The sequence below is a fragment of the Sylvia atricapilla genome, chromosome Z, assembly GCF_009819655.1.
Source record: "Sylvia atricapilla isolate bSylAtr1 chromosome Z, bSylAtr1.pri, whole genome shotgun sequence".
In the NCBI taxonomy this organism is placed as follows: Eukaryota; Metazoa; Chordata; class Aves; order Passeriformes; family Sylviidae; genus Sylvia; species Sylvia atricapilla.
In genome coordinates this window covers 8,183,907-8,249,045 of record NC_089174.1, presented here as the reverse complement: position 1 = coordinate 8,249,045, position 65,139 = coordinate 8,183,907, and the positions used below count along the sequence as shown (strand labels likewise).

Sequence of the window (65,139 nt, the reverse complement as noted above, 5' to 3'; positions counted from 1 at the left end):
TCCGCCGGCGAGGTGTTTGGTGGTAACGTGTCACCCCATCTCACGGTTCCCGAGGTGTGACCCCGGGGCGGAGGGGTTCCTGCCCCTGTCCCGGCCGCTCGGGCCGCCGTGTGTTCTGCCCCGCGGGTCCCGGAGCAGGTGGGGCTCAGCTCGATGCCGCCCACCGCTGGCAGTGCCCCGCTGGAAGGGTCGGCGAGTGTCAGGACCCACGCCGAATCATTATTATTATTATTATTATTATTATTATTATTATTATTATGTTATGTTATGTTATTCCAGGCGGGACCGTCTGCCCATACAGCAGCATGGCTCAAACGGGACACACTGTCCTTGTAAATACTTCTGTGCTGTTACCTTTGTTCTTTATTCCTCTTACTTACTTAATGTGCTTTCATTCAATTAGACTGTTAGTGGACTTCAGGTCGTATTGTGCATTATCCATTATATCATCTTGCCTTGTTTGTTTTTTTTTTTTCCCCCCCGACTTCCCCTATAATGCTAACACATCCATGTGTAATCACCGCCCAGTATCATCCCAAAAGTCAAGATCTGTAATGCAGCAAAATGTTTTTGTTGCAAGTCAGGCGGATAATTAAGGTTTATATTCAGCCACCCAGTAGAGGATTGCAAAATCTTTTACCTGTTAACAAGCTTTACCCCTCGGTGAAATAAACACACATCTGTGCTGAAATAACCACAGCAACCACGAGCGTTTCACAACAACGTAATGAAACAATCCAGAACAGGAAGGAACATATTTAAAATCATGGAAGACATTACATAAATTATAAAAAGTATATTTTCCAACTTAGGCAAGGTGTGTGTATTAGCACTCACCTTTTTCTGAAGATCTAATGGTTCATTAAGAAGTTCATTTTTACAGCCACAAATTACATAATATTGCTGAATTATTGTATAGAGAAATTATAATTTTGCCAGAATTTCTGATAATATATGCCGTAAAAACTTGCAAAGTATTTTGTTTCTTGATGAATGTAAATCAGTTCAGATTTTAACGCGATTAAAAATAAACTGGAATTCTTGTTTTTAAAAAAGATTTTTAGAGTTCAGCCCTTCAGGATATGTTGAGAAAATTATTATGATTTTACTGAGTATTAATCCAATGGAGGATGTTTCTCATTTTGGAAACCTGTCTCAGAAGAAGCAGCAGACATAAATATGCTTCAGAGATACTCAAATTAATATCAAACAGAATGATCAAATAAAAACATAATCTCAAATGGCTAGACTTAAAAGCACATTAATTAGACAAATTGGTGTTTTCCAGTTTGTCCAGTTCATCTACAAAGAAAGTTCAGACTCACTAAAAGCAGGTTGTATGTCTGCCTCTCTAAGTTTCTGAAGATCTAACTTTTTTTCTGTCGCACATTTGATACGGTTTGCATCCACCTGTTGAAAATCAGGAATCCAGCTGGTCTCTCCTTTCTCTCCCACCCATCAATCACTACAGCTAGTGTCCGGGTTGTTTTGTAATTTTTAAAAGACTGTGTTAACTCCAGTTAAATGTGAAAAGGTGTATGAGTGCAAGCAGGACTCGGTGGTGATCTGTGCTTGCTGCTTGTTATAAATGATTAGAAGCCAATTCAAAATAACAGAATTTATTTAACAATTAGGAAAAAAAAAAAAGCCACAATAAAATTGGACAACATCGATCAATGCTGGGTGGGCAGAGTGACAGTAACAACGGTACCATCCAACCTCAGCCACACACTCTAGGTCCGGTGTAAGGTTTTTATGCAGTTTATTTGTCCTGAAGCTAAGTCCATTGAAAGTCCAAATATTCATATATCTCTTTATTTCCAAGCAAGTTCTTGAAAGGGGTTGTAAGTATGAAAAGACGATTCAGGAGTCTTCCCGGATTTCTCCTTTGGGGTGTTGATTTGATCATCCTCCGGATCCCCCATCAAGACTGATATCAGATGTCAAGCAGATGTGAAGTGGAGGCCCATCATTGATGAATGGGCCATCTCCAGTCCGGCCATGTCATTTCTGTTGCCAATGTTGTGGTTTCACAGCTTGCACCAGAGGTCTTGGAATCTCGGAGATGCCCTGGAGCAGCTTCTTAATAGACCAAATCTTTGATACACGAATTTATCCATTACATTTACCACACTGCTGGTGCTGACGCCGGCACAAACAGGCAATCCCTGACAACTGTGCAGCAATGCGCCCTTGGGAGAGATTCTGTCCATCCCAGACATCCCCAAAGTGTGTGTGCCACGGCTGTTGAACCAGCACTGAAACATCCCAGATTGGTTTGGCTTGGCACCGTCCCGCTGCTCTTGCCGTGCCTCATTTTCCTCCGGGGATGCAGAAGGATGGAGAGGGTGAGTGCGGGGTGCTCGGTGCCGGGCGCTCCGGGAAGGCTGCTCAGCTGCTGCCTTGTGTGGCAGTGAGTACCTCAGATCTGCGGGAAGTTATCTCCTTTATCGTTAGGTCATTGTTTCTCCTGCTTTCTCCTTTTTGGGCCGCTTTATTCTGCCTGAATTATTAATTATTTCTGCGGTTAGAGGGAGATTGAGGTTACGTTCCTTGTCGTGATGCTGGAGGAGCAGGGAAAAGATGAGAGGAGAAAACGTGGATGAAGAAGACAACAGAAATACAAATCCAAAGGAGCAGAGATGTAAGATGCAGCAAAGAATCTTCAGCAAGTCTTTCAGGTCACCTTAAGTGTGAACTAAGGTGTAAAAAAATGCTGTTCCTGTAGCTTATAATTGGTCCTCTGATTTTTTGCCTACCTTAGAAAGAGCTGTTAATTACCTGAAAGCACTGGCTAGTCTTCTGTTACATAAAATACTGCCTGCTTGTAGCATGAGACCTGACAGTGGGGTGTGCAGAGATGAAGTGCTCCTGAATGACTCTGTGGTGGTTTGGTTGCTGTGGTGATTATCCATCTGTTAAAATACTGTTTAAATTCTTCATATGGGAGATTCACATCTCATTTATCATGGAAAAGATTTTCTTAAGTTGTGAGAAACACAGCATCATGCCTGATTCCTGTAATTTTGCACACTTGATTAGCAAAACATTCCACTTTATATGTCACAGCATAAGAACATTGTATAGCATTTATAACAGAGGGTACTCTGCTTGGGTTCTGTGTTCACCACTAGTCCAGTGAGCCTGGAACATTAGCATGTGTGTGCAGTTGCAGAGGCTGACTGCAAACACCTCATGAGAGGCCTCCTTTAATGAATCCTCCGTCTGAAGAAGTCACACAGATTAAATTGTGTGTCTACAGAATCTGATACGAAAACAGCAAGTGAGCAGATAGGAGAGACCTAAACACTATATATCTGAATCTTACCTATAGTTCCTAATGCATTTAGTTCTTACTAATGAATATTCTTAATGTGATGTTTTGTTTTTTTGACAGTTTCCTTCTCTATGGCACAATGTGGCAGATCATCTTCAGCTTTGAAGTAACTGAAGAAAGGAAGTGAGGTATCTGCCTTTCCATCTGCACTCATGCTGTCTTTCTAGACAATGATAGGAGTTTTCTTTCTAATTAATATGAATTTATTAAAAAGTCTCCATAACAATTTTTTTCACTTTTACTAGCAGAAGAAACAAAACTGCATTTAAATCACCACCTTAAAGCAGTATACATGTTCTGACTTACAGCAGAAGCAAGGATTGTTTAACCTAAATTGTCCAAGCTGTTCTTGTAAATTTAATTCACCAGCAAAAGTGGTTTGGTTTGTTGGCTCGTTTTTTTGGATTTTTTTTTTTAGTTGCACAAGTGTCAGGCTTTCAAATTTCCCCCCTCCAGTGGCAGCAAGCTGTATTCCCATTCCCTGTCACTGGGGACTTAGACGAATGGAACTCGTGTGTACTTTTTGTGTCAGAGGTTGGACTGTTTGTTTTTATGACTAATGATGTGGACCTTGGGAGCCACATATCTCAGCACCGTTGAGGAAATATCTAGACCTCTGTTAAAGTGTAATCCCTTTCAGGGCATGCCTATACAGGAGAGTTAAAGACAGCTCAAAGCTCCCTCTGCCCATGCTCCCCACAGGTTGGATCCAAGCCAGTTCCATCTTAGGAATCTTTTAGCTCAGCTCTCTGCCTGTGCTGCTGGGTCCCTGAGATGTGCCTATGGACACACTGTGAGCACAGCATGCCAGAGAGCCACATTTGCTGCAGAACAGATAAAATTATTTGAGGAAAATACATCCTGAAATGTTGCTGTCTTTAAAATACTGAATATAAACAAGGGTAGGTTTCATGCATGCTCAGTGAATAAGGTTAAGTATGAGATCTAAGGGATCAAGTCTCTTTTGGGTCTCGTACTGAGTGAACTTTGCCCAAAATGTGTTTGCATTGCACTTCAGACAGGCATCAGGGCCCACTTCCTTGTACTTGGTGTCTTATGGTGTCTTCGTGTGGGAGCTTCTGGCATGCTGTGCTCCTAAGCTGTATGAAAGAAGCCATAATTGAGTCTTAGACACCGTGGTATTTATAATCATTTTGAAACCTCAGAGAGAACAAACATTTAGAGGTTTATAGACAGTCATCATCTTTATGAAGTGTGGGATCTATTTCTGCATTGTCTGCAGGACCCTGCTGAGAATCTCCATGTCCTGCTCATCAGAAAGCTGCAAGCCCAGCATGGGCTCTACTTTTTTCCAAGGATGTGCGCATACATCTCTTATAAATAAGCAGTTATGGTTGTTTCACTAGACCTCTAATAACATCTCTATTTTATTTTCCCTTCAAAGATGTTTATTCAGTGTTGACATATATTTATAATATCATCTCAACAGTAAGAGTCTCTGCTGTCAGATTTACAGCTATTATAAAATATGATGCTATCTGCATAAAAATGGATGGTGGGAGCCCTGCAGACATGTCCCCTATTATTACTGCCTAAGGAAGCAATAAAAATTTAACATTTACCATCGGGAAACACCTGCAGAGATTAAATTAAAACTAGATTATGTGCTTATCAGTTATATGTTACAAAAGGCAAACTCTTCAGAGATTAACATAAAAATCATTGTTATCAAAATCTTATTAAAAGCTTCAGTTAATACGCTCCATTTTGCACCTCCACGGCTCAAGCATTCTCTGTGTGTGACTTATTGAGTCTTTGTGCAGCTGCAGGGAGGAGAGGCAGGGCAGCCTCACTGAGAGCTTTGCTATCGCCTCAGCAAACGCCTGCCCTGATATTTGGATTTGTTGCTAAAAGCCGACCACAGGTACCATTTGTACTTCCCTCTCTGATCCTGGCCGCTCTCTGAAGGGCTCTCCACACTGCATGCTCTGTTTCTTGAGCATGGTGCCAAGGCAGGCTCCAGGCTTCCTCGTGGAGTTCTACTGGGAATTACTCTGGAGAGCACTTGTCCTTCGTGCTGAACTTGTTCTTTAGAATGGTCAGCAGGACCAAGGCAAGGGGTTTTCAAATGCTGGAAGTTGAGGACAAGGAGCTGCTGCTGCTGCTAAGCAGATAGTCTTGTGTTTAGTTTGTGCAGCTTTTGACACATTCCAACCATGCTGCGTAAAGAGAGAGGAGGCAACTGGGCTGGAATTGATCTCTGACCTGGAAATTCAAAATGCTTCTGGATTTGGGCTTCGCTGCCACCAGCGATTGAGAAGCTTAGAGTGCAGATAATCTACCTGCTCAAAGAAGACATGCAGATCCTACCTGTGCCTGATTTGCACACACAGTGGTTAGGGTTTATTTCTCCATCTGGTGTTACAGTGACCCCTTCACCTCCAGGCATCAGAAGCAACTTGTCTTGGGCATATTCCAAACTGGGTATGGGAGGGTATCATTCATGAACAGCCTGAATTGCTCAGATGAAGGCCCAGACCAAAATCCACTTTGACTGTGGATATTCTGCCGAGTTTGGTGGATCTGGAGGAGGTCACACTAAGAAGAGGTTAAGAACATTGTTTTTGTGATTTTAAAATAACCAATCATGCAGTTTACCAAAGGCCAAACCCAAAAGAGCATTAAAGAGTGTCAGACCATGGTTTCCTCAGGACATTTATTCTGAAGACAAATACGATGTAGGGAGCCTTCTGGTGATTTTTTCCAACCCCTCACCATCTCCCCTGATGTGTTGGTACAGACTCTAACATTTAGTTAAGTGATTGAGGAGTGTTGGGGGTATCCAACTTAAAAAAAACCCCAACAACAACTTAGGTTTATAGAAATAGTCAAAAACAGTGCATAGACCTGTGGGATTGGGAATGCAGAGCCAAAGCAGACTGAAAGAAAGGGAGCAGAAACAGCTGGAGCTTGCTTTGCAGGGAAGAAAAAATGTCTGTGCAATCATGGCCTAACATTTTAAATAATAAGCATTTGCTGGCCCAGCTGACTTTCTCTGAAATAGGTTAAGGAGTGTTCAAACAAGTATATCCAGATCAGAGGGGTGGTAATTTATTGCTGGGCAATGCTCACCAGCCTCTGGGCAGACTGGGGGAGGACTGTGCTGTCAACAGAGCTGGGTTTGGGAGGAGACACAAGTCCACAGCCTGACTCGCAGCACTGTCACAGCCTAACCCAGGCCTGCCGTGTATTTCCCTCTCAGAAGAGCGGGGGTGTGCACTTTGACTTCCCTCATTCCTGGAGGGACAGGCTGTACATTAGCATTTTTATAACAAACTCTCCTTTAAGGAGAGGTAATGGCCAGATCTGGTCACTTCAGCACCAGCCACAGGTGCATTCTAATTCTGTGTGGAAGCCTGAGTTCTGTCATTTTACTTCGATAATCACTGTATTTAACTTGGAAAGGCCTGCTCATCCTCTCTTGCTCTGCTGTCAGGCTCTGAGCAGTGTGAATTATTGGCAGGGGGATTTAAGGTTTCATTTTTCGAAAACGACACACATTTTTGTATGTACATACCTATAGCCAAGATGCAGAAACTCCTTAACTGTAGTCTGGATTTTCCATCATCATTATGCTAAATAATTCACTTCGGCTGCCACTAGAGGTATAACATTCACTTGAACAAATACCAAAGGAAACATTTCGTTGGAAACCTTGCCCATATTAATATTTCATTTTTCAAATAATGTTTTTGATCTGGGTTCTTTTGGAGGCCTCAGCCTACTTTGCCTATTCCTGTTGGGCACCCTTTCTTTTATTGAACTACAGCTGGCTACTCCTGAGATGAAATGCCACTTTGTGATGAAAGGGTACAGAATTGAGTGCTCATTTAAACTGCATAAAAAGCTAAATTATAGTATCAGTCATTGTATCAATCATCTGTGACTACCTCATGTACAGCCTTGTACCAACACATTTGTAAGTCTCATTCCACATCAATTCTGTTGCAAATTTACATTTATTTTGAAACGCAAACATAAAAAAAAATTATTTTAAATGACTTTGCTTTTTTTCCCCCCATGTAATAACCAGCTCTCAGATATAATCTCCCTCTTGAAAGTAATGAAAATTTCGGAGGGGACAAGGGTAGCAATGGACTTCCCAGATTTCCTTTGGCACTGGTAGGAGAATTGCTGCACAACCTGGGTTTTCACAGCAGACCTGCAGCACCTACGAGGTCTGAGTGCAGCCCAAGGGATCTGAATTACACCTGGCCACAGCCTGGTGAGAACCTAATCTTTGTCTGTTTGAAGTTTGTAACCTTTCTTTCAAAATGTTCTGCCACACTCAGGGTCAGACTCTGCCCAGCAGGCGCTGGGAGCCTCGGGGAGGTTTCTGTGGGCATTGCCTGCTGTGCCACCACCAGCAGCTCTCCTGCTGCCTTCCACATGGGCCCCTTCTCCTTCCCACTGCAGTTCCATGTGCTGCTTCCCACCTCCCTCTCAGCTGTGCCCAAGCAGCAAAGGCAGACGCCAGCACCAGCTCGGGAAGGAGTGTGGGGACAGAGGGTGATGCCAGCCAGAGCTACAAACCTGTGTGGAGAGCAAGCCCCAAAACAGCTTCCTGCCACGTTCTCCTTGCAGGGCTGCACCCACCTTGCCACAGGGAGAAGTGGAAGAAAGCAGGAAACATCATGAATGCTGGCTGGAGGGAGAGATCTCTTTCACCTGTTTTGCAAAGTTTAAATTGTTTATTTGGGTAAAATTGCAGCATTTGGAAGATAATGGTGTTATGGTTAGACTGAAAGGTGGGCTTTAATTTAAATTCCCCTGCACCTGCAGCATGGTGTACCCCCTGTTTATAGGCACTGTGCTACTTGTCACAGGAAAATTATTTTGGAGAGAAAATAGTGAAACAAGACACCAGATGACCTCAGAAGTTTTCCTCTAAAATGAAATTTTGAGAAAATTATTGATTGCTTGAAGCATTTCATTACTGTAAAAGTGGGGTTTAGCTGGGAAAGTTGTTCACAGCATAAGTGAAGCATAGATCCTCATAAAACTCCTGGCATAGTGCCATCTTTCCCTCAATATAACACTAATAGCACAGTTCAGTAGAGTGCATACATATTGTAGTTGGTGTATTCTTATTTTCAGTTTCTTTGTATTTTTGGTAGTAATACTGATAAGTTTACCAAAGTCTTACTATGCTCATATGTAGCAATGTATCCGTATAACAGGCCATTCTGATGCACCAGCCAAACTGTTTGTGACTAATCTTATCAAACCACCTGCAGTTTTGTTGTTAGAGCTTTCAGGAATTCATCAAGGTTACTGAGAAAACAACAGGATCAAAAATAAGAATACAGCCTGAGAAAATGTCTGCCAAAAATGTAGGCCTTAGATAGGGGAAGCACAAGGTAAGGATGGACATTTGACCACTTGGATGTCCTGAAGGATGTGTGCCTGCCTCATGAAGAAGCAGCTCAGCCAACCCAGAGATGTGTGCCCACGTGGACAGTAGACCTAGAATCTGTATCTGCCATGCAATGTAAACAATAAAGGGCTTCTGTTGGAATCATATTGATTCAGTTATTCAGTGCCCCATTTCCCTTCTGCATTCATAAGAAATGTTTTACTAGGAGAAACAATGAGCAATTGGGATATTTGTATTGTATTAGGATAGAAGTTGATAAAGTAATACCACTAAAATTATAGCAATGGGAAATAAAAATTAGATCCATGAAATTTAGTGAAATCAACAGCACTACTGTCTGACCTTATTTCTGCCCTCTACGCCACCATTAGCAAGACTATGTCATTTATTTACAGCTTCCTCCTATTGCAGGCCCAACCTTAGGCAGTAAATTCAATTGCAGAAGTTTTGTCACCGAAGCACTTGCATTTAGAATAAAGTTCTCCCAAAAATCAAGAAAATGTGTGGCAGCCTTGTATGCTTTGGCAGCAATTTTGGTAACTCTTCCCAACGATACAGTTTAGAGTCAAGTTGACCTTTGTGGGTTTCACAGCTAAGGCAACAGTTACATTAAAAGGATGAAGGAGCAACAACAAAAGAGGAAGGCCGGCATCATATAATCTGAACGCCAGAACTGCCTGCACTTATACTTTACTATTCCAGTGAGGGAGGCAGCAACGAAGAGTGGTAAAGATCATAACTTTCAATAAGGAAATTGAAGTTCTGCTTTCATTTCTTCCTTTTATTCCCTGTATTGCCCTAAATCATTTAAGACCAGACTGCAAATGTTACCTGATTTAGATTAAAAAGGCAGAAAGTGTACAACTAAAAAGAACAAAAAACCAAACTGACCTGTCACCAGTTGTGAAAATTCTACTGTGTGGTAAAGAAAAGGAAGCATGTGGCAGTCAATGTGATTTTCAATGACAAAAGTGCCTTTGGCTCCTACCGATTAGACACTGATTTCTTCCTCAGAGAATGAGAATAAAACACTGATGGTATGTGAAACATGTTGGATGTGAATTGGTTTATATGACTGTTAACAGTTGGGACTAATAATCTGTCACTAAACTAAAATATTGGCAACTACACCAGTAACAGGAGAGTGTCTCTGTTGCTCAGTCTCACTGGTTGTCCCTGCTTTAGTTTTTGCTAAGATACAAAAGCCTCTATTTTCAAACAGATGAATAATTTAATTATTACAAGACATACATGACATGCCCATAACCATGGCTCATAGAAGTGTTTCTATTTGTTATGACCCTAGGCCAGATCTAGTCTCATCTGAAGAGCTTCTTACAGCATAGTGACACTTGGTTTTTGTGGCACTTACTTTCCTTTCTCTGTGGGATCCTGGGGCAGATGTCCGGGATGGCTTAAGGAACCGGATAAAGTTAGGATGCCCTTGGGGGAACAGCAAAGGATCCCTAGCCTTTGAGGCCAGAAATTGACACTTTCTTCATTGAGTTTTCCAAAATTAACCTGTTTGTTCCTCTCTCTCAAGATTCAAAAATGAAAGGACTCTTTTGGACAGGCAGCAGATTGGCCTCAATGCCACTCAAGCCAACAGAGTTTTTGTTCAGCTGCTGTATTTGAGGCCTGCCTACTTCTGGTTTTAACTGTTCTTAAAATATTTCTGCAATATTTCTGGAATATTATCACACATAAATCTACTGGGCTTGCTTATAGTTTCATTGACCTTGATAGCAATAAACAATAGTGTTTCTAGAGGGAGAACTGAGGTGTTCTGTATGTTTGTTGTGTTAGTGGTTTGGTTTTTTTGGGGTTTTTTTTTTTTTTTTTTTTTTTTTTTTTTTTTTTTTTTTTTTTTTTTTTTTTGCCACTATTGTCCTTAAAATTTGTTTAATGGCCTGTGTGACACAGTGACTGATGCTGAAATCCTCTGATGTCTTTTGGAAATGCAATAGAAGCAATTTCCAGCCCATGTCACAGAAAATTTGCATGTTCCAATGAATAAAAATTAAGATGAAAGCAGGATGTGTGGGAAGACCTGGTAGTGACAGAATCATTCCCAGCTGCTTTCTTGGTTGCAGAGTAATCAAAAAAAAAAAGAGGATTTTTACCAAGCTTGTTTAGTCCTCATCACTGGATTTTGGAAGGATGTGGCCACTGCTAGCTGCCTTACTGGGTTGTGTCCATGGTCTGTACCACTGGAAAACTCATGATTAGGCTCTGACCAGAAAACAAACCTCAGTGAGAAAGAACTGTCACCAAACTCCTAAAGCCCACTATCTGCAGAGTCTCATTTCTTAGATGAGCTGGCTTTGTTTTAACAGTGTAAAGGAAAAGCTCTGTTTGGAGGCAGAAGGCAGAGTGTAGCCCTGGCCTCTGAAATCAGATCACACTCTTTTACTGGGAAAGGAGCAGCTGAGGATAAAGCTTGCACACAGGCAGTTCTGTATAGTGTTTCAAGGAAAGCCTCAGAAAAGATAAGATTCTCATTTTGTACTTTGACAAAGAGCTACGCTGACTGCAGGAGTGTCCACGTTACACTCAAAGCAAGTACAGCAGTTTTCCATGAGGCTGCAGTACTGCCCCACCTCATTTTATTGCCCTCCCTGTTTGCCACATCACCAGCTCCAGGGAGCTGGGGGTGCTGTGGATGTGCCAGTCCCAGAGCCTGGAAGTAGAGGGTTCATGGGAGAGCTTTCTGAGTCTCTGAAAGCAATGGGAAGTTTAAGAATCCAGCAGCCTTTGCTACTTTTGCTTGAAAATAGTAAACAAGTAAGGAAAATATTATGGTTGTATGCAGTATGCAGTAAGGTTTTAAAATTGAGTTTACTTACCTTTCAAGTGTTCCACATATTCTGTATATTGACCAGAGGTTTGTAAACGTGGCCCTGAGAAGGTTACAGGGGTAATTGGCTGGCAGCCTATTACTGTATTTAATTAGCAAGGAATGCACCAGCCCTAACTGCATTCCCTGCAGAAGCCACAACCACATGGCTACAGGTGCTGTCCTGCTTGCTCCTCACACCCAGGGACTACTCTTCCTCAGGCATGAGTGCTGCATGCTGCAGCTTGTGCTGCATTTGGAAAAGAGTACATTTGGATATCACTATCAGGACAGAAGTCTTTCTATTTTCTGGTTTTTGCTCTGCCATAATGATAGGCACTATCATCGGATTTAGGGTCCTGCTGTCCTCTTGATACATGAGCCCCTGGCTACCATAACCTTGCTGGATTCATTTTTTTAATGCCTTTTTGATTAACTATTTTGAGACAGCTGGGCCTGACTCTGACTAGCATCAGCTGCTGATCTTCCTGAGTTCATCTGGAGTCTCAAGTGATTGATACCTCAGAGAATTAAGCTCAAAGTGCACAAGGTGAGGCTGCCTAGAGCTAAAATACCCACAGTCAAAGCCCATTAACTGGAATGTCTGTGTTTCACTGGAAGTTTTTTTTGGAAAGCTGAGGCTAATTTTTCCTTTATTTCCACCATTCTGGAGTGTTCTGCCTTGATACACTAAGATGTAATATACTGTTCTGTTTTTTCAAGCACTCTGATGGCTAAATGCTCTCTCTAGTGGTAATTTCTGAATTAAAAAAAAATAAAAGAAAAGAAGTTAACTTCTATTTTTATGGTGATTTTAGTTTTATCAGGTGATTGTTTGCCTGAGGCATGATTCAGATAAGCTCCTGTTATGTGCATCAAAGGGTAATTTATGGTTTCAATGTATAAAGTTATGTATTTTGCGTTATGGTGGCTCCTCCTCAAGAACAGCAGGAACCTTGTAGAACTGTGCTTCTCCCCTTGCTTATTTTCCTTCTACTCTATACTTGTTTTTTCATAACTACTTTTCAAAGGTTTGTTCCTTTATTTTGCCTCTATCCATCCATTTTCCTGCATTTTATTTTCTCTGTCATCCATGTTCCTTAACATTTGAGCACTGAGAAGACCTGAGCAAGTGGAGAAAGAAAAAGGCTTTGGAAGCACTTACCTGGAAATCCCAAGGCATTGTGCTGAGATACAAACCCCTGAGAGACACAATCCAGTCCCAGTAACTCCCTCTGCAGAAGACCCGCACTACAAGGTGTGCTCAACAACACAAGATCCCCCTGCCTTAGTGCAAGTGTAACCATTTGCCTTTATTTTTTCATTTTAACCTGCTCCTAAGCTGAGAATACAGGTGCTGTGGATACTTTGATTCACCAGTAGCTAATTACAGATATCCTCTGTACCAGACTGTCACTAGGCTTTGTGGTCTTCTGCCTTGATTTTTTAATTTTATTTCTTGTGTGTGTATATATACATATGTATGTATATATATAAAAGGCCTGTACCGAGTAAGTGATTGCCCACCTTGTTCTTTTCCCTTCCCCCTTTTCTGCTGCTTTCTTCTCTCTTCTGCTTTTCTGCTGGGTGGTGAAATGAGGGAGCAGGACGTGTATGCAGTGAGGAAAGAGGAGCTTCCACAGGGGGGGGCAGGAGGGTGGGGCTGCTGAGGATAAGGGACAAGCTGTCTGCCCCTTGACTTGGTGGCGATGCAGAGTGTGTGTGGTGCAAAGCTGCAGAAGTGTTGGGGTGACAAATGGGCTTGTTGTGACATGGGAAAGGGCTGGCACAAACTCCCAGTTCAGTTGGACTTTCCTTGCAAACACAATGAGTTTAGCTGAATAAGGAATAATTGAAGTTTGAAACTGTTTGGATGTGAACTGGCATTATTACAGCCTTTTTTTAATGAAAGGGTGAGCATAATCATAATTGAAAATGTTTGTCCTTTATATGAATGTTGAATATAAAATCTTTTATTGCAGATACTATTTTTTGAAAATTAAACTGGGTGACTTCAGGGTGGAGTTTCTGGTTTTTCTTTTTTGTTTGTTTGGTTTTCCTTGCTGTCTGAAGTAAATTGTTACTTTCACTTGCCTATGGAAACCAGTTGTTCGGTTGCTTTGTCCTTTTTTTGTTGTTGTTTTTTGTTTGTTTGTTTGTCTGTTTTTTAGAAAATACTGTATTATTATTAGGGACTGATGAGCATTTTGACCAATAAGGGGGGCAGCTACGTGTCTTACCCTCTAAATATGAGATAAATGCTACAATTAAATGCCAAAACATAGGATTGAATTTTTCCTTGGTTTAACCTGAGCTTACGCAATATTCTCACTCGACACATTTATAAGCATGGTTGCTCTAGGGAAAATGGGGGGAGGGTTGGATTGCAGAGCTCTGCCAGAAGCATCCCCTGTCCTCTGAGAGAGTCTGCTGGAAGATATCGGGCAGGAGAATGCGGAGAACGTTTTCTGCTCCTTAGTGATGTGCAGCACCCGGGCTGACGGCTCAGCACGGAACAACAGGAACTGCCACGCTGTTTCCAAGAACAGCCAGCAGCGCTCAGGGAGGGAGGAAAAGGCCACATGTCGAATCATCTTGACTTGGTGCCTCCTCCCAGCTCTGGGTAAGGGTTTGAAAACACAAAAGTTTCACCAAAGCTACAGTGTTTATTTGCTGTTGATCACACTGTCCGATATGAATTTGTTTAATGCCTTTTAAAATCAATTTTCAGTCTCCACAACCTCCTGAGGCACTGACTGCCACAATGCAATTAGGGATAGTAGGAAAGGGTACTTCCTTTTGGGTGTGTTTGTTTTAAACCTGCTGCTAAATGTCTTTGTTGGATGCCCCGTCAGCTTTTGTACTGCAAGAGAAAGTGAACAATTACTCTGCATTTACCTTCTCCATTCGGCATTTTACAGACTGCCATAATTTCCCTCTGCAGTCATCTTTTTTTTCCAACCTGAAGAGCCTTTGTCTATTTCATTTCTTCTTGCAGTGAAACTGTTCTATATCTCAAAAAAGATAAATGTAGGCTTTTTATTACTCCTCTCTTTTTCTCCTCTCAGACAAAAGCATCAAGGAAACCCTATATAGGAATGCCATGATTAAAAGTTTTTTGGTGCTTCTTTGTGCCAAAATAATTAGCTTTTGGCTCTTGGAAATTATCAAAAACTTCTGAAAGGAAGAGAAAATGTTGTTCCTGTAACCCCCTCCAGCTTGAGATTGTGTTCGTATTCAGAACTAGGTAAGAGAATGCAGCAAATAAACAGAAGTGTCTGGCAACAAAGGAAAACTTTAAACACAACAAACCTTCCAGCTTAATACACAAAAATTGAGTGAGTGCAAGAAAGTGACCAAACTGGGACCTGAGAGTTCAGGAAGTTCAGTAATTCAGTCTGTACTGAGCAAGGTCAGCAGCACTGACAGGACACAGCAGCTCCAGAGAGAGTGGGGCTGTTTTATTCTCCTTAGTCCAGAATAAGCACATTATCTTCTAATATGCCTAAATCTGAAGGGACAGAGGAGTAAAAGAGAGCACATTCTTATTTTAAGTTTCTGTGTTCCTATCTGGCACAAATACTCCATCTGAGAGAGGCAAATGCAAATGTTTCCAGATCTGAGCACAACCATCTGCAGGGAGCACTTTGCTGTCCTTTCAGTCTGGCAAAGTCACAAAGCTCTTCCACCTTGTGCCCTTTTCTCCTACCTTGTTGCATTTGAGCTGACTCTTCAAGACTCTGTACACCTACTTCTTGCTTCCTGCTGTGTCTCAGTTGTTTGGATTTCCCATCTGCAGTGTGCTGCTGGCACTCCTCTTTCCATGCCCCTACACAGAGGGCTGCTCTCACAAAGCAAGATGAAGTTTTGTCCCTGCCTAAGGTCTTCCTGGAAACTTGTTTCTTCCAAACACCTACCAGATACCTCAGGAGATGGGCTTTCACCTCCTTTTCTTCCTTATTTATCTAAAATATATATGTTGAAGAATGGGAAGATTTTTGTTTTATTTTCCCTTGTACTTGCTTTTTGCTGAGTTTCTGGCTAAGTTCCCAGTGCTGCTTGGGCCTTTCCCTCCTGTCCCGCCTCGTTGTCTTGTTACTACCCACTCATTAGATCATGGCTGAAATTAGCTGGTGAGAACTACAGGGCCGGGTTGATTCCTCTCCCCTCTGTAGCAAGGGCTCGATATGGTTTTAAGTTGTTAAAAAAAAAGTGAGAAAAGGTGAAAACAACAAAATAAGCACTTCTGCAACTGGGGAAACCAAGGTAGGAAGGGCCAGGTACCCATGGAAAGTGCTGGTGAAGGTATGTAACAGAACCAGTGAGAGCTCATGTGGCACCAAAGCCTTGTGTTCCAAGTACATAATTGTGTCTGCTTTTGTAACTGTCTTTAATGACAAATAGTCCTTAGGATTAAATATGGGATTCTTTTGGGGGAAAAATATTTTGTGAAAATTGCTTATAGGAAAATGCAATGATTTTATGGCACAGTGTTTTCTGTATCATTTTTGCTTGTTCTGGCGGAACTAAAACAATGATAAACACAGTAATGGAAGTGTTTGGTTTCAGTAAGATAATGATGATCTTTTAGGATATGTTGGAAATGTTAATATTCATCCCTAAATGATAATAATATTTCCTGTTTGGGACTAGTAAATTACTTTAGGTGCCCTCAGCACAGAGTTAACATCCCATGGAGTAGTGTCCCATCAATATTTTGTCCCTAACTTTTTTCTAAAGACACAAGGTGCCATGCCTGTGAGGGAGAGTGGGTGTTCCCAGTGCAGTAAAATGACGGTGAAGGGTAAAAGGTGACTTGCTGAGCTGAAATCAGAGGGCTGAACCTCCCTGAGGCTTCCAGCAAGATCTGGTCTGCTTTGCATCAGACACAAGCAGTATGCAGACTGCAGTCAGGTTAGCTAAACTTTCTCTGTGGGAGATACTTTGAACTCTGCAAGAGAGAATTCCTATTGCAGGCAAGCCACATATATAGTAAAAAATCACAACTGTGTCCAGAAATGAAACAGCCAAGCTTGGCTTTTGCTTTATGACAAATCCTGTCAGTTCAGAGCGAGTCCCCAGCCCATGAGTATTCTTTGCCATAAAATAAATGCTGATAGGTAATAGATGAAACAGTGTGAACTTCTCACTTGGTGGCATGAATCTGTGTACCATAGTCTGGGAAAACAACTCTCCTAACCAGTCCCTGTTGGCTCCCATCTATTTAAACATATGTATTTTCACGTTTCAGTTCTGGTAACGATATGCTGCTTTTATAACTCTTCCTCACAGGAAGAGAGGCAGAAGGATGTAGTTTTCCTCTGAAGTGGCAATTTTTTAGTCTGTCTTTATATTTTACATTGTAGAATGTAATAAAATTCAAATCCTGCCACTTGTGCATTCATTTAATTCATATTGTTGCTTTCCACATTGATAATACTCTGGATTTTTTTCTTCCTTCCCCCCCGCCTTTTTTTCTTTTTTTAATGCCTTTCATCCAAAGATCCCAAGCTGATTTGGCCTGATTCCCAGGTACAGCTTAGCAACACTTAGCATAAGACCAGTAAAAGGAAGTAATGGGGAATTTCACGCAGTTCTTGGCTGGCTGTCAATTCAAATGCACCTACAGTCGAGCATCCTTGGCCCGTGAGCCCCTGCTTCCTGTGGCTGTGACTGCCTTATGCAAGTGCTCCTGTCTTGGCCACAACTCCCTCTCCCTTTCTCTTACCCCCAGAACAAGCTCTGTTGTCACCAAGTGTTTTATCAGTGAGACATGATGAACTTTTCCTAGGGGAGAACTTGGCAGGACATATGGGGGGCTTGGGGCTGGGGCCATTAATCTGATGTTATTTGCTGTTGGATCACAAACAACACTAGACTGAAGCACATGCTTTTGGTTATGTATCTCCCTGCATAGATATGCCCACAATTATAATTTCTTTTTCTTATCTTCCGAGGTTCATAGTAACTCAATTCTCCAGTTTGCTAAACAGGAGAAGGTTTCAGTTTCTTTTTCAGCAGCCAGAATATTTTTCAAACTTTTATTCTGAATGTTGTTTCTTCTTTGGAGAGAGTCTTGGACTTTGAAACCTGTTTTCATATGGAAAGCCTTGCCTGTCTGGAAATCTGTTCTGGCTTGCTTTACTGTTCAAAGTGCTGCTTCATGGGTTCATTTTATGTCTCCTCAGAGACATTTTGTCACAATTTTGCTTATCTACCAGAATTGCAAAATGATCTTAGGCAACCAATGACTTCCTCATCCCCTTCTCATTGGTCTTTAAAGCAAAATGGAAATCAAACTCTGTCTGCTGTTACACAGGCTGTGGATTTGGCTTTCACCTTTGGACTGCGGGCAGTATTAGCCGTCCCTGCATAAAAACTTTGCAGGAAGAGGAAATCTTGCTGAACTAGGCATAGCAAAGGGTTAACACATGTCTGAGGGAGAAGGGGAGAAAACCAGGATGGCTGGACTCTGCCCCTTTGCTAAGTGGCTGCTTTTTCTGAAGTATGTGGAAGACACATGAAAAACCTCAGAGCTGCCCTGAATTATCTTCCTGAGCATACAGCTCTCTCTCTTTGTAGTTAAATATGACAGTTATAGTGCAGTATTTATGCACAGTCAATAAATCAGTAGAAAACATGCTGCACTCAGGACATGTATCCATAGTCTGCTCTTTATATTTTAGCTGAAAATGGAGTTCCTGAATACGCTGAAGCCTGTGAAAAGAAATTCAGGTGCTCATCTCCAGTGGAGACTTCCACAAAGTCTGATGGCTCACAGTAACCAGGGGTTGCTCCTCAGTTTCCATTACTGTTCTCCCATCTGCAAACCCAGAGCCCTGAAAAGCAGCAAAAAGGAAATTTTTGCATCAGGCTCCCAAGCTCTTGAGTGGAATCATTGCAGAAAGGAGATGGAGCAAGTGAAAGGGGCAGAAATCTTTAAGGGTGAGTTACAATTTCATGGAAGTTTGTAGTGTAGTTACAAAATAGAAAAAAGAAAAAAGGTCCTGCTGAGCAATATCCTGGAAAATACTGGTTTGGGGGTTTTGTTTGTGTTTGTTGGTTTGGTTTTTTTTTTTTTCTGTTTTGTTTTTCCAGAAGGGGCTGTGTGACACACTAGCAGAAGCAGCCTGGCCTTTTCTAGTGTCTGGCTTAAGAGCAGCTAACTGCTGATGGGGGAGAATATTTTGCCATGATGTAGCACACAATATCACAGGACTTGAGTTTGCTCAGCTTTTGCCATCTTGAATATAACAATGAAGAAGCTATTCTTTAGAACAATTTCTTACCTTCCACATTTGGGCCCAGCTGCACACAAATTCTTTAAGTTAACAGGGCATTTCACCTTTCTGAAAGGGACAGCACAGATCTATGGTTGCCTAATAGCTGAACCCCTCTGAATTCTCACTGTGGTACTGAAAAATGCACCTTATGGGGTGCCAAGCAAGCCCCTTGCAAGCAAGTGCTCTGGTGGCAGCCCCTTCTTTTGTGTGATAGGGCTCATACCTCCCAGCTCCCGGCATGGATTAATCCATATTTCTGTAGTGATTTAGCAGTGACTACTTCTGCTCTGGCTGGAAGCATTTAAAATTAAGCAGGAAAGTCATCAGGGCAGCTGTATTACATGGCCAAGATAAGGAGCCACAGCAGCAGAGGGAGGTTTGAACGGTTTAGCTGTTGATCCAGATTTTAAGTAGATAATTTCTGACTAATGCATCCAATGTGCCCCAATTTCAGGTGGCTAATCGGTGCCAAAGCTGAGCACCTTCGGTGCCTAAAGCAGCAGGGTGGTGTATTACTTGTTCAGGGCAGAACGCAGCTAGGTGAGAAAAAAGTAAGATGAAGCAATATAAACGTGTTAAGAAACAAGCTGTTAGTGCTAAAATCCTGTTGGTGGCAACAGCTTAGATGTTAAGCTGTGTTAGGACAAGAAACAGAAAAATAATACTTCATCAACACAACAGGGAAAAATACCACTGATCCATTTGGTTCAAAAATTGGCTGGAATTATTAATCCAGAATTATATTCCTTTTTACTGTGGGATAGAATATCTACACAGAAATTATTTAAAAATATTTAATTATAGGAGAGCTTAACCTGCTGTAGCTGTTGTGATTAATTTCCCCATAAAGACAATTTCTTTAACTATTGCAGTTGAAAAAATGTAGATGACTGTATTTTCAATTTAAAACCAAGAAAATCTTAAACTTTATGCAGGTGATGAATGTCTGCTGCCACAGCTGCCAGATAATCATCGCTGCAAATACAAACTGTACCGAAGAGGAGTAAAAGCCACTCTAGCTGCACGCATGTTAGCAACCATGATGTCTGCTCTTTAAGGAGTAAAAAGGTCTCTCATTAAACTCAATAAACATCTTGCATTGTGACTAGAAGATTGCTAGACTTAAGCTCTTGCAGTGTCCACCCGGAGCAGGATCCAAAGAGCAAGAGAGGATCTAATCTTCAAGAGAGAAAGAAGGAGAGTATCTGAACCTTGCCTGCTGCTGGCCTTGGAAAGGTCAGCCTGTGAAATGGGAAACAAGAGTTTCATCTTGACCTTTAAATACCGTATTTGGATGGGAAAGAAGTAGCTTTTGGGTATCTGGTGGTCTGGAACTTAAAAAAAAAATTCAAATAAAGTAGATATGAGCTTGTAATTGTTTAGCATTTCATCCAGCCAGTCAAGGAGGCTGCAGGACACAGGGCCGCTGGGCTGCCAGCTGGAATTGGCTGAGGTCAGCTGGAGGCAGAAGGGAGTCTCTGACCTCATCTGGCTGACATGAGAGCAATGCATAGGTGGCCTCATCGAGTTCCCAGTGCCAGGACCTGGTGGTGTTAGGTGGCATCTTCTACCAACAGTTCATTTTCCATTCAGGCCTTTGAAAATCCATTCCTGTACTGGAGTTATCTTTTCAGACTAACATGCAGTGGCACAAAAATACAGTATCTGTATTTTTATCTTATCTATAGAGATTCAAATCCCATTTGTTTTAGTCTGGCTCCATTTATGTGCACCCATTATTGCGTAAAAATATTTATCTGTTTATGCCTCCTGGCATTTCTGGTATGATTGTTAAAATTCAGAAACTTTAATTGCAGATACATATACACAATTTATGGAGGGTGTGGATAATGGAAGGGAGTCTCCAATTTTGACAGGATTCTTTTTCAAAATGAGCTGCTTATCAACTATTAATTCACCTACTTCTGGTTCAATAGAATTAATTAATGAGATTGTTATTTGAAAAATATCTGCAGAAGTTTTTGTAAAAGATAGACTTCTTTCTAAAGTCAATATAGAGACTGCAGATCTTGTGTGCAGGTGTTGGGCTTTTTATGGTGACAAAAGGGACGAGTACATGCCTGAATTAAATGAGTTTACATCTCTGCTTATTCTGATCAAAATGGGCAGTAGTATCTTTACCAACAGCTGTATTTCATCATGCTTTATAATGGGGCACTAGAATTCACCTATGATGTTGTGCAACAAAGTATTGTCCAAGCACTTCACAAAAATGGAGTGAGAACTGAAACTGGTTCTGCCTGCTATTGAAATGAGTGGCAAAAACACATGTGGAAAAAGCCTCTGAATTTAAACGCAGTGGAAAATATTATCAGTTTATTATTTTAAAATAAGATTAACGTTGGCATTGCTGCTTTTATGTATTTTGGATTTACTCCTGGAAGCAAACAAGCATTCTTGAGTGGACATAGTGCTAAATACTTCCTCAGTCTCCTTCCCCTTATCTGGTTGCTGTCGGTGGTGGCTGCCAAGCCCACTGGAGCAGGACACCTTGAACAGGAGGCTCAGGGAGAACCTTATTTCTCTCCACAATTACCTGAAAGGAGGTTATAGCCAGATGCAAGTTGTGCTCTTCTCCCAGGCAACCAGTGGCAGGACAAGGGGACATGGCCTTGAGCTGTATGGGGAGGTGAGGGTTGGCATTAGGAGGAATTTCTTCACAGAAAGGATGATTAGAGATTGGAACGGGCTGCCCTGGGAGGTGGTGGAGTCACCTGGGGGTTTAAAGACTGAACATGTCACTCAGTGCCCTGGCGTGGTTGGCAAGGTGGTGCTGGGCCATAGGTTGGTCTCCATCATCTCAGAGGGACTTTCCAGGCTAATTGATTCTGTGATCCCTCCTTTCAGATAACATTTAGGGTTTTTTATATGAGTGGTAGGAAACATTGCGGGGTGTATGTATTCTCAGTTTTGCTACAATTGGTTTGTTGCCATCCTGCCTTGATCCAGGCACACTGAGGTGCCCTGTCAGTGTGCGATGCCCAGATCCAGGCACTGCCTGTGGGATATGGCTGTCACCTCAGCTAGGAAAGGATCGCACGTAGGGGGCTGGGGAATTAGCGCTTAAGTGAAACCTCTGGAAACCAGGAACGGGGGCGATTATATCACCGTGTGAGCAGCTGAGAGGCTTCGCTCGGTTCCCCAGGATCAGCACACAGCTCCTGCACACTCCCCTCAGCCCCGCGGGGCTGCCCGGCCACCGAGGGCCGAGGTGAGGCGGCGGCACGGTGACTCAGCCGCGGGAACCGGGAGGTGCGGGGGGCACACGGCGGGATCCGAACCGGGACCGACCGTGAGGGGCCGGGCGGGGCGGCCCCTGGAGCGCGGGGCGGGGGACCCCGCAGAGGGGCGGGGCGAGCGCCGTGTGTGTGTGACAGGTGCGGCGCGCGCGCGCCCGCCGTCGCCCCGCGCCCCCCCACTCCCTTCCCTCCCCCCCTACCCCGCGCGCGCCGCCATGAATATGCAAATATAGGTATAATTGCCAGCCAATGGCGTGCGCGCTGGTCACATGGTGCTGGTGGAGGCTCAGGGAAGAGAAGTTGAGTCCGGGCGAGCTCGGGCAGCGCCGCCAGAGCTGAGCGAGCCGCGGGCGAGCGCCGCGCCTCCTCCGCAGGGAGCCCGCCGGCCGGGGCTCTGCCTGGACCATGCCGATCCTCCTCTTCCTCATAGACACGTCCGCCTCCATGAACCAGCGGGCGTACCTGGGCACCAGCTACCTGGACATCGCCAAGGGCGCCGTGGAGATCTTCATGAAGGTGAGTGCGCGGCGCCGGGGGAGCCGCCGCCCCCCTCGCCCCCGTCGCCCCGCTCACGCCGCTTCTCTCCGCTCTTTCCGCAGCTGCGGGCCCGGGACCCGGCCAGCCGGGGCGACAGGTACATGCTGGTTACGTTCGACGAGCCGCCCTACTGTATCAAGGTAATGACCCCCCCGGCCGCCTCGGCTCCGCGGCGGGGCCGCCCTTAGCGCGGCGCGGCCCCGTCCGGCCCGGCGGCGGCAGCAGCAGCTTGTGAAGATGGCGGACATTTTGCTTTTGTATGGAGGAGAGAGGCTGAGGGCGCTGCTGAGATGGAGGAGGGGGGGGGGGGGAGGAGACGGGCGGGCCGTGATTCACCGCCCCAGCGCAACGAGGGGCGGCCGCGCTCCGCCTCCTGCGGGGCGGCGGCTCCGGCGGGGCCGTCACCGCGCTCGGGCCCCGAGACCCCCGGGACACGCGGGGAGGGCGGGCTGGGCCGTGCCCGGGCAGGGCAGGCCGAGTTACCCCTCACGGCCGCGGGGCAGCCCCTGATGTGGGCTGTGGGTGTGGGACGGCACCCGCGGCTGTTTCCGCCTCTGCCATTCAAGAACCCCCGGTGCTGGGGTTGTGTGACCCCCTGGCCCCTTCCCCCGCCCCGTTCATTCTGATGAGCACGGTATCCTGCACCAGTTCTGTGGAAGGTGCTCGCAGCCGCCACTCCGTGCAAGGTTGTGGTGAGCTGCATGTGGAGCCATCGAATCATCAAGATTGGAAGACACCTTTAAGATCACCGAGTCCAGTCATCAACCCAGTACTGCTACTGTAATTCCTAAACCACTAAACCACATCATCCAGTGCCAGCCTCTTAAACACCTCCAGGGACAGTGACTACGCCACTTCCCTAAACAGTCTGACCTCCTGAATCATAAAAATTTTCTTTTTAATATGAATTTCCTCTGTCCCAATTTAAGGCCGTTTTCTCTGGTCCTCACTGCAGGCACAGCAGAAGAGACTGGCCCCTTTTTCACTACAGCCTCCTGTATAGGAGTTGTAGAGAATGATGAGGTTTGCCCTGGGCCTCCTTGCAAGTAAACAAGTCTGCCTGGCTGGCTCCTCTTGTCCCTGTTTTCTCATTCCTCGAGTTTGAGGCAAGTACGGCCATGCCATTCTCATCATATCAGCTGCACCACGAGGTTTAAGCAAAAGTAAAAAAAAAATCGTGGTGCTGCATCCCTTATGCTGTAGGCTGCAGCTTGCTGATAGAAACGTTCTAACTTAAAATAGTTAGGTTAAGTGTGTCACAGAAAGCATTGCTATGGGAGTTTTAGAATCCTCCTGAATAGTCCTGGATTAGGACTGTATTTACTCAGAGTAATACACTAATTATCATAACTGTTGGGCTGTAGACCCATGCTATGAAGGCCAAAGAACCAAAATACATTGTTGGTCATCCTAGAGAAGAAAGGAAAATATTCTCTAGATCTGCCAGCTAGAACTTCTTGAGATGTTTTACAAGTAGGTGGGCTCCCTGGTGCTGTGAGCTTATTTACCTACTTGATAATGAGAAAATGTAATTATCGTGAGCTATGAATCTTGGCTCCTTTCATCAGGAATAAATTTATACAGCTTTCTGAATTGACAAGTCATAGAATGAGTAAGTATTTATTGTTTGGTATTGCAGCTTTCATTTCCTCAGAAGAAGGTGTGGTAGTCATTTCTATGAATTGAAACCACCCTTGACTTACAGAAAATTACTGTCAAGAAACCTACATCTGCTTAGGAGAGTTGTTTCTTAGACAACCATGCACCATTTGCCCCTTCTGTGTTTGTGGCTGGATGCAAACCCCAAGTATTAGTTGTGCCAGTGTTAACTGGTTTTCTTGTGTTCCAGATTTCTTTTCTCCTGGTTTTGTGTCAAATATTTTACAAGTGTATCTTATGTTTGAGAAATGAACTTGCTCCTTGCAGTGACTGCAAGGACACTGGTGATTTGATAAAAAAATAACTTTGCGGCTGGAGGTCTGTGTGGTCATGCTACAGGTTATTACCACATCTATACTCGGATTTACTGAGGAGGATTCTTCTGTTTAATGAGCATCTGTGTACATTCTGATGTGCTAATGAGCATCTGACTGTTCGCAGTTTCAGTAAATAGTAATTGAAATAAATAGGACTGTGATACCCGTCATAGCATTCAGTCATATTTAGTACACATTAAATAGCCAAGGGAAATGAAAAGTGTTGTGGTTCTTGTAACTTGCTAATGTCTCTTCTTAGAAATATATATGTCTGCCTTTAGCATGCTGTTTTTGAAATTGGACTTTAAACAATCTTAAAATATTTTTTCAGAAGTGAATAACTTTTCTAGGAACAGGCTGCAGATTCAATGAATATCTGATTATAGTAATTATGATCACAAGTGCAGCTCAACTATTGCATAAAGACTTCATGGCATAAATGAGTGTTATTGGGCTCTCATCATGTCTGTTCCTTGAGCAGAGAAAACTTCACAGCAGTGATGACTCCCTGTTTGAAGACTTCTTCTCAAGACCTTCACTGGTATTTGTGATGCTCCCTCTGTTGTGTTTTCTAACAACCACAGTTGTGCCAGGAAAGCTTCCTGGTCTAGGCCAGATTCTCTATGTCTTACAGAACATGCTTGTAAAAGACATAAAATCTAGTTTATTTGCTAATGCTGCTGCAAGTTAAATAATTTTATTTCTCTTGATTTAGAGGAGGTGAAAACAGACTTGGCAAGTGAATGTATTTTGCAGGCTTGCTTTCCAAGTATGCGGCAGTGGCTCCTTTATCCTCTTGTTTTCTTTCTGATTTATACTAATTAAATTAAGTAGTCTCTCAGATGGTTTACCAGTGCAGCACTTGAGGGAAATAATCTGGTGGTAGAATTGAGACCACCTAGGAGGCAGAGGAATTACAGCACCTTGAGCTTTGGAGCAAGAGTGGCTGAGATACTTGCTGTAGGTTGGTTTGTTTCAGAATTTGTTTGCCTGTAGCATTTCAAACCAGCAGCACTGGTTCACTTTTGATGGACAAGAATATATCAAGCAAGTATTACACATATGTATTGTATTGTGCTAAGTGGAAGAATCATGCTATTGCACAAATGATTTGCCAGAATCTGTGAAAGTAAGGTGATGTTTTTGAAACTGTCTGTAGTATAGATGGTTTGAAATGATTTACAGGACCTGTTGCTTGTGTTTGACTGCTTATAGCTCTCTGTGCCATTTTTTTAGAAATGGAATTATTTAGTCTCAGTTTGCAGTGGGGCTCTGCAAAGAGCTGTGCTGTCAACTATCTAAAGAGGAGTCAGGGCAGTGTCCTGGGAAGGTGTGGACAGGAAGATGGGGGTGACAAAAATCTCAGCCCCACTCTGGCAGCAGATGCCTCTGGAACCTTGTCAGCTGTTTGGCTCCTATTTGTTATATAATGTATAGGTGGTGATTTGTGACAGCAATTATGGTGCAACCATTTATAACTCCTACTTTGTTTCCAAAATACTCTAAGAGACAAGTATTTAATATTTTAAAAGCATGTTATGAAATGTATTAACCTTGTAATTGTCAAGTGATGTGACCCTGTATAGGTCAGTGGAAAAATACTTGTATGTTCCATTAGATGTTGGGTCAACCCCTCCATTTTATGAACTAGGAGGGAACATTTGTATGTTATTTCATGAAGTAAGAAAGCCTTATGGTTTTAGTGTATTTTTTAGATTGAAATTGTTATAGGATGCTATCAAGTGAGTATGTCTTCGTGGCATGTTAACATGAAATTGAGCCAGTCTGTTGTGGTATTTGGGTGTCTAATTTTGGGTATTTGGCACGCATGGGAAGGTAATAACATGTATAGTAAAGCACCTTTGTAAAGATGTCTATTACTGTTAAAACACTAGTGCTTAAATTTAGGTATGGAAGGAATTTATTCCCAATGCATCCAGTTGGGCAAGAAAAATGGATTTAAGAACAGCCTTGCTGCCTGGCAGGGTGTTTGATGTTCCTGGCTTTCTGGCTAAGAGAAATGCATTGTCCTATTCAGGGAATACGGTTCTGATGTGTCCTTGTTTTGAGGACTTCATGTCCATGGCTTGCTAGAACCCGGATCTTGCTCCATCCCAGCCATGTTGTGACCTGGTGCTGCAGCACCTCCAGGCCTTGTGTGGCAGCCCCACCCTTCTCATCCCTTCCTGCACAACGTGGCTGATCCGGAATGCCTGGGCAGGAGGGTGGGAGCAGGGCAGGCGTGTTCCTGACTGACAGTTCTGCACAGCGCTTCCCGAGCTCCCATGGTTTGCAGGTCAGGGGGCTGTGATGAGCTGTTGCTATGGCCCTCATGGTCTTCTGTGGCTTTTTTTCATGTATTTACTCAGTTGATTTTTTTTTTCCTGAAATCACATACATTTCAGCATCCACTGTCAAATACAGATGTTTCTCTGTATGTAAGCACATGCCGTGGTGTACGTGAGCAGAATCTTAAGCCTTTTTTTTTTTTTTTTTTTTTTTTTTTTTTTTTTTTTTTTTTTTTTTTGGTGTGTGTGTGAAGTGATGTTGCTAGAGTAAAAGTACAGGGAAAAGAGAACAGTCTTCTCATCTGCTCTTTTCCCCCAAGCTTTTTCTATTTTCCAGTGATGACATTTCAGCAAGATCTATCTGGATTTGTCTGAAAATGGAGCTCATGCTGAAATCTTAACCTAAAGAGATTTTGAAAAGGAGAGCAAGGCTTAATGCTTCATTTATTTTTTCCATTCTCGATTTTTTGTGAAACCTCGCATCCTGCAGTTTGTGGTTAGCTTGTGGATTTGGCGAGTTCAGGCCCAGACCAAAGATACAGTGGTGGCCTTATGTGAAGTTACTGATTAACTGGACTGCTCTGTTTTCCTGTGACTGATACCTGGCTGCTGGCAGTGATACAGCCTTTCCTCAGGGCTCGAGGAGTATTGTTTATGATCTGGTCACAGAAATATGACTTCTCTTTTATGTTTTTGTGAGACTCTATAGTCTGACCTTCATAAATGATCTGGTCACAAGTGAGAGGACTGAGAGAACATAAGTTATATTCTGAAATACGTGTTTTCCTCCTTCTGTTGTGTTATACTGAATTCAAGAGTCAGCTGTGACTGCACTGCAGAAATAGGCTCCATGAATTTGAGTGCAGAAATATGTACATAGCTGTCTAAGAAGTAGCTCAAATTACTTTATACAGTGTGTGTGAAACACTGCGCTGTTTGAGATGTGCAAATTGGGACTGATGTATAGGATGCCTTCCAGTTCCGCTGCTGTTCCATGCTAGCCTGAACATATGTTTCAGTGCTAAAGAGCTCCCTTGTGGAAGCAGCTCTTCATGATGGACTCTGAGCAACCTCTTATTTTTCCCCCTGAAATTCTTGAATTGGGTTGGGGTATCTGAGAGGCTGGAGCAGGAATTTGTAGAAGGCTTTTTTAAACATCTGTCAAAGAGTACTTACTGTATGTAAATAACCTGTTCATTTATTATATTGAAATAGTGCTTCAAAACTGGGAGTTTATAAGGTCCCACTCAAGGAGACTAACTTTGCTGTCTTTTATTTCTGTTGCACAGAAGCTTCTGTCAGCATTTTTTAATTTAGCTTTCAGGGAGAACCTGTGCTGCTGCAGAATTGAACAGATTGCCACTCATTCTACAGAGGGCAGATGCAAATGAATAGGCTGGGCTGCAGAAAGAGAGATGTGAGATGTGAGATCTGTTTGTCTGTTTCTGGAAGAAATTATATCAGAGCTCTTGACCCTGAGCTGCAGGAAGAAAGAAACTCAACCGTGAAACCTGTTGGGTTTGAAGCAAAGATCTGCAGGAATGCTGCCTGAGGTGGTAGGAAATGCAAAATGTTTTTTTCACTTTTAGAAGGAAGAAAACCAGAGGAATACCTAATGAGCTTAACTGTAGCAGATCCACAGAATAAGCCTAAGTTGATTAAGTTTTTACAGGAACTTTGAGACACTGAAAATCATTGAGTTTTATATGTAAAAGGTCTGACTTTTGGCAAGCACGAGTACTTGGTGGTCTGGCCTGTGCTGTGGAAGGAGTGGTGTGAACAGCTGGGAATACACTTGGAGGTTTGCGAGCTGGCAGTGGGGTGTGCAAGCAGAATTTTTGGTGCAGGGCAGATAGCAGCTGCAGGGGCAAGAGGGAAGCTGCTATCCGAGAGGTGCAAAAGGGAAAAAAAGCTGAGGTCAGTGGGAGAGGCCTGTCTTTCTCTCCAGATATCCTGTTAATGATGTACATGCGTAGGGAACCCACTAGCCAGGCACTGTTGGAAAGGGAGGGAAAAAAGGTGCTGAATGTAGTACTGAGGGACTGGATGAAATGTAAGCAATACACACAGTGTCTGTTCTTGATAGCTAATTCAATACTATATTCTAATAATTCTTGATAACTAATTCAGTACTATATTCTGTACTTGTTCAGTGGAGAGAGGTAACCGTTCCTGTTCTACCACTATACACTTTTTGGGTCAGTTACAGCAGTTTTTTTATTTCTGGGCACTAACATCTTCCATTACCTAGGAAGTACTACACACACACACCTCTCCTCCACGTCTTCCACAGTGCTTGTTCGAGGCTTTGTTGTTAAATTGTGTGTTTTCAGAAGGCTGTCTTCAAGCAGAAGTGACTGGCAGGTTAAAGCCAACAATTGCTTTTCCTCTGTTAAACACAGTGACTTAAGGAAGAGATACAGGACTTAGTTTTTTAAAGAACACTCATGCAAATCCTGATTGTCTAGTTTCCTTTGATGGCCAAGCAAAATCAACTTAATACTGTTTGGGAATAACTATCAAACAGTTTTTGCATGCTTCTTCTGATTTAACTGCTTTATCGCTTAAAGCAGACTGAAGAATGTGTACAAAATGTTGGTGGTGTTTTTTGTTTGTTTGTTTGTTTTTTGTTTAGATATCTATTTTGAAATTGGATAAATAAGGCCATAGGCAGAAGGTTCTTGTTGGTGCAGGTGATAGGTTTGTATTTTCCATACTGCAGTGCATGTCTCTCAGAATCTAAAAATATCTAAAAATCTATTTTACTAAAATCTAAGGAATCATCAGTTGGCATCCATGCAGCAAGCAAGGAATTATTGTAGCCCCTTTTAGCTTATAAAGGTACTAAATTGATTATAGACCTATAGGGAATGTTCTTTAAAAAGCACATTGCCACTCCTGAGAAACATCATATTGGCTAGTGTAAAACACGTTAAAATGCTTTTAAACATGCATAAGCATGGTGTCTTACTTCTTTGTTTCCTGGTTGTGAGTTGTAATGAGCATCCTCTTCCAGGAACTGGTGTAATGAGGACAGGACATTACAATGAGGAATTTTGTAAAAAGTAATGTACCTTTTGCTTTAAAAAAAAACTAAAGCAGTAGTAATCAGGTTGATTCATTCTTCTAAAAGGAATAGTTTTGTGCCTTCTGACATTGAGGTATTTTGTAAAAAATAAAATTCATGCAAGAACTTCAAGGTGGTGGTTAAATTTTTGAAAGTAAATGATTTAAATGGATGGACAGTTCAGAAATTAACTTCTTGATAGATATGAGGGACTGAACTCTGCTTAGCTGTGCTTTTTGTTATTATAATTTTGAAGTAGTTAAGTACCTGAACTTGAGTTTTCTCTGGCTGTCTTTCTTCATGGAAGGGTGAGTGTGTGTTGCTAGGTTAATTCTTAATGAAAATATTTTAACTGGTTCTACTCCTACAGGAATCTGCAAAGTAAAAGCTTGCCTTTTTAATGAGGTGTGTTACAGAATTGTACTGTACAGAAGATGAGATACCAGAGGCCTTGAATGGAAACCATCATCTGTTGTTCATAGCCACTATAGCACTATATTTTCATCTTTTTATTTGGTTCTTTATTTGGGCTTGGACACATTCAAAGATTTAAGCCCTTAAGACTACAGGATAAACTAGACAAAAGTAGATATGTTTGCATTAAGAGGCTTAACTCATCCTCAGTGCAAAGGTCACTTTTATTTTAAAAATAGAAGCTTAAAATGTGGGATCAAACAGTTGAGTTGGATCTCCCTAGTTGTATTTTTGTAGGGAGATGTTCTGTAAGGAGGAAAGTGCTTTGTGGAGTTGGTGATTCCTGCCACACAGAGTCTTTATGGTCTGCCTCTTCCCCTTTTGTGCTGTTATTATTTTTAGTTTCACTTAGGAGGTTTTCAAAAGATGTATTTTTGTTGGCAGAGATGTAAAAGAGTCTGGGCCTTGTACCCTGGTTCTGTGGTGTGGCTAAAAATGTGCACAAAGTACATCTGTGTACATCTCAAAGTACCTTGAGAATGGGCGAGTTCTTTTTAAATTTTGTGAGAACTAATATAGAATTAAGTGCTGATAGGCTTGCATTTTAACAGTGGAAAAAGGTAATTAAGATTGCAGACACTTCTACCCTGTTCACCCTTGCATATTTTATAACAGCTTGCCAGGAGGAACTGTGATTTGCAGCAGTAATGCAGCAATGATGTTTCGAGCTTGCTGTGATCTAGAAAAGATGTAACTTAGTGCTGTTGCTTACAGTATCCTCATACCTCAGGCAGCTGGGATCCAGTGGGGAAAAGAACGCTCTGTACCGTGTGACCTGTGATCTGGAGCTGAGTGCTTTTGAGAGCAACTCCAAGGGCCCTGTCAGAAGGTTCCAGATGGCTTCAGCCTTAGTGATTCTCTTCCCTGTCTATATTTTGAATGCCTATATCCTTGATTTTATTTAATAACATAGGTTACCAACCACCCCCCCCAAACCAAACCAGATCAAAAAACAACAATAAGAAAACCCCACTCCCAACAAACAAACAAAAGCATACTTCCCCCCACACCACCAAAAAAACAAAACAAAACAAAAATAAAACAAAAAAAAAAACCCAAAAACAAAAACCAAAAAAAAACAGGAAAAAAAACCAACCAAAAAACCCCACCAAAACCCAAACCAAACCAAAAACATAAAAACCCAATGGAAAGAGCAGCTGGTGCTGTTCTAAATTATAAATGCAGATTGTCACTTAAAGTGATGCACTCTTGTAGATTGAGTCTTGGAATTTATTCTTCTTTCTTAAACTGTATTCTTACAGTGCACTTCTTAATAATGTAACTCTTGTACTTTTACCACCACCCCCCCACCCCGAAAATATAGCAGGGAATAACTGAAAGGAATTTTTTTGCGTTGTATTTTTTCTCACTAATTTCAGAATACTTAGAAGACATGTAGCAATCAATTTCAGCTGTAAGCAGCATGTTCAAGGATTGAAGTTTCAGGAATGTGCCAAAGAAAAATTACATTCTTGTAAGGAGACTTACTGTACAGATCAGAATCTGTAGTTGCCCATAGACTTGTATTGATCTGTATATTCACTCTGCAGAGCATTGAAGAAACAAAATTTGTTTTGATGTAAGAACTGAGGTTGAGAGGGATCTCTGAAACTTGAACTGTTTATTGTTAGATAAGTAAACAAGTCTTGTTTTATTTTTAAATAGCTATTATTATTTTTATTGATATATTTTTTGTTTCATAATTTAAACAGTTTTGATTCTTTTCTTGTGTATCTATGCAAATTTCAGGATAAGCAGCACTAGATTTGTTAAATGTTATTCTAGACTAAAAAAAACTAGCAGTTCAGAACTCCTTGATTTTACTCTATAAAGATAAGACAATGTTTGATTTGTCTGTGTTCTCACAGATGCTTTTAAAATCTTAAACGTGTGAAATAGTATTTTAAAAAGTAAGAATCTTGGTAAGATGGATGTTGTCGAGCAATTAATTGGACAGAAAACAAAGATCTACAGTGTGGTTAAGCTGGTGTTGCCATGCTCAGCTTCTAAGTGAGTATAACGCATTAGCACTGGTCTTCATAGCTTGTTAATGGTTCAGCCAGTGAGTTTTGATTAAAAAACAAAAAAACAAAAAAAAACACAAACAAACAACCAAAAAGCTTAAGCTCTGCTTTGTGGGAGAATGTGCATCTGTTGAGGGAGAACACTTGGTGCCTTTAGCTGCTGCCAGGCCTCCCGATGGTCCTCCCAGGCTGGGAATGTGGTGTGGCCAGGGGCTGCCTCGGGACCCTGAGACCTGCACTGAGAGGGCCTGGCCTGAGGGAGCCTTCTCTGGTCAGAACAGCTTAAGCTCAGGTAGTTACTTCTGGTCCAGGTGACTCTTGCATTTAAAAGAAATCCAACCTTGCCATCATCTGAAATAAAAATCTGACCAGTAGTAATGCTCCCAGGACCACCAGTGTATTTTTGGCTCTATATCAGGGTAAAGTTATTTGCTAGGCTGGCTACTTGATATTTCAGTGAGTATGTGAATCTAATGGTCATCTAAAGTATTTCTTTTCCTCAGCAGTGCCTTAAAGAGCGTTTCAAACATTAAGTGGGGAAAGCTGGTGATGAGATGACTCCTTCTAGATTTACCTTGAGTTTTGAAGTAAATTTGCAATACCTGTAGCACTTTGGTGTGCTGCTCTAGTTCTGTGATGTGCTTTTGGAAGGAAGGAAGGAAGGAATGTGGCAGTTTGCAAAATAAACATGAATCATAACGTGTTGCTTCAGCTCTGGGCTGTAAAGCTAGAGTACCATCAGTAATGCTCTTCCACTTGATTTCCAAAAATGTGCAGTGAGGAATCCTTTGTGTTGATAGCACCTACTCTGTAACCTTAGTTACTGTTTCTATTCCTTGTGACTTCTCCCGCCATGCTGAGTGTAGGAAGGCAGTAGGAGAAGGACAGAGCTGGGCCTGACTGGTACTGAAAATGTATTTGATAGGTTGAAAGAGAAACAAGTGCTGTGAATAGCTGAAAAGCTTTGATTGAAACCTCCACATTTCAGCAGTTGCCCTCTCTACAGTGTTTGGATAAGATGCACCTATAATGGTATTTCTGAAATGACTGCTATGCTGCTCAACAGGAGCATGGAGCCTCTTGTTATGCTTACTGTGCTAGGGCTGCAAACTGTGATTACTTCTGTGTTCCTTCTCCATTAAGCTGTTGTGTGAAATGTAGCTTGATCTGGTTCAGCTCTGTGCTTAAATATCCTGGCTTCTCAAGTGTTCCTCAAAAATAGGTGCTTTTTTGACTGCATACTGTTTTTCTGTTTAAATAAGAATGCTTTTTGGAACAGGGTGATACCATGATCTCTTGGGTATTCATACTTTCCTCTTCGTGTCTTTCCTTTTATCCTTGTACAGGAAAAAGTGCAGTGAGAGTAACTGTCAAAATACATGAAATACTGTTGACCAAAAAGCTAAATCTAGAGATGGGTTGAAGCAGCAGCAGCAGGTAATAAATAAAAAGGTAGCGTAGGGTTTTTTCTTTCTGCTTGGCATTGATTATTGTCCCTTGGTTCCAAGCAGTTTCCAGCTTTGAGTTGTTCATACAGCATCTGCGGTTGGCATTCCTATAGAAGAAGGTGCTGCTTCTCTCTAAATGCTGATATTAACAAAAGGCCCCAGTACTCACTTTGTAACTGGAGCTTAAGAACCTCTCTGCTAGTGTTTTGTGGAGGTGCTGTGCTTAAAGATTATTTGAGTTGTTCTTAACATAAACATCTTGAATTCTTCTTGAAGGAAAAGCATTCCTGTGTCTTATTTAATGGTGAAGTCATCTTGAGAGGATAGTGAACTGCCTGATGTAGGGTTTTGTTTTTTTTTTTATTATTTTAAGATTTCATGGAGAAATACTTACTTCTATACAAGATGAAATAGTCTTCTGTATAGCTGACTGCCTGTAATAAAAACTGGCACTTTGATACTGTGCTGGAATACAGTTCACATTCACTAATGTGCTTTAGAAAAACAACTGGTTAGATCTGTCTTTAGAAATTATTTAGTCTGATGGGTACAGGTGAGTTCAACTTAGAAATGTGCAATTGAAGAGGATCTTCTGGGCATCTCAGTTCACACTGCAGCCCTTCCTTGGAGTGCAAGGCCTGGATTGCATTGAGGGGAAGGGAAGCTGGAGGATGCTCCTGAGGCACTGAGTGATGAGTGTCCAGGAGGGGCTGTAGTGTGGCTGTGGTGTCCCAAAGGACAGCTGCCCTGCCTCTGTGCACTGCCCACGAACCTGGAGGTGCAAGAAACCTTCCCTGCAGTGTTTCCAGCTGCGTAGGGAAAAACTGTGTGGGTGAGGGGAGGAGAGATTCTGTGTTATTAAGGTACATAGTGTGTCCAAGAGAAAAATGAAGAATTGTACCTGGAGCTGGATGGAGATAGAGGGGTGTGCAAAATGGCAGATTTCTGCTAAAAATCTGGTGTCAAAGTGTATCAGCTGTGTGGGATCAAAGGAATCATCTACTTCAGTGTCATTTTTTTTTTTAACGTATTTTATTCTAAAGATGTTTTAAAGCAGTTTATGTGTCTCTGGTCTCTTGGAGACATTTTTTTGCATATTAAACTTTCGTGATGTTTTATTTGACTAGAATTTAAGTGCTTTTTAAAAAACTAAATTTTCAAGAAGTCCCCACTTGATTTAAAGAAGCACTTTTGATGGATAGTTTTCAATTTGAGTGTCCTACAAAAGCAGCAAAAAAACCTTTACAGGCAGAAACAATTACCTTACTATTCACAATACTTAGCCTTAACATTCTGACCTGGTGCTCACTAGCTCTGGTGTAAGGAGAACCAAGTGATGCTTCTGTAGACTCTTCACTGTACTTGACTGCTCTGTGGGATTATTGGGGGAGTAGTTTAAGCCTGTGAATTGGTTACCTGCCAAAATACTCCTCAGGTGAGAACTGAGAAGGAGGGTCTTTGTTAGGCAGGTCTCATATAAGACAACAACAGGCACCTCCTGGAGCAACCAGTGAGCCCTGGCTGCACCCTGTGTTCAGCACCCCCCAGTGATAAGCTGGTTCCAGACCTGTGTGCCAGTATCCTTCTGTGCTGATCTCAGACATGAGAGGTGGGTGCTGTGCTACTCTCCTGTGCCAGGAACAAAAAAGAATTGGGAGATCTTGGGAGTTTCTTTGCTAAAGGCTGTTTAATGCTGCCCAATGAGAGGACTGATGTGCTGCACAGAAGAAATTAGAGAGCACAAGTGCTGAAGCAAGACAAGAGTTTTGCAGGCAAAGGTACAGAAAACCTGAGAGCCCTGTTGGTCAAAAATGGCATTCATAAGTACTTGGAGGGGAGTCAATGTCTGTAAGTGTCTCTTTGAGCTGTTTTTCTGCTCCATTTGCACAAACATTTGTGAGGATAAAATTAGTAGGTGATTAGTAGGTCATATGATTTTGAATTATTTTAGAACATGAAAAATTTTAAATAAAAATGTATTTGGTGTTTATAGTGTAGTCAGTGCCTTTCTTCTCATATGTACTATTTTTAGCTAGCAGGTCTTTGATCAACAAATCAAAACATCTGAGGGCAGCGTGGGCATTGGCTGCTCTGTACTGACAAGCAGCCCTTCTCTGTCCTTTAGGGGCTGGGGGACACATGATGCCAGCACCTCTCCCTCTCCGTGTTTGCTGAGTTTTATTGTGACAGAACTGGGGTGACTAAGACAGTCTTGGCTTGCTAAAACTCCTGTCCCAAAGTTGCCAGTGCTCAGGCAGGGAAACTCAAGGCTATGCAGGAAGTTATTCCCTGCTGCAGGACCCACTGAGCAGTGCTGGGGCTGGGTTCAGCAGATTACAAAGAGGTGAAGATATTTCAGGATTTGGGAAGCAGCCCCTTGCATTGTAGGGTGTCCATAAGAATAATTCACTTCTGTACAAAAGAAACACCTGCTTCACTTTGGCTCACACATGAGCAGGTCTGAGTTGTGATTATGTCTACTGTCACCAGTGAACAGAAAGGTAATTTTAAAATGAATCATTCTGGTGATTTGGCAGGCAAAATGCTCTGCTTCTATCACTGTCTTTCTGTGGTACTTGGAAATTCCATAGTAGGAGTTGTTTCAGATTTCAACAGCTGGATTTTTTTTGTTATCTTACTTTTTCCAAATGATTGCCACTGACAAGCTAGGATGCCTTAAGACAAGCATGTTGTCTTAAGGTAGTCTGTTTTCCCAAGATGGGTGTATTTAATAATAGCTTGAATTACTGAGTAACTTAAATAGTTCAAACAAGTTGTAACATCTGAAATGCAGTTGTTCTTTTTAGGGAAACATTAGCAAAATTCTTAAAAATCTGTATGTTTGACTAAATATTGAGTACTTACTGTTACACAACCTGTTGTGATTGGCATGCAGGATTGCAAATTGTCTTCTTGGAATATTATTTTAATAATGTTGCCGTTTTTGAAGTAGATCTGAAAGCAATCCAGTGAACAATAAGCTATGTAGTTCAGTCTTATGGCATTGCTTATTAGAAGCTCTAAAGACTTAAGACTTGCAGCCTCCAAAGCACCACGTCCCTGGACTTCCTGGAGCTGGTAAAACTGGGAACTGCTTTGGACCCTGGAATTCTTGTGTATTAATGCCCAGCCTTTGGCTCTTTGGCCCTTTTTTTTACCAGCTGACCAAACTGTGACAAGAAATAAGTTGAAAGGAATAAAAGAAAAAAAGCACAGCACCAATCAAGGCCATAACAAACCAACAGTAAACCAGTGAAAAAACTAAAATAAGACCAATAAACCTGACAGATAAACCAGTGTAGCTGAGATTTAAAGACCTGTGTGTTACACGTGTTCAAACTTTGTACTGTTTTACTTGTTTGTCAATATTGCTCCCTTTTATGTTATAAAGATAGGGGAGTGGTTTGATTTTGTTTTTTAACTCCCTCTACTGCATTTTATAAGATTTTCTTTCTAGTCTCTTGCAAGTAAAATCTTCTGTTTCTCCTAAGTCTTGAAGGTCTTTTTTAAGCCACTGACTCTGACCAAGATGTTCTTTTGCTGCTCTACTCTGTTCTTTTGGTGTTCAATTAGTCCTGATTCTGCTTGGTCTAAATGAGGCCTCCCTCACAGGATTTTTCACCTTGATGTTTGAATTCTCATTAATCTGGGCCTTTCTCCTGCTGAAATAAGCTGTTTTGACCTTACCTGCTTCTTGAAGCAGCTGAAATACTTCTGTAGCTGTGTGGTGAAATACAGAGCAGGGCATGGATTTGTCTGAAAACTAAGTCACCAGAGAAAAATGTTACTTTTTAAGTATGTTACTTTGTCAGCATGATTTGCTGCTAAAGGCTGAAGCCAGGAGCTGGAAGGTGGTATGATGCTTCCAAATCTCTGGGTGGTTTGTAGGATGGTATCCTGAGCTTGCAGAAGGCCAAATGACAGTGCATTTTTGCCTCTTGTTGGCATAAGGACAGGGTGAGATTTTCGGTTTTAGTACTTGTTTTTTCCTGTCTTTGAAAGTCTTTTGGTATGTGTTTAGAGTCTAAAATTATTTGTTCATATAAATTATCAAAGGAAAGGCCAGTAACATACTGGCAAGGTAAAGGCTGCTCGGATTGCTATTAATAAATTCTAGGCATAAAAGTGACTGAGTTGGAATGTAATACTGAAGATTAGAAGAAACTACTCTCACTGTTCAAATTGATTCATAAACAACTGAAATAACTAATATTCCGTTGTGGCTTCTTAGTTAGTGACCTATAGAGGATATATAGTCTTGTAGAATATGTTTGTGTTTGGTACTTTAAGGTTGTGGGGTTTTTGTTGGGGATTTTTTGGTCATTAGTGTTTCTCCTGACAAACAAAGCCAGTGGTTTTTTTGTATGCAGCATTAGTGGCAGTACTTTAAATTTAGGAAGCATTATTATTTAATCACTTTAACGTGAACTCATTGTGCATCTGCTTGGAGTTGGGTACTTGACTATGTCTTGCCATAAGAATGTTCCTATATAAAGGGAAAGGAGAATGTACAGACCTCTTTGGCGCTGGAGTTTCTGTCCCTGAAATATGTTTCATTACATACATTGACTTGAGTCTTTCTGGAGAAAAACGTTTCACAGAAATAGACTTTCTTGTCATTGATTTAAGTGTTTTTGAATCAAGAATCTTTCTTTGAGGATAAGGTAGAGAATGCACTACATTAACTGATCAGACTTTTATTTAAAGGTGGATGTGGAAATCTTGCATTTGCTGCTCTTGTTACTATGAGTTCTTCCATTTTACTCTGTTTATTTCAAAGGTGCATTTCTCCTTGCCTTTATTTTTAAAGATCCTGTGAGAGCTGTAAGATGAAAAATAGTTTTCTGGGACAGCCAACCATTGGTGTTACAAGCTGCTCCTTGTATCTTCAGTTTCCCTACTTCTACCTGGGGAAATGGTACTTGTTTTATTTTGCAGGCAGTTGACCATGCTGCAGCGAGATCAAACAAAGAGCTGGAAGCTGAGCAAACATGTTCACAACAGGAAAATAGCAGAATCTCCAAATATCACTAAGACTCTTACTGTTTATTTTATAAAGAATACTCCTAAATTCATTGCAGTTCAAATCAAGAAAGTAGACTGGGAATAGTGTTTCCTTTGTAAATTATTTGTTCCTGCATGTCCTTTTGCAGCAACTAACGCAGATGGTCTTTGCTGGAAAACACTTTTTGAACTCCAGCCTGGCTGTTCCCAAGAACTTTGATGGATTCATTAGATGGGTGTTTTTGCCAGACGAAAGGCAGCAGTCTCACCTATGGGTATGGGTCCATAGAATTCAGACAAAACAATTTTGGTAACTGTTCACTTAAAATTGTTTAAGAGAAGTTTTTTTAGGATAAGACAAATCATCTTTTTGGGATTGGATGCTGTTTCACTATGAAAAAATGCTATTAACTAAGTCACTTTTAATCCAAAACAGTGACTGTATGCATGCATTTCATTTTTGCCTTGGGGTGAGTGCAGGTGTGGGAGGTTGCTGTGGCTCTGCTGATGAGATGCTATATTTTGTGGTTGTGTATGAGTATTGATGGTGTTTTACTGAGAATTACCTAGTTTTTTTGAGCTTCCAGGCCAGTTTAATCATAAAGCTGTCATTATGAAATCTTGGTGAGAGCCTGTTCTTTCTTTACCCTGTTGCAGAGTTTTCTTTTTTGTATCCCTTAAGCTTGAAGAACTGGTTAAGGGAGCTAAACTTGACCAAAATGCTTTTGTTGCATCATCTCATGATAATTCTCCATTCTGAAAAAAATACCCACCCAGCTTAGGCTTGTCAGCTCAAGAGAAGTATTGATCATCACATGTCCTTCCTACTCAATTCTTACACTCTTTTACGGGTCCGAACATGTCTATCCTAGGAACATTTACAGAGCCCTCAGTGTGTACTAAAGATTGGCAGTGGGATAGAGCTGCTTAAAAAAGCACAGGAAAATCCTGTCCTCTCATGTTCTTGCACAGCTTGGCACAGCCAGCAGGTGGTTGCTGCTGAGCCCAGTGCACAGGAAGGAGAACCTGCTACACTGGAAGATGTGTTGCTCAGAGGTTGTCCCAGCAAAAGTCAGGCTGTCTGAAATGATCCTCTCCATGTCTGCGTAGCTGGGATTCCTGGTGGAGCACGGGAATGTCTCTGGTGCCAGATGATAGTGAGCCTGGGTGAATAACTGCTTGCTTGCTGCAGGAGTGGCTTGGAGAGTACAGTCTAATAGCAAGATGGAGAATTATGGGAATATCCAGGACTTCCATGCTTTGATTGTTTTAGCTGAGGCATCTTTAAATCCTGTACCAGTTCCCTAGTATGAGCTGGTGTTTTCTAAAATAGCTTCCCAGCTGTGAAGCAAACCATTTTAAAGGGAAGGGTATATGAATCACACCTGTTGGGCCTGCTTACTAGAGGGTCCAGAGTTGTTTGGACTGATCCACCCACACCACTTGCTGTTACTTTGATCCCTAGGCTTTGTCAGCAGTAATGTTTTTAAAGACTTCCAAAATTTTAAGCTGTTACCTTGAGACACTAAACAGTGATTTGGTTCTTAGATAGGGTGTTTGCAGCTGCTCCCTTCTTTCCTTCCAGACTCAATTTATGGAAGAAAGGACAAAAAGGGAATCAGTGTATGTCAGAAGAGGCAGTGACATTATGCTGCTTTTATCTTGGTTTTACCTTTGCCATTACTTTAGCAGCTGCCTTTCTGATTTCCAAACTTGGCAGTTTCTCCTAAAAAAATACTCAAATGCTGAATCCAAATAATTCTATTAACAGCATCATTTCTACGGCAATTTTCATTATAATGCAAAGTTTTTCAAGCATTTGGCAGTGTTTCTTGAGTCTCCCATTGTGGGTGTAACTGTGTTTCACATCAAGTTGTGCATACCTGGATTAGGTGTGTGCAGCATATAAATGGTGTGGTGTGTCTGTTAATCAGGAATATAATTAATTTTTGTTGGGAAGAGAGATAAATTCCAATTGCAGTTGATTGCAGTTTGCTGCTAGAATAGCTAATAAGCTTTTTTTGTTTTATGTAACAGGCTGGATGGAAGGAAAACCACGCAACATTCATGAATGAACTGAAAAACCTTCAGGCTTCAGGACTAACAACCCTTGGTCAGGCGCTCAGGTCATCGTTTGACTTGTTAAATCTCAATAGATTAGTGTCTGGAATAGACAATTATGGACAGGTAACAAGTTATTTATAGGCTTCTGTCTTTTATGTTTCTACGTTTTTTTAAAATTATAGTTGGTGAGGGATTTTGATAGTTCAAGTTCGTTTTTGCATTTAACTCTTTTTTTTAATGTTGGATATCTCTGTCTGAGACCTTGAACTGGTAACTTTTGTTTCTTACTATGGCTGCTGAAAGGCCCCTGGAAGATGCTGGCATTTTTTTTTTCCTTACTGAAGTGCAAAGAAGCAGGGTATAAATGCCACAACTGTAGACACGGGAGAGTAGCCCATTTTGTGTGGTTCTACACATATTTAAAAAATTTCAGGATTATTTTGAAAGACTGCTTATCTTAACTGTTTATTTTATAATGACAAGAGTACAAGCCTCTAAGCCTGTGTGTTAAGGTTGCTCTTAGCGTTCTTGTGCTTTTGTCTTTAGGGAAGGAATCCATTCTTTTTGGAGCCATCTATTTTGATTACCATCACAGACGGAAACAAACTGACAAATACAGCTGGAGTCCAAGAGGAGGTAAACTTGAATTAAGTTCTTTCAGAATTAAGTTCTTTCAGGTTATAATTGTGCAAGTTGGTGCTATGCTGAGATGAATATTAATCGGGTTTTTTCCCCTGCTAATTGTACTTCTTCATCGTTGACCTGTTTTTATAGAGAATAGAAACCAGCTATTCTGTCACTGCGCAGCCCCCAAATTCATAGTCTGTAAGGGTTTTGAGATGAGAGCTTCAGATAAATTAGTGGGTTGGAGAGAAACAGGGTCTTTTACAGATAAGTGAATGAATTCGGATGTGATATTTTTAGCTGTTTGTCAAATACTGGAAAATGTTCTTAAATATTTTTTTACCAGCTTCATCTTCCGTTGAATTCTCCTTTGCCTGGAAGTGAACTAACCAAAGAACCATTCCGTTGGGATCAAAGGCTGTTTGCTCTGGTACTGCGTTTGCCAGGAGCTGCATCTGCTGAACCAGAGCAGCTTGGGAGTGTGCCTACTGATGAATCTGCTATCACACAGATGTGTGAGGTTACAGGAGGTAACTGGATGCTTTTTTTGCTTTGCTTCACATTTGGCATTTGCCTTGAAATACTTATTTTCTTCTAATTCACCTTCATGTCTTCCTGTTTTCTCTGTCTGAATTACTACTCTGTGTCCATGTGAATCCATGTAGTGCTTTCTTGGGATTCCAATAGCACAGGAGAACTTTAAAATAAAGCAGTATTCCTATTACGAATCTAAATGTTGACAGCATTTTCTAAATGGAGTAGGAGGTTTTGGAAATTTCTTTGGTTGTTCTGGAGGTTAGCTTTTCTTGTCATGAGCCCTGCAGGGCTGATAAGCTAAATTTAATCTTTGAAAGATTAATTCTGAAGCCTCTTGCTTGGTATGTTGATTAGAGTTTTTTTTTTTCATTGGAGCTTGGAGAAATTGTTGTGTGAGAGGAGGAGGTTTGGGTAGACAAAGGCAGATAGATTATATAGTCTTGATGAAATCAGGCCTTAAGGGCCTGTATAAACTTTGCCTTTGTCCAGCCTGATGAAGCATTAATGGCCTCTTTTTAGTAACAATCTCAGCAGGTTATGAGGTTTTGGTGCTTTTCATGGTTGTATTGAGTTTACTAAGTACTTTGCCTTTTACATAAGTTTTTACAGAGTTTGTTGCTGTTCTTTTGGATAAAATTGTAGTGTGACTTAGGTAATAAAACATCTGCCTTAAGAAAGTTTACTCAAAATTTGCTTTTTTGTTTCCCTGTGTAATTTCTCTCTTGCATAGGTCGTTCATACTGCGTTCGGACACAAAGAATGTTGAATCAGTGTTTAGAATCTTTAGTTCAAAAAGTCCAAAGTGGAGTTGTTATTAACTTTGAGAAGTCAGGACCAGACCCAGCTCCTATTGGAGAAGGTACAGTGATTGTTGTTTTTTTTACCGTGTTCCTAATTTTTAAGACAAATTGTTTTGTTTGTATGTAGATTTCCTTAAGTGTTTCATGTCCTCCTGCCAGCTTTTCCCTGTAGTGTACAGGATGCATTTTTTACAAGTGTTAGTTTGATCCTTGCTAAGTTAAATGATGCCATATGTCTGCACATGCTTGTATGGATCATCTACTGCTGGCTGGCTCTGTGTCACTCCTCTTACCTGTTTTTGGATGGCTGAGGAAAGTGAATGTTTGCAGGAAGCATTTAAGTTTGAATTACAGTGTTGTCAAGACTGTACTTAAAATAATTAAATCTAGCAGTAGTGTATTTAAACACTAAACATCTCTAATGCAATCTCAATGCTTAATTTTCTGTACATTTTCATTCTGCTAATTGAACAGAGAACAGTAAGTTTCAGGTGAATGTTTTTAGCTGTGAGTGAAAAACTGCAAAGGGCAAGGAATTACTTTGCTCTCTGTCAGTCAGATGCAAAAGAGGACGGTGCACTCCAACTGTGAAGCAGTTCTTCAGATTTGATGAAGTTCATGGCTTGAAGGAAGAGGAGAGGGCTGACCAGTTCCAGTTTAGGAAGTTAGGATCCTGGAATATCAGAAAACATAATAGCTTTTAGCATCACCTGAACATTCTAGCAAGGCCAGCTTTATTCCTGCTTTCATTCTGGAATCAGCTTTTTCTATGTTTGTGTTCTTCTTCTGCTTATTTAAAGAAAGCTTTCCTATAATACTATGCTGGATAGTGCAGCAGTAAAATCCCACGTGCCTTGTGGCCCAAATGTTCTCTCCTAAGTGGCAAAACGACTGGTGAAATTCAGGGGTTATTTTTGTTTACTTTATGTTTGTCACATTTGAATGGTGATGGACTGTGACTGTGAATGTATAAAAATGTCAAGACTTATCGTCTATATGGGAATTGAGAAAGTCCTAACTAGAGAGAAATATGGGATTTACCTGTAAAACCTGTAAAAGCTGTAAAAATCACTGTTTTTATAATGCAGGGAAACCAAACTGATATGTCACTGAAACGTGGTTTCTGTAGTATTACTGGCCAATTCTGTAAGCCAAGGAAAATTAGTAATGTAAGATCTTTTTAGAACAAGGAAGATTGGTTAAGTGGGTGATTTCTGCTGTGTTGTTTGCTTTGAAGATCAGTCTTTGAAAATTACTGGTTACATCTGTAGTGCTACAGAGTTCTTTGTCCTCAGCCTGCAAGGGTGTCTGTGCTGGTGCACTGCAGTGGACTGGCAGGGAACACTGGCCTTTGCAGCAGGCTTGTGGGGTTAAGTGATCTGTGAATTGTTGTAATTAAAAATGTGACAAAAGCTGCCTCCTGCAAGATGGATCAAACTTCTCCAAGAAACTTCGCTCATCTTTGAGTTTCCAGTAGCAGCAGCATCAGTCAGTGAGCATTGCAGCCCATGTAAAAATTAAAAGGCCAATTCTCAGCCTTCCCAGGTACAGCAGAACCAGCAGCAGTAGCTTGGTGCTGCCTGTGGGAGTCGTGTCAGACACTGAGCTTAAGCAAATACATTTCCCGTAGTACGTGAGTATGCCTTGCTGCACTCACTGTGTAATGGCTGTGCCACAGGAGCAGAAGGGAGATCAGAACAAACACTGTGATTGTTTCTCAGATGATTCTGTGATACATCTGGATGCGTAGGTTATTTCAGCCTCTGATGTAAAGGTGTCTTTGAAACAAGTAATGAAAATGCCTTACTGGCTGCTAATACAGAAATTTTGCTAGCAGACAAATGCATGCATGTAGCTTTTCATTTTCTTTTTGTTATTTTGCTTTGTTTAAATTTTAGATGGACTTGTTGATTCATCCAGGCCCATCAATTCATTTGCTTCTCAACCGTGGCATAGTTGTCATAAACTCATTTATGTACGGCCTAACCCTAAAACGGGTGTTCCTGTGGGGCATTGGCCAATCCCAGAATCTTTTTGGCCTGATCAGAATTCACCAACACTGGTAAGTAAAATAAGAACTGAAAAAAGGATTGTACAGTAGTAGCTGAACAGACTGAAAATAGATAATGGATAGAGTAGTTTTTACTTTCTCTATTTATAATATGATGTGACTTCACTTTAAAAGGTTAAAAACTGTTTTTAACAGTTTTTAACAGAGTGGTATAATCTAATGTGGATACTGTAACCTGTGACATTTCTTGTATCCAGAAAGTTGACTTCCATGTATCTGGTTAGTTAATTTGCTGACTGGTTTTTAAAGGTTATAAAATTGAACTTTAAGTTATTTCAGGTACCACAAATCGTAGTGAGCCTATTGAATTTTAATCAATGCTTTATCAAATTCATTTACATGAAAAAAGAAGTATTTGTTTTTGAAAGAAGATGAACCATGGGTTTTTTTCCTTAGTATTATTTCATGTGTGGACTGTTCTTTCACTAGCGGGAAGAATTAAACTGGAACAGAAGAGCAGCTCCTTGCAGAAAATAAGGAGAAAACAGTATTAATTTGTCCTTTTCTTACTGAAATGATCATACATTTGGCATGCCTCACTAGCCTTTCTGAACATCTCTTTTGTTTGGCATGTTCTCTTCCTGCACTTTGCAAGTGGACAAGGTACTGTCTGTCCATTCCCCTTGCTCCCACCTCCAGATTAAAGAGGTGAAATAAAAGAGAAAGAGATTTGAGAGATTCTTTGTGATGGAGTGCCATCTCATGTCTGTTTTTCTGTGAACTTCAGGCTGAGAAGAAGAGTTGAAGTTTCCTCTAAACCTGTCTGTTGTTGTGGCTTGATTGACACCAAGCTTTTTAAATACAAATAGCATCATAGTAGCCATGTTTTTCTCTTAGTGGGAAGAATGTATCAGTGTGTGAGTTTTTTGGTTTTTTTTTCAGTTAAATAGTTAATATAGATGGTTATGGGAGCTTGTGTTCTATTCTCTTCGAAAGAATATTGTGGAAACTGAATGTTTTAAGACTTACAGGGTGGTGAAATATCTGCTTATGGGTGTTTCTAAGAGAATTGGTTTCTTTACCATAAATATATGAAAACTGATACCCTTTTCCCTCCCTTTCAGCCTCCACGCACAGCTCACCCTGTGGTGAGGTTCTCCTGTGTGGATTGTGAGCCCATGGTCATAGACAAGCTTCCTTTTGACAAGTATGAGCTTGAGCCTTCACCCCTCACCCAGTACATCTTGGAACGAAAGTCTCCTCATACCTGCTGGCAGGTACGTGCCCTTTATTTGATTCTAGAAATGTAATGGGTGATCTGAGGTTCTTCAGTCTTTGCAAGCCAGGAGAATTGGGGTCTGGTTTAAACTCTGCAGCAGATGAGAAGAAACATGTCAAGGTTTCACTTACTTCCTTTCTATGAGAGGTATCAGGAGCCAGAATTGAGTTCCCTCCACAGGCTTTGTAATCTGATTTAATTCTTTTTCTAGGTCCATCTCATTTTGCTAAGAAATATGCCCCCCAGGTTCCATTTCTGGTTAAATTGAAATTCTCTGCAGGCTTCCATTTGCTTACAGGGAAAAACCCAGCACTAGTTTACATCATGTTACCTAATGAACAGCTGAAAATCATTTTCATTTGATGGTTGAAGCTGCTAATGGGAATTGAATAGGAGCTGTTGATCTTGTTGGCTAGATTGGCATTGAAGAGGTCGAAGTTCTGTTGTTGAATCCTTTGTCACATGCTCCTTTTGTAATTTTTTATAAGTTTCTGTGTCCTCTGTAAAATCAGGCTCCTTTCTTGGTGGCGTTCCTTTAAATATTAGCCTAACATGTACACTAGGAGTATGCTTAGTGTGATACTTCAGCTGGAAAGGTGAATATGGAGGGGTCTCTGCTTTTGTATCCCTTAATAGATACTACAGCTTAGTTGAAAATATGACATGCATATTCAAAAGAAAAATTAACGTTACTTTAAAAAAACCTCTAATTTCAAAAGTGGTCTTTAAACATTCATAGGGCCATTATTTGCCTGAGTTACTAAAATTAATCTGCTGTTTTTCAAAAACTGCTTTTCTCCTCCCAGCTACGCATCAGACTCTTACAAATCAGAGAAATAGGCTCATTGTCATAGAAACCATGTAACAAACCCAGTTCCTTATGCCCTGAAAAAACAGAGGAAAACCACTTGCTATTTGCTGCAAGGTTTATTTTTTCCTAGGAAGACTATATTTGACTTAGATGTGGGTTATTTTGCTTGCCTCAGTCAAAAACATCTACCATTTTTATTCTGTTGAAATATTGTTTACATGAAGTGCTTTTCAGGGTTAAGACCCTCATGTATGTGCACTTAAAGAAGTAATGTCAATTTTAAGAATGTTGGCACTGGGCACAATCAAGATATTTCTTGGATGGTTGTTTGTTTTGTTTAATTTCTGTGCTTAAAAACATTTTGCATTTCTTTGTCAGTGTTGTAAATATTAGTTGTGCTATTTTTGAGTCAGAAGACTGATTTCAAATAGCTTGTTTATTTTAACATTCCTTCAACAGATGTCCTCTAACCTATTTTAAATAATTTCAAAAACTCTTCAGGGCATCACTTCACAGTAGTTTCACTAAAGCAGTAGAGATTACTCTGTGAAAAGCATTTCCATGCTTACTGGGTATACACTAAATGTTGCATGTCTCCATTTTGTGGCTGGGGAATGTAAGGCCATACTCACCCTGATGTGTTCAGATTTATCTGTGCTTGATAATTTGCTGTCTTAATGCAATTGGATTCAGATTGATTTGAATTTTTAAATGCCCCATGCTTAATATTCTTCACATTGTTCATTCTAATACAGTGATCTCTCTTATTCTTTGTCAGGTATTTGTGAGTAGCAGTGGAAAATACAGCGAACTTGGCCACCCGTTTGGGTATTTAAAAGCAAGCACTACTTTAACCTGTGTAAACCTCTTTGTGATGCCTTACAACTACCCTGTTTTACTTCCATTGTTAGGTAGGTAACGCATCTGCATTGGACTGCCAGTGCAGCTGCTCCAGAGTAAAAGCAAAACAGTAATGGTTGGTGTTCTGACTTAGTTTGAGACGTTATAAAATAATGGAGATCAGAGAGTAGAGAATGTTGCAAACTCTTTTAACGTACTTTGGGAGGAGAGGATTTTCATACCCCCTCTCCCTTTTTTTCTCTCCAGCAGAGGAGGAGAGCTACCTGCTTCCAGTGCATGTTTGATGCTGTTCACCTCCTAGACACGTAGCCTCTTCCTTAACCTGGAGTAAGCTTCAACCTCCATTCTTTTCCCTCATTTAGGGTGTGGTGTATCCAGGTTTTGCAGTTGCTCTTGTAGCAGCTTATTTTTTACTGGAAGATGAGATTCAGTGTGTTTGTCACGGGTGTTGGGAAGAGGGAATTCCATAATGCAGTTTAGAGCAGTAAGAAGGAATTGAGCAGTGAAACTGCATTTCTTTTCTGCCCAATGGATCAGGTTTTGTTTTTGTTTTTTTATTCGTACAGTGAAATTGTTTTCTAAGGAAAGATGATACAAAAAGGTGCTGTATGAGTAACTGCCACAGTAATTGTGGTTGGTAGGGATCTGGCATAAAGGTAATGGCAGAGAAAAGTTTCCAGGGTGCCACTGATGCTTTCAGTTGTTGATGCTTTGAGGCTTTTTTGTTCTAGTTTTTGTGGGTGTGTTTAGTGATATAGAAGAACAGTGACCAAGAGAACTGAGTCTTACTGTCTTACACAGGATTTTTTTTATTCATTTCTAGGAAAAAAAGATCAAAACACAATTCAGGAATGCTTTTTCATAATCCTGGTCATAACCAAAAAAGAACAAACTTGTGCTTGCTGATAATGTGTCTTTTATAATTATCTGTGTAGCCTGATAATTGTCCTGAAGGGTGCAAGGAGGAAGAGAGTTTCGATGACTTTGTGGCTCCTGAAATACTGCAACAGATCCACTAGCTGAAAAGCCATCACTGATCCTAAATTAACTTTCCTGTTAATTTTGATGTTGACGTTTACAGTTCTGTTGTGTCTTCCCTGGCAGCTCTTGTCTTCCCCCTGCCTTTTTTTTTTTTTTTTACAGGGGTGTAAAGCTCTTCCTTCTCTTTGCAGAAAGGCACTTTCCCGTGCGTGTAGTGCTATTCTGCAGTTTACTCACTTGGTAATCCATTTCTTACATTTCTGAAGGATCTTCAAAGGACAGTGCAGAGCTTCCACATTGCCTGAGTTGTGAAGAGGTTGTTTTCTTGAGGGCATAAATCCCATGCATTCCACGTTGTTCATACAAACACGCACGGTGTTACCTTCACATCTCCTTCCAGGACTTTGTTTATCCTTGGTCTCTAAGGCATGGTAGAATTAAGTTCTGTGGAATATACCTTCAACGCAAAAGTAGATCTGGGCCCTTTTCTGTTCAGCAGTACAGAAAATCAGTGAGATAAGCACCATTCCTGGTAAATTATTTGTACACGCTTTCAGCAATACTGACTACGTATTTTTGGATTGGTCGGTAGGTAGGAGCACTCCCCCTGTGTCTCCCTTCATACACACTAGTAGTGGATACAGATGGCTCAGCAGAGGACTGATCTGAGTGTGTAAAACCAATTTTTCATTACTCTCACCCAGATTTGAAAGTATGTGAAAACTCCCAAGACCAGGAGAAGTCTGCTCCATTCAGCTACTACCTCCCATATTGGTACATCAATGTGGTTCTAGTGGCACCTGTCCTACTGGTAGAATGTTGTGTTGGAGGACTGGTTGGGACAATACTGTGGATAATCTGTCTCCGTTCCTTCTGGTGGCTCTTTCAAAAACAAAACCACTTTACAACTGTATATTTGTACTCTATTATCAAATGTATTCAACCTTTATAATCAGATAGTAAGACGCTAAAGGATTTTTTTTGCTTGTATTTTTTGTTTTGCTCCTGCCCTCCTGAGCAGGCCAAGTTTTAATTCTCTTTTTGAAAAATAGTATAAGACAATCCTAAATACAAGTAAGATAGGTAGGCAGGTGATACTCACTTGAAACAAGTTATAGTGGTCCATGGCTGAAGGAGGTAAATTGTACCATGTTCTATAGCTTTCATGATTTTATGTCTTGGTTTCTGCAAGAGATTTGGGAGTGGATTTGGGAATGCTGTAGCTTCTCCTGGCTTTTGACTTACAGAGCCGACTTTCAGAGCCTGCTTTCAGAAGCTTTGTAAGGGAAAGGAACCAATTAAAAGGACTTGATAAAACAGTGGAGCCACACAGTCTGTGTGTTAATGGACTCATACACTGCATTTAGTTGTCTTACAAAAATGGTCTCTGGTCCATTTCCAGCGGTGATGAATAATGTGGGATGAGCAGCTCCAGTTTGTGTTCAGAAAGCTACAGAGAAGTCCTGACTAGCTCGGTGGTGGTTTGCTCTCAGAACTGAGGAGGTGGGGTGCAATTCTTTCTGTTCAGTGGGAGGCTGCTGAAGGCAGAGCTTTTCACAGGCAGATGCTGACGTGCTTCAGTGCTGAATGGTTGGCCCACAGATGATAGAAATTTCCACTTGAAGGATTGTTGCAAAGCTGCTGTACTTCAGGTGCTGTTCTGTTTAAAAACATTTGTACAGCCAAGTTTATGAAGCAAAAGTTGAAGGATGGGTTTTAGGGAGAGCTAAGTAAAGATGAGGTATACTTCTAAAAGCTTCTGCCTTGCCTAGGATGTTTCCTTGGCTCCTTTTATCTGCATGAATGGGAGGGCAAGCACTACTGGGCACTAGTAGTGACTGTTCATTGGGAGTGTCAGCAGAAGCAGCTGTGAAAGACCCATGCAAGAAATGCCTTGTGAGAAGGTGGTTAAATACCCTTTTTCTGTGGGTCTAAATATGCAACAGGATGAGCCTTTAGGAAGTGTCTACTTGTGAAGGACTGCAGCATGGATGGCTTCCTTTGATGCTTTTACAGTCTCTGTGAGAGAACCTGGAAGTATGTTTTGGAAACTAAGAGCTATATTTTCACCAGTGTGAACCCAGCGTGCCATGGCTCCGGGAGGGACAGCCAAATACATTTTGAAACGTTTTGTATCAATGGAGAAACACTGACACAATACCTCTCTTAGGTAATGATGGATGCTGTTTTCCATTGCAGTGCCTTATTTTTGGCTAGATGGTTTGCAGGGAAGGATACTGTTTTCTGTAAATGTAGAATCATGAATCTACTACCTGGATTAAAAGATTGTGTCTATTAGTGCATAATTAGGGGAATTACAGGAGTCAACAGGAAATGGTGGTGTACTTGCTCAGGTAGAATTTAATGTGAGTGGTGATTTAATAAAAAATTTTAAGTTTTACTTTGGGTTACGTGGTGTTGAACTGTTGTAGTTTAGGCTCCAGCTGAACTACTTGAGTTACCTGCTGACTCTCCTCTCTGTCATGCTTTTTTTTCAACTGTTCACTGATCTTAAAAGATTCATCCCAGCCCCCCTTCTATAGTACTGAGTGTTAAAAGTGTGTATTGTTATCCTGTTTGTCTGAATTTGGTTGTTTTGTACATTAATCTGAAGTGGATAAAGACTTTGCAATACAGTTTCCACTTAACTGGTCTGTGTGGTTTTACCTGATGCCTTGAGTTGCAGTGCTTGCAGCCATTGTTCCTAATGGTTTTTAGTACCATGTTCCAAATTATACAATGCTTCTAACTCCGAGTTCAGAAATAAAAAGAATTCTGCATGAAGTGGATGTCCTGGGGTGACTATGACACCTGTATTCCCAGTTGTCTGTTCTGTGTGCTGTAGGTTGTGTTCTGTACCTTTAAGAGTGGTTCTGAGGGTGAGCAGGGAAGAAGACGCGCACAGTTTGTTTTTGAAAAGTGTTCACTCTTCCACGTTCCTTTTTCCTCCTCCTTGGGACTGTGTGGTCCTTGGATACATGAAGAGCGGCCAGGGACAGGTTTTTTTTTCCTTTTAGTTAGTTTAGCTAGCTGAGGCAAAGAAGCTTCCTGGACTGTTTTTTTCCTTTTCTTGGGATTGTTTAAATCTGCTCTGGACTGAAAACCCAAAGAGGGACCAGGATCTGATACCTGTGGCCCAAAGGGGTCTGGACCTTGGCATTTTCCAGCACCGAAGGGACTGGGACTGATAAGAGACTGAGAGAGCTGAGCTAACTTCTGGTGAGAACTTCCTCAGTTTTGCCATCTCTCTTCAGAGCAGTGAGAGGTTTCATTGTTAATTTTTTTCTTTTTCATTCCACATGCTTGTGGGCATTTTGTTTGTTAAATAAATACTTTTTTCCACTTTTCTCTGAGGAAATTCTTTCCCGGACCAGCTGGGGGAAGGGGCCGTTTGGGTTTGCTCCCAGTTCAGAGGTTGACTCCCAAATTTGCCCTAAACCAGGACAATATATTTTTACTGGTGCCCAACTGCAGGGCTTGAGAGAGTGGAAAAAACTTGTATTGATTATTGATTGCATTTGGTTGTACTTTGTGTGGGGATAAAGTAGTCAGTAGCCATGTTGCTCTTTGAATTCCTGATGTCTCTTGCTGTGTTTCTGATCCCTAGGTTTCTTTGAGGTTTTAATACCTTTCTGGTCCCTAGGTTTGTTTTCTTATCCAGAATTAGCTCCAGTGTTGTCCCTAACACATAGCTTTTATACTAGAGGTGTACGAATTAGGATTCTTCTTTTGTTGGGCTCAGTGATCATGATTTATAGAAAGTTTATGAAAGTACTGGAGTTTGTGCCAGGTATTTTTGGTTTATGGTTTTCTCCTCCTACCATGTGTCCTAGTTCCAGCAGCATGTTTTGGGGATTTATGAATAATTGCTCCCACTTTGTTAGAGGAGGAATAGGGGATGAAGCTTTTCAGTCTTTCCTGTCCCTCATATCGTTCGAATCGGTTACATCACTTTTGGGGAATGTTCAGAGGGAGGGGCTGTTTGGGTTAGCTCCCCAGAGGAACCCCATTCAGAGGTTTCCTCCCAAATTTGCCCTAAACCAGGACAGTGGACTATACAGAAATGAGTATCTGAAGATAATTAGGTAGAAGTAAAACTAAATTATGTGAGGGTTATTTTCAATACTTTCTGATTTTTATCTGCAAAAGTTTGGGGTTTAATCTGTGAAAGACAGAGTTAACTGGATTACTGTTAGTTTGCTTGTTTGTATAAATCATCATATGCAGCCCAGGCCGCAGGGGAGAAGGTGCCTTCCAGGTGCCTGTGTTGCAATCTGCTGACAGTGTGTGTCTCAATCTCTCAAGGTAGAGGCAGGTAAGATGCTGATGGTGAAGTTCTCTTAAACTTGTGGCTGTGTTTACCACCCTTTTGATAGGTGGTAATGAGCTTGTGCTGTGGGGATTTTAAAAAGCTGAAGCTCTCCGTGGGTTTGAGAATTTTTTTTCTAGGATGGTAGAGATCAGGGGGGTGCTTTTGCATTTGATGTGGGAGTAGAACTGTGCTATGGATAAGGACCCCAGCTGGCTGAGCTGAGGAGTGGCTGTGCCATGTCACAGTGCCGTGTTCTTACTGATACAACCTCATAGTGCAGCGAGACACTGATCAAGTGCTGATAAGGGGTTTAAGGTTCCAGCTGTACTCAGGCAGCTCACAGACTGTAAAATATTAGTACATACTATAATACTGAATGTTCTGCTCTTTAGGGTTTTTTTGTTGTGTCATTTTTGGGGGTTTTTTGTTTGGTTTTTTTTATGTTGACTCTTGGGAGGGGTGTAGTTTAACTTGCGTTTTGCTGCAAAAAGGTAGTAGATCTATGAGATGAGAGCGGATGTTATTTTATATTTGCCACATGTCATGATATCATCCCAGGTTCTTTTGGATAATAGTGCTAAGATTGAAGTATATTGAGATTTTAAATGGAATTTTGATTTGTCCTCTCCAACTCCAACTGACTTTCTTCAGGCCAGGGAAGAGAAGTAGCATCTGTAGTGTGGTTTTTATATGTAATTCAGAATTAATTTAGTTTGGAAAATACCTGGAATTGAGTGTGGTTTGTCTGTGAGAACTTGAGAAGTAGTATTATAACATCTGTTCAATTTGTGCAGAGTACTGTGCAAGTCAAATTTTCTTCTCCAAGTATATCTTCCTGAAAACTCAATATGGAAAAAACAATTTCCTTGCTACATCTGTCTTTTGCACATCCTCTTCTGTGCATCTCTCTCTCCTGCAGCTCTCCCCAGCTAATTTTTGGACATCCCTTTCTCCAGACCTGCGAATCCTTCCATTAGCCTCACTTTGCCAGCATGCCACAATCCTACTAAGAAGAACCTTTATTTCAGTGGGTGATTCATAATTGCAAATGGTAAATTGCAGGATTCTGTGTTTGTGTAGAGACCACAGTCACAGTTCACAGTGTGCACAGCAAATAGGCCCATGCTTCACCTCAGCCGTTCCTAAATGGCCAGGTGCACACCTGGAGTGAGTAAAGTGCTTCTTAAACAGTACCCAAAGGAGAGAAATGTCTGGTTGCCCCTCTCTTAAAGGACAGTAGTTAATTTCAATCTCCCGTCTATACCTATGGGAGACTTTGCTGCCCTGGCATGAGACAGGTGTTGTGGCTGGAGGTAACTCCTTGTCTGCTGGGTGCAGCTGCTGCTGTTGGCAGCAAGTCCAGCAGAGCTGGCCAGAAGGATTCCCCGGTTGGACTTTATATATCCTTTCCCTTTGATGCCGAAGATTATTTTTACTGGAGACCAGAATTCATCATACAGGTTGAACAGAAGAAAGATGGTTTGAAAATGGGAATTGAACCAAATTAATGTTGTTTGATTCAATCAGATACAGGGACTCCCTGATGTACAAGAGAGAGGCAAGGGAGGTGAAACTTAACAGGTGGATCTGTTGCACCTTCCATGCTACTGGTAGTTGTGTGCAGTGTTTTAAGTCTGGTGTACCTTGTAAGTCTGCTTGTAATGGGGACTTGCTCTGGATTGCCTACTGCAGCTAGGACTGGGGATTCCCAATCCTTCACACCTCAGGTTAAGAGCAGTTTTTGGGGGGAAGCCCATGGGAGATGGGTGGGAGTAAAAAATGGAGGGAAAGCTGGCATAGTTTTGAACAAAGCTAAAGGTCTGGGCTGTATAAATGACTCCTTCTTTTGTTGTTTTCCTTGTTGCAGATGACTTGTTTAAGGTTCACAAACTTAAGCCAAATCTGAAGTGGCGACAGGCTTTTGACAACTACTTAAAAACAATGCCTCCTTACTACTTACTGGTATGTTCCTCTTCTCATCCTTTGGGGTATAATGGCTGGTGTGAACAGATTCCTTAGCATCATACCTCTTCCTAGTAATTTTTTTTTACATAATTATGATGGCATTTTAAGTAGTTAGCATTCTGCCTTTCAGAGGTATGTAGATTAGAGCAAATGTTTCTAAAAATTAAATTTTGTAGAAATACTGAGGAGGAGTAGTGACTATGTTAAGATATTAAGTATTTAATAAAAGTGTTTTCTGATCATGAAATATTAAATCAATTCTGATCAAAAGTACTTCAGAACATTCAGAGAAGCCAAATTTGGCATTATTTTTGTAACTGGATAAGGAAAATGCAGATTAGATTATTTGTTAATGTGGGTGAAGTGCTAGAACTTTGGGAAGGTGATATTGGCTGGGCCAAATAAAGGGTGGAGGGAGGCACTGTGTCACCTTTTACATGTAGCTTGGACAATGCACCTCAATATGGACTTGCATCATCCCGGCTATTCTGGACCTGAGCCTTTGAGTGGAAATTGCCAGTGGCACCGTGCTGTGTGGTGTCTTGGTGATGTGGCATAATGTCCCTTGTGAGCTAGTTAGACACCAAACTCATGTCACGTGTTATCTGAATAGACTTGAATTTTAGTGGCCAAAAGTGGAAAAGCTAGAGCACTAATCTACGTGCCTTAGCTTCCTATAATTGAGCTTTTAAATTTCTTTTTTAAATACTTATTCTCTTACTATTGTGTATTTTGTTTTCCTTATAGCCATTAAAGAAAGCCCTAAGGATGATGGGAGCTCCAAATCTGATATCAGATAATTTAGATTGTGGACTTAGTTACAGTGTTATCTCTTACCTTAAAAAACTCAGCCAACAGGTAGTATTGATGAAACCTTTGCAATTAGAAGTGCGTTGATTATTTAGTTTGTGGTAATCTCATTATAAAGCAGTTAATCCCTGTGGGAGTTCATATGGATGTGCAGCATATATTATGATTGAAGATTGGTGAGCATTTCCACTGCAAATGTGGATGAATCCAGTATGGTTCTGTAGCCAGTGATTGTGCCTTCTGTAAGTGGTGGAGAGGAATGCAAACAAAATCTCTTCAGCTATACTTTAAATATCTGCTGGACTTTAAACTCCAAAGATAATCACTAATTGCATTTATGGCTGCTCTTACCATTGTTCTTCACAGCTGAAGTCAGAAGCTTGCTTTTAATCTCATGTTTATTTCCATGTGTCCTTGGCAATGTGTATTTTCCCCCCCAAAAATGTGCGTTCTTGTCTGTGGGGAGTAAAATCACATTCAAGCTTTATATCTGAGCTTCCTGTTTCCTTCAGGTCAAAGTATTTTTATGTGTTAAGTGTGACCAGGTGGGAGATAGTCCTATGTATCTTTTTCTCTTTACACCTGCCATTCCAGGTGTAAGGGCCTGGAAGTTCTTCCTCCTTAGCATGAAGGATTCTTAAAACAGCTATTCAATATCTGGAAGGCAGTGGGGAAGCAGTGCAGCCTTTAAAATTACCCCATTAAAAAAAAAATCCTCCGCCTTAAAGAATGCACAAAATACATCCCAGAGCCTCTGAATGACTGTGCATCTACTAGACATAAAACTTCCTGTGGTATTTTGGTAATCTAATGATATGCAAATTCATATGATTTATCTGCACTGTGGAGTTGGAATGACTCGAGATGGCTGCTGTGGCTCTCACAGACGTTCTCAGCACATGGAACAGTTTGAATGTGTGGAATGCATTATAAGCTCCTGTATAGGCACAGGCAATTCCAGAATTCTGCTGTGTTCCTGCTGTCCTTAAATTTGGTTTCCCACAGATAATGAAGCAAACTCTGCAGGGGAGGAGATCTGGGGGAAGTGGCTTGCAATCAGAGTGGGTTTTGGGGTTTTGGTTGGTAGGGTGTTTTTATTTTTTTTTCGCTTTTGGAGGTATTGCTAGCGGATAAAAAAAAAATTAACTGAATACAGTTAGAGCTTAATGCAGCAAAATTCTCTATAGCTGTAATAAAAAATCTGGACTCATTGGAGAAGTGATACATTTTAAAAATGTATTAATAAAACAGGTGTCATTTGCAACTTTTCTCCCTTACATTGTTACAAATATACAGGGCAAACCTTAGTTCATAGGTTGCTTCAAAAATTAAACTGAAAATATATTATTATGTCTGAATAATACTGTTGTTTTAGATGCAACTTTATTGTAACCTAAGACATCCTACCTTCCATTTTGTTTTTTCTTTCCCTTTAAAGATGGTTCTTCAGGGACATAAGAGAGTCACAGACTTGCAGCAAAATCAGGGATATTCACAGACCTCCTACTGGCATATAAATTTAGATACACTGGCTAAATATTTTTCCATATGCTAGCACATTAGGATTTCTTTATGCTTGAGATCTAATCTATGTAATCCAGTATATCCCTGGGTAGGTAGCAGGAAACTAAATTTGTAGTTTTATTCTGCTAATGTACTGTGTGTTTTCTACTGGGAATGTGCAATGCCTCCTGATTCTTTAACTCACGATGTGATTCCATTTTAGACAAAAATAGAATCGGAACGGATAATAGGTTCAGTGGGTAAGAAAGTTCCACAAGAAACTGGAATAAAAGTGAAAAATCACTCCAGTGGCCTCTCCTTGGTACACAGTAGGGATTTTAAACAACTGCTGCAAGGGATCACTGGGGAATCTCCTCTGAGACTGTCAGAAATGAATGTTAAAGAATTTGCTGGATTCCACATAGGACTTTTAAACAAGGTAAACAGCACTGTGATCTTGCATGACTGAGCAATTAATCTCATCTGTTTTAAATAGGTAACTTTTATGGACTTACTGTAGAAGGAAGTACCTTCACTGAACTGTGATGAGTATAGCGTAGACATAAGGAGGGAGAAGAATAAATGCAATGTTTTTGCACTTGATTTTGGGACACTGTTTGAGAACCCTATGGTTGTAAATGAAAATTACTGTGTTTTAAGTGTCAGTCTCTGCAAAAGACAGCTATTGTTCATCCACAAATTAATGTGCTTACTCTTAATCGAGCTGAAAGCAGTAATGCTGAATAAGCTCATGTTGAAAAGACTGCCACTGAGCTGCTTGTAGGCAGTTACGAAGCTCTAAAGTTACTTAAAAATATTTTTTAAAAGTTAATGGTATTACAGTTCATAGTGGAATTTCTCCATGTATGAGAACTGATGGATTAACTGAAAGTTACTAATTTTGTTACAAAACTAGGATTTGAAGCCACAGGCATTCAGAAATGCATATGATATTCCTCGTCGCAGTCTTCTAGACCAGCTAACTAGAATGAGAACCAATCTTCTGAAAACACACAGGCTTATCTTGGGGCAGGATGAAGGTAAGGAGTCACAGTTCTTCATCAATAGTTTGAATACAGCTATTTTTGTTACTTCCTTAAGGTAGTGGTTTTTGTCTCTGGTGTGGGAGCAGAAGTGGCCATTGCATCTCTTGCTGAGTCAGACAATGTTCTTTTCTTGACTCTGAAGGGGAGGGAAGGAAATACTTGGTTTCTGTCATGGAAGATGTCAAGCTTGCTGTGAAATTTAAAATAAGTTTCATGTGAGAGCTTTCACATTCGCCAGAGTTTAGTAGACGTGTTACAAAGTGATGGGGGCTTAAAGCAGAGAGGACTTCTCTTTGTTTCTTGTGAGGTGCTGGTTGTCTAAAGATGCAGGTAGTGGCCCAGAAATTAAACTTGCTTATTTTTTATTCTTCTGCCAATTAAGCTCAGCTCTTGCCAGTCATATTTCCACAGTTATAGTCTTCAGCTCATCCTCTGTAGTCAAAAGAAGTAATCAGTTCTAGTTCTTTAATGCTAACACTTGAAATTGAGTTGTGAAGTTTGTACTGCCTTAATTTTAGGACTAAATTAAGATTTCTTTTCTGTTGCAGACTGCCTTCATAGTGTTCCTGTTGCTCAGATGGGAAATTACCAGGAGTACCTGAAAATGATGCCTTCACCTCTTCGAGAAATTGACCCAGATCAACCAAAAAGACTCCATACCTTTGGCAATCCATTTAAACAGGACAAGAAGGTAGGAGGGGCCTTGCTGCCTGCTGTGGCTTTATGTTTAATGCAACTTGAAATTATTTGTGGGTAGAATTTCTCCCCCACAAATACAATATACTGCTAACCTGTGCAGCCTGTGGAAAGGATGGATGTCTCCCATGTGGTTCAAGAGGAATGCGTATGGAATTGTGTTGGTTTACAGAGTGGCATTGGACTCTCTGGTTACGTTGGGTATCTCTGTTCTGAGAGCTGTCAAGTGTTCTGAAAGCCACTTGAGTCTGAACACAGAGGGACTTTTCTCATTAGTTGAATCGGTGAAACAGTTGCTGTTTTGTACTGCTACTTAAATTATTACTTCCTTTTCAGGGTATGATGATAGATGAAGCCGATGAGTTTGTGGCTGGGCCCCAGAACAAGATCAAGCGTCCCGGGGAGCCCAACACACCGGCATCGCTCAAGAGGCGGCGCAGCATGTCCCCCCTGCTGCGGCGGCCGCAGTCACCGCCCGTCGTCACCAACCACGTGGGTGGCAAGGGGCCACCCGCTGCTCCTGGCTCCCCCTCCTACCTGAGCCTCAAGGGTGTCCCAGCAAATAAAGGTATACTGAGCTGTGGTACAGCAGCTCGGCTGAGGGGCTGGTGGGGAGGGTCTGGGGAGGAAGGGAGAAGGTTCTGCCAGTGCGTCTGTTTCGCTGTTATGGAGGAGTGGGTTTCTTTTGTTGGCCTAGATAAACAGGCCTGTGCTACAGCTGATGAAATCTGAAATTAAAAAAACTGTTTGGAGACAGAAAGTATCTCAAATCAGCGTTTAGTTTTTCTTTGGGTGTTCCGTGGCAAAGAAGGAAAGTTAAAATGCAGCTGTTTGTTTCCCAAAAAATAAGAATTTTTATACCCACCTGTTGCAGCAAATGGAGTCAGAAGAAAGCTCCATTAGCTGGGTTTGGGGAAGAGAAGGAAGACATGAGTTTACTTAGGAGTCATGACACTGCACTAGGAATACAGAACATTGTATTCAGACTTCACAATAGGAGATGTAACAGTCCAAAGAGGGAGTGTTTGCTTGGTCACATCCACAGTTGAATAAAAGTGTTGGAGTGTTGTCCAGCTCTGTCAGATTGCTACACAGCACTTCAGACAAGAAGTGCTACATTTGTATTTAGTTCTTTTGATGCTGCACTTGTCCACCAGTAAAATATGTATTTTTCACTTGTAGATATCAGTAACAATGTTGTCCAAGATGGCAATGGAGAGAAGAAAGCAGAAAATTGTCAGTCAATGGAGAAGCAAATTGATGGCTTACCTGTCCAAATGGCTCCTGTGGTTCCAGCTGCTGTGGGAGAGGATGAGATGTTACCCAACGACTTAGACTCCTTACCTGTTGAATTCAATTGTTTAAGTGAAGATGGGTTGGATCATAAGCCAGGTGCCAATGCTCTTGTTCGAGGGCCTCTGAATTACAGTGTGAGTGGAGATGACCAAAAGCGGGCCATGGAGTCTACTTCTGAATCTGTGCCAAATTCCTTTAAAATAACACCTACCATGTTGGAGGGAAGCAATGCTGACATCAAAATTAAAGTGATGAAAGAGGTTCGCAAGCCTGGAAGAAGTAAGTAATTCAGGTTTCTTTATTTTAGTAGTGTTTATTGTATGTGGTGTGAGAATTCTCCTAGAAGGAAGGAGCTGTTTTCAGTATACACACAGCTTCAGATTTTGAGTAATTTCTGGTTGTTCATAAATAAGCAGTGGAGGGGCAAAAAAAGGAGCAAATGCTGGACAGGTGAGTTGAAGTTTAAACTTGTGCTTGGGAGGTTGAGTGCCAAGTCACCCTGTTTGCTCTTGAAGACAGTGACCTGCAAAGTGAAGAAGTGACCTGCAAAAGCAGCACCTTCAGAGGTTTTGGTTTTGTTACCAGTGATTTAATGAGACTGAATGCTCTGCTGTAGGCTGCACTGCTCCTATGTACACGAAGTGTACTTGTTGCTCTTTGTCAAAGCTCCCTTTGCAGGTTGAAGGCACATCTCTGTAAGGGTGCATCTTGGAATATGCTTGAAAGACAGTAGTAACAGTTTCTGGCAGAGTGATTTAAAAAAAAAAAAATTTGTGAGAGTAATTAGTGATGAAACACTAAGAGTTGCAGACTTTGTTAAGTGCCCAGCTTTTCACAAGCTTCAAGCCATTGTGTGGAGCCTAAAATCTATTTTCTGACCACTATCACCTAAAATCTGTTTTCTGACCACTGTCACTTCCCACAGACTTGTAAGAATTGAAGATTAAAGGTGACATTCTGCAAAGTGGGCTCATCCAATTTTATTCCAAATTCATGCCTAGTAGATGGTGATGTGGAGTAAAACAGTGTGTTCAGTGTGAGTCACCTCTTGCTGCAGAATTCAAGCAGTCATCAAAGAAAGAAGCTAAATTTTAGTGGCTTGAATATGTATGCCTCTTCAGAGACCTGACCATTTATGCCCCCTCTGCCTACTGCATCACTCAGATCAGACTCTTGGTCACAGCGCCATAAATGTATTCATACTGGGGTCAGTTATGGGAAGTAGTGAAACAATGCTGGTTTTGAATTTGTTTCCGGTTTAATATGTCCAGTTTATTCTTTTGCAGTGGATGTATTTACCTTGTACCAATGGGAGAGTCTTGTTGTGCTCACACTAAGAGTTGATAATTTGTCTTTCTAGAGGTCTAATGGCAACCTCTGCTTACAGAAACGATGGCTCCAGGCCAGATGAGGGTTTGGTGGCCCCCATGCATGTTAACGGACCATGGAAATGGGAGACTTCTCTCTAGCCAGCCTGCATTTTCTGAGGATAAATGTTGCTAGCTGCTGCTCTTTAAAGAGAACCTTAATCTTTGGTGCCACATTTCAATTCCCAGATCATCACTATTATTTTAAATTATTCTATCACCTCTGTTCTGCTCTTGGAGCTAATGCAGGTGTTTTTCTTGCCTTATGTGTTTTATCATACAGGGATACATGAAATTGGGCTTTGCTTTCCTTATTTGGCTCTTGAGCTTTTCTGAAATTGCATCTGCAACATTAATTTTTAATACATGGTTGAATTTTTTACCTTTTTTTTAGATTATGAAAAAATATTTTCTCTTCTTGAGGAGGTGCAAGGACCTATGGAAATTCAGAAGTATTTCATTGAATTTGCTATCAAGGAAGCAGCAAGGTTTGTATAGATAGTAATGACTTGGAGTAATAAATTAAATATTAATAGATTGTGGTAGAAATTACAAACTTCATCAGTGCTAGTATTTTGATTTTCTGTTTGACATACTTAATTTATAATGGTTTGAGTGGTCAAACTGCTGTTACATTTTTATGTAGTAAGTGGTCCTTATTTAAAGTTTAAATAAGAATTAGAGAAGTAACAGGTTGTTACTGAAGACAAACTCAAAATACGAGTGGGTTGGGATGGGGCAGATGTATTAAATTAAATTTTCTAGCCATTCTAATGCCAGAAATATAAGGAAAGCTCTTCCCTACTGGAAACAGAGAGCCTCTGGCAATACAGTTTGTCATGGGTGAATATTCTTGAGTTATTCAACTGTATTTTTGGAAGATGAAATTTATATTGCTCTCCCTCTCTTCTGTAGGTTTAAAAAACGGGTCTTAATACAACACTTAGAGAGAATACTAGAGGAACTAGATTTCACCAGCCCACCCAACAGAGTTAATCATGTCAACAGTAGATAATAATGTACCGGCCAGACGAATGCGGACCAGGAATGAGTTTGCTGTGCCACAGAAGAGTGGAAGAGGATGTAGCTGCTGCCCTCACCATCTCAGCAGTCAAGTGATTTTACTGTCACAGTCTGAGAAGAAGCAGTGGAGCTTTAACTTTAAGAGCCTGATTCGGCAGAAGCTGGGCTATAACCTTAAGGATTTGCTATGAAAGGTGTGGCTTTTTCCTGTGGAGGGTGCTCTTTGCTCAACAGGCGGAAGAAAATAACCATTGCTGCCCCTCCTGCAGGTGATGAGAATTTACTCATTTGAACGCTGTCATTAGACATTTACGTGCTATAGGCAGCAGGTTGCACTAAAGTGGGGCACTGTCAAATGCACACACTGTCTGCATCGAGGAGAGAGCCTGTGTGTGCCCAAAAAAACCCTCCCAGAAACACCTGCACTGGTAAAATTGCATGTTGCCACCACAGAGACAAGGGTCTTGTTCCCAAGAACTGCTAGCCATGCCTTTAAACTTGAGATTCAGTGTAGATTGAGAGTAAAGAAACTGCTATTGTGTTAATAAAAGCTAAAGACAGCCCTGTGACTGTTACCACCTGATGGTCACTAAACAATCTACCTCAGACTCTCTTCTGTTTTGTCTGCAGACATTATGAAAGTGCACCTGAGGCTTCCCAGGTCCCCGACTTCAGTTCTCTTTCATCCTGTGAGGAGGACGGAGATTCTTCAGGTGGCCTTGGCACACGCTGTGCTTTGGAAGCACTAAAAGGAAACGCTTTTAAAAACATGTATTTTAATGTTCATACAAAAGAGATTATTTTGAACAGTATTGTTACCAGATCACTAATTTGATATTTTAACTGTATAAATTTTTTGGAACATATGTATATATAAAATAAACCATTTTATTAATTTTTAAGAAGTGCAAATCTGAGGAGTCTGTAGCGGGCAGCACTGAGTTCATCCAGTTGTCTGTTACCAGCAGACTGAGGATATTTTTGCAAAACCAGCTGAACCTGGTCTTTCACATCCTCAAACACAGCTTGTGGTGTTAGCTGCAGATACATTTGTACCCTGGAGCACTTGCCCAGGTGTCACTCAGCTTGGCCTCTGGGGTGCACATTTTTACTCAGTTTTGGAGGCTGTAAGTTCCAGTTTACTAAACCCTTGGTTACCTGAGCTGGTATCGTCTTCTCTGTTCCTCTTTAACTATTTTGTCCAAAAGCATTTCCATATATGACAGAACATACAAAGAAGACTGAAGCCACCTGCGTGTAATTTTTTTTTTTTTTCTCTAAAGCAGTACCAATAATGTGCCAGTGTTAAGTGGCTCCTGGGATGAGTGTGTGTTTTCAGTTGTTCATTCATAACCTTCTCTGATCCTCTAACAGCTTTCTTTAAAAGACAGGTTAAAGTTGTGCTTGTGCTGACTTGTGCTCTTGGGCTCGTATGGGAAATATCCCAGAGATTCCAGTGGACTGGCCAGGCAGGGAAAAAGATTCTCGTGGTGAGCATGTACTTCTCTGTTCCTGCTGATATTTTTAGTACAAACCAGCCTGTGAGACATCTTTTCCATCCGCTCTGAAGCTGTGGCCTTGGTTTCTTTGGAAGATGCAGTTTGACCCTTGGAATGACACCAGTGAAATCCAAGAAGGAAATGAAATTCAAGAAGGAAATGAAACAACAGCAAATCTCTGTCATGGTGTATGAATGAAGTGACATAGGGGAAGGCATTGCTATAAACGTTCCTGATTCTTAGAAGTAACTTTTATTCATCTGGGCAGATGAATAAAACAGCGTATTTTTTAAAAAGTCCCACAAATACCTTGAAATGATACAAAGGGGGATTTACTCCTTCAACTTTCACATGGCAGCTGTTTGTCACTGTGATTGGACCTCCCATGCCAAATGTTGGACTCATATAAGGGATTTTATTTACAGAGGGTCAGATATACTGTGCATTCCTTGTTGTAGAATGGCCTGGTTAAATGCATCAAGTTGCATGTAATGTGCTATTCTTGAAATAGGAGGTGATAAGAGGAGACAGCTTTCTTCCATATAGTTAATGGCTGTTTAATTTTCATCACTGATTCCAGAGACGCTTGATCATTGTGTGTCTGAGCAGGGGCCATATTTCTGGCTAGTGACCTTGTTAGTGTGTTAATCTGCTCTTCGGTGGGATGCAGTTGGCTTCCAAATCAGCTGCAGGGAGCTAGTAACTTCCATTTGGTCATTTGG

The 65,139-nt window shown here is 41.2% G+C and overlaps 1 protein-coding gene across 8 annotated transcripts; it reads left to right on the top strand.

Annotated features, from left to right (window-relative positions):
• Window positions 1-22,383: 22,383 nt before the first annotated feature.
• LOC136374140 (integrator complex subunit 6-like) lies at window positions 22,384-63,823 on the top strand. Of its 8 annotated transcripts, none has more exons than XR_010745841.1 (18): window positions 22,384-22,791; window positions 40,970-41,119; window positions 41,543-41,632; window positions 41,967-42,150; window positions 42,888-43,016; window positions 44,856-45,019; window positions 46,093-46,245; window positions 47,837-47,969; window positions 55,080-55,174; window positions 55,925-56,035; window positions 57,714-57,929; window positions 58,407-58,530; window positions 59,085-59,227; window positions 59,569-59,800; window positions 60,415-60,807; window positions 62,290-62,383; window positions 62,811-63,112; window positions 63,549-63,823. XR_010745841.1 is itself a non-coding variant. In XM_066339354.1 (18 exons), exons 1-18 carry the CDS (start codon window positions 22,520-22,522, stop codon window positions 62,908-62,910), a joined length of 2,700 nt encoding a protein of 899 aa, XP_066195451.1. In that variant the 5' UTR covers window positions 22,413-22,519; the 3' UTR covers window positions 62,911-63,823. The 8 variants fall into 8 exon arrangements, 6 of the variants coding, with proteins under 6 accessions (XP_066195450.1, XP_066195454.1, XP_066195453.1 ...); XR_010745840.1 differs by having other exon boundaries at window positions 62,811-63,187; XM_066339354.1 differs by having other exon boundaries at window positions 22,413-22,630; window positions 22,714-22,791; window positions 62,811-63,823.
• Window positions 63,824-65,139: the final 1,316 nt, after the last annotated feature.

Coding starts and splice junctions, on each gene's coding strand:
- LOC136374140 (XM_066339353.1), top strand. CDS start 22,384: ATGGTGCTGGTGGAGGCTCAGGGAAGAGAAGTTGAGTCCGGGCGAGCT. Junction 55,175..55,924: donor TGCCTCCTTACTACTTACTG/GTATGTTCCTCT, acceptor TTTTCCTTATAG/CCATTAAAGAAAGCCCTAAG. Junction 59,801..60,414: donor GGGTGTCCCAGCAAATAAAG/GTATACTGAGCT, acceptor TTTCACTTGTAG/ATATCAGTAACAATGTTGTC.